Here is a 63,624-nt window from a genome sequence, read left to right on the forward strand (position 1 = left end):
GAATTCCAAAAAAAGGAGGCACCGAAGGGTGATTATTCGGAGCCTCAGTACTAGGCAGAACCCTAGAAGGAGGAGGCACCAAAGGTTGATCATTTGGAGCTTCATTACGCGGTGCAACCCAGAAGACGAAGGCAATAAATGCCTTTGGAACAAACCCACAAACCTCTGATAATCAAGTAAAATCTAACCATCAGATTCCTGCAGCTGGTCGAGCTTCCTCTTCATGTTTGTAGCATAGTCATGTGCGAGCCTGTGCAACTGTTTATTCTCATGCTTGAGCCCTCTAATCTCATATTTAAGACTTATCACTTCAGCCGCCAATGATTCAACTTGGCGGGTTCGAGCAAATAGACTGTTTATACCATATTTAGGGCCTCGTATTTAGACCTCGTATAAATATTTGGGGGACTTAAATGTAATTATGTAATAAAGGAAGGGGCAAATATGTAATAAGTGAGGAGTCCTTATTCTATAAAAGGACCCCTCACTCTCATAATTTAGGGAGGCCAACTCTTAGGCCTGAAACCCTCTCACATCTCCTCTCATTACAGAGGTTCTCTCATTCACCTCTCAGATAAATACATAATCAGTGTGGACGTAGCCCAAACCTTGGGGTGAACCACGATTCATCCTGTGTTATTTACATTTCATGCAAATTCACGGTCGGATTTACATTGTTCCAAGACCTCAGGTTTTGTGCATCAACATTTGGCGCCGTCTGTGGGAATCGACACGAAAAGTTATGTCGGTTCTCTTTCGTTTTTTTTTTCACCTCCACCGTGAATCTGCAAAATCTGCAAAAACCCAAGAACCCAAAGCTTTCCTAAAAAACCCAGAAACAGAAAAAGATCCAAATTCCAAACTACTAAATAAACTCCCGAATCCCACCCTCCATGTGTTCGATGTCCCAATCGAACATGTCATCAAACGGCCAATATTGCGGTTTTATCTGTTCGGTGTCATCTTATCTGTCACTTCCAAATCAGTTTCCTGGTGGAATCCCATCTGTTGGAGGGAATATTCTTGGTTTACAACTAGATCCATGGCGTCAAGTTCTCCGAGCCCTCATTGTTATAAAACTCTCGGCCGCATACGATCGAGCACCTTAGAAAAGAAGCTCTGCAGCTTGTTTGTTCATTTGGTTCTTCAAGAAGCCCAGGAAATGCAGTAGGCAGAGAGAAGCTTGGAAAACGCCATGGCTTCCTCCCAGAAACTTATCAGACGAGATCGAAAAAGCCGTCTAAGCAGTTGCCACCTCTCTCGCGCTCCATCCCTTTCGTCCAAAAGTACACTTTCTCTCTCTCTCCCTTCATCTCCTATCTCTGTAACATTTATATATATATATATATATATATATATATATATCTCTCTCTCTCTCTCTCTCTCTCTCTCTCTCTCTCTCCCAACACGCCATGACCGAACTCGTCTCCTCCGCCTGATCGAAAGAAATCAACTCGATACGTGTTCGGCAATCAGATCATCAATTTTAACAAGATTCTATCTTTTATAAAACCCAGGAAAACAAAACCCGCATACTACTATTCCCATGTTGTTCATTGAGCAATTGCTGACTTAGGTACCTCCTTATTGGCTGAACCAACAACATGAGATTTCACCCTGGAGGTATGTACACGTTTTAGTCTGCTCATGTTCAAATGTTAGCTGGAGTGAGCTATGTCATTCCAAGTGTGTATTGCTGACAGCTCATCAGCCATAAATAAAATATGTAAGCATTACTCATGAAAAAGAAAAAAAGGGGATTCCCTGGGACACAGATGAGAAACGGCTCAAGGAATATTTCAGGAAGTATGGAGAGATGGTGAAGGCTGTGATCATGAGGGATCGTGCAAAAGCGGAGATAAGATTAATGTACTTATCATTCCTTGTATACCATCTGCAAAAGAGAAAAGAAGATAGAAACAAAAGCAAAAGTAAAGCAGAAAAGGAAAAGAGAAAAGAAGAAGAGTGGCACATGGAGACACTGCAAAAGTAAGGAATAAACACTCCACCAGAATGATTTAATTTATTTTATCTTTCAGAAATATCTGTATAAACCCCATCAGAGGGTAACATGTATAAACCCCATCAGAAGGTAAAAAAAAAAAAAAAAAAAACGGCAAGCCCAAAATAAATGGGCTAGCATGTTGTGGAAAGCGAAGGCCTATAAGCCCAAAATAGCACCAACCAGGTCACCAAAAGTACGCCCAGTACTCCACAATTATTCGGCAACCCGCCGCTATTACCACCAACCAGGTGACCAAAAGTACGCCCAGTACTCCAAAATTATTCGGCAACCCGCCGTTATTACCACCAACCAGGTGATGAAATGTACAACCCGTACTCTAATTTGGCAATTAGCCATTCATGCCACCAACCAGGTGATGAAATGTACAACCCGTACTCTCCTTCATACCACCAACCAGGTGATCAAAAGTACGCCCAGTACTCAAATTATACATGAGCATTACTCATGTTATTCATACATAAACATTCATGAGCATCACTCATGACAATCATACACATTCATGAGAATCACTCATGTCAATCAGCTTCAAAAGCTTCATTTACAGAGCTCTAGCTTCAAAAGCTTCATTTACAATAGCTCTAGCTTCAAAAGCTTCATTTACAGAGCTCCAGCTTCAAAGCTTCATTTGCAAAGCTTCACCTACAAAGCTGTAGTGCAAGGTATACAAATACCGCCTCCGAACAACCGCTACTTCGGCCCACACATGAATTCAAGAAGTCCCCAGCCAAAAGACTCTATTGACCGAAGACTTGGGGGCTACATTATGTACCATATATTTGGCCTTAACTGGGCCTCATGAAAAATACTTGGGGGACTCTAGCCCATTATTTATGTATTAAGAAGCGAGTCCTTATTTTATAAAAGGGACTCCCTCACCATCATTAGAGCAGCATTAACTTTAGCCCATTATTCATGTACTGAGGAGCGAGCCCTTATTTTATAAAAGGGACTCCCTCACCTTCATTAGAGAGCAAACGCCGCCAGCTGAGCAACCGCCTCGCTACAAGCATCGACTCTAGCCCATCATTTATGTATTGAGGAGCGAGCCCTTATTCTATAAAAGGGACTTCCTCGCCATCATTAGAGAGCATCGCCGAGCAACCACCTCGCTACGAGCATCAACTCTAGCCCATCATTTATGTATTGAGGAGCGAGCTCTTATTCTATAAAAGGGACTCCCTCACCATCATTAGAGAGCATCGCCGAGCAACCGCCTCGCTACGAGCATCGACTCTAGCCTATCATTTCTGTATTGAGGAGCGAGCCCTTATTCTATAAAAGGGACTCCCTCACTTCAACGCCACATGCCAAGCCAATCAAGGCAACATAAGCCACAAGCCAAGCAGTCTCGCAACGTGTGCAACTTCTAGATGAGCATCATTTCACTTTGAGCACCGCCTCATATCGGGCATCAGTTCAAGACAACATCTAGTTACTTCGGCCCACACATGGATTGAATTTCAAGTCTCCAGCCAAAAGACTCTCTTGACTGAAGACTTGGGGGACTACTGTTTATACCATATTTAGGGCCTCGTATTTAGACCTCGTATAAATACTCGGGGGACGTAAATGTAATTATGTAATAAAAGAAGGGGCAAATATGTAATAAGTGAGGAATCCTTATTCTATAAAAGGACCCCTCACCCTTACAATTTAGGGAGGCAAACTCTTAGGCCTGAAACCCTCTCACATCTCCTCTCATTACAGAGGTTCTCTCACTTACCTCTCAGATAAATACATAATCAGTATGGATGTAGCCCAAACCTTGGGGTGAACCACGATACATCCTGTGTTATTTACATTTCATGCAAATTCACGGTCGGATTTACGTTGTTCCAAGACCTTCGGTTTTGTGCATCAACATAGGCGTTGGGCCATATTAGACACAGAACCTGCACACTGAACACTAAGAGCCAGAGAATCCTTAACAACCAACTCATCAAACCGTTTGGAAAGTAGTCTGTTATCTTTGGGAGCGAGAAGGTTCATGGCCACCACCGCAGCAGTCATATCATTCTTCATCACAGAGGCCCCAACGGTAAGATGACCAGTAGGGGATAAGAAGGATGGGCGCTATATGTTGTCTTGAGAAGGCATGGCTGCCTCTTCACCAAAGTTCAAGTCAAAACGACGGTCGGATGGACCAGACATTCTCAGAAATGATGAAAAAGAAATGAGGTGCAATAAATCTGTAAAGTACAAAAATAAGGGGAAACTTCCTGCAAGCAATAACTCTCTGAACTTACTTCTTGCACATAATTGGTGCCCCTATAAAAGAAAGGGCAATAGGGCCGTTGGTTCAAAAATCGAAGAGGCACCACTCTCCGAATTTCGAGAAGCAGATTTTCCTGAGTAAAATATGTTGACAATCCGCACATGCAACATCAGTTCTTCAGGTACCACAGATAACTTTGCCAAAGATCTCTGACAAAGTTTAGACACATAAATTTTGAAAGTCCAGCTACCCTACCATTACCTACAAGGGTAAAGGAACAACAACACTACTTGATAACTGGAAAGTTCCTGTGTGTGCCAACCTCCATGCTCCGTGGCAAGGCAGATTGGCAAAAATGCCCAACCTTTACTCACATCGAGAAAACACTCCCAACATGATTACTTGCTCAAAAATCGAAGAAGCACCGCTCCCCGAGTCTCGAGAGCCAAGCTCCCACCAGGATGGCTTTCTCAAAAATCGAAGAGGCACCGCTATCCGACTCTTGAGAGCCAGACTCACAACATGATTGCTTTCTCAAAAATCGAAGAGGCACCGCTCTCCATATCTCGAGAGCCTAACTCCCAACATGATTACTTTCTAAAAAATCGAAGAGGCACCGCTCTTTGAATCTCGAAAGCCAGACTCTCAACATGATTGCTTTCTCAAAAATTGAAGAGGCACCGTTCTCCGAATCTCGAGAACCAGATCCCCGACAGGATTGCATGTTTGAAAACGGAAGAAGCACCGCTCTCTGAACTTCGAGAGCCAGATTTCCTTGGATAAAGCTTATCTGCAATCTTCACACGCAACATCAGCTTTCCAGATACTACAGACTACTTTTTCAAAGTGCTCTGACAAAGTTAAAACACGTGAATCTTGCAGCTCCCACTACATTGCTATGACCGAGAAGGATAAAGGAACATCGTTACTACTCGCTGTTAGGACAATTCCTATATATGTCGACCTCCATCCTCCACAGCTAGGCATACATGCAAATAAAAAAAAATACTCAACTTTTATTCACATCCGAGAGGGCGCTCCCAGCAGAGTCTCTCGAAATACTCAACTTTTTCCCGTCTCCCCGATAATACTTATGCAAACAAGCCACAATAGAGCAAGAGTATCTTATATCATCAGGGTTAAAAGCAAGAGTATCCCATATCATGCTTTTCTTTGTCTTTTCCTTTGCCCTTGATCTTACCTGCAGGACAAGGAGAAAAAACGCAATCAGTCGGAACCTGAAATCAAACTTCCGATATGGAACTGATTTCCTGAAATCTTTGCATGGTTGTTTTCCTAACATTGCTCTTGAGTACTCATCCTCAACTGTTGTCAAGGTCACGAAGTCCTTCGACAAATACCTCAGAACAGTTGATACGATATTGATGCTTTACTCTGAAGCTGCCACGCGTGGATGAGTCGCTGAGAAGTAGTGCTCTGAAGGACCATTTAAATGTAAAGGTTGCATTCCACACTTGCATCAGGGACAAATGCTGTAAGAGATTGAAGCAGAAGGATCAATGATAAGCTAGAACATATCACTACAGCACGATGCCTTTCTTGCAGAACCACACAACCCAGACAGAGGAGTCTAAATCAAATCCAAACCCAGCATCGCTGCCCTATCCGAAGAACTCGAGAAGCTTTAACAACCTTTTGCTGACACCATCGCCAAAGAGCAAAGCTTCGCCATACCACACCCACTACTTTGTCGACATCAATAGTATCCCATATTATTAGGGTCGAACGTACTCTAGATTTGATGGACTTGTTTTGACCCTTGAATTTTTGAGTTGGCCTTATACTCTGGAGGAAACCAGAAAACCCTCCAACCCAGTTTAAGAATATGCTTGTGGAAAGTTACTTCTTCAAAAGCAAAAGTATCTCATATCATCTCTTCTCCATTTGCTTCTCCTTATCCTTGTTGCTGTTTACCACACAAAGAGAATGAGAACAATCAACCGGAAGCCGAAGTCGAACCTCCGATCCAGGTTGCTTGCTTGGAAGTCTGATTGCTTACCTTGTCTGTTACCTCATTCGGTAAATCTCCTAGCTCGGCGACTTGGGGGACTCCTACTATAAGGTTTGTATCGCACTTGACCAAGCCCGAAACTACAAGTAAGCTTCAAGTGAAATTGATACATTACATTGTGCATCTTCATCGGTTAAAGATACCACCCCTGGATGGAGGAAAAGTACTTCTAGAGAAGATGCCACATCTACATATGAGACAGACAAGGCAAGTGAAAATGATACCACACTTCGGTACTTAGAAGTTTCGTGATTACTCAATGGCTTGATCTTACAAGTCCCCAACCATGGAGTTTCCTTCACTTGGGAACTTATGGGAGCACTGTTTGTACCATACTTGACCAATCCTGAAACCACAGAGTACCGGTCAACGTTATATCGTCAAGGACCCAGACGAGTTTCCCTCAAATCAGGAGGCCAATCACAGCGCGACACGTATCGACATCAGAAGCCAATCATAGTGCGACACGTGTCAACATCAGAAGCCAATAACAACAAGACACGTGTCAATGTCAGAATGAAACTAGAAACTCTCTTCTATAAATAGAGATCATTCTCTCACAGTATTTCCTAATGTCATTTGTACTAAATCATTCACTAGTACTCACAAAATGAGAGCTTGAACCTATATACTTGTGTAAACCTTTCACAATTAGTGAGAACTCCTCTACTCCGTGGACGTAGCCAATCTGGGTGAACCACGTACATCTTGTGTTTGCTTCCTTGTCTCTATCCATTTACATACTTATCCATACTAGTGACCGGAGCAATCTAGCGAAGGTCACAAACTTAACACTTTCTGTTGTACCAAAGTCCTCACTGATTTTGTGCATCAACAAAATATATATGTGGAAACTAAATAAGTATATAACATTTAAAAGCAAAGACCCACTCACAAATCATGTTGTTGGATCGAACCTACCTTGTGGGCATCAAAGATCATTGCAATGCGTTTCACCTAGAAACGAAACCATTCACATAAATATATTACGTATTAACGTAAATACGAGTTTTTGTACAAAGTAAGGTTAATAAAGGAACTATTTTAAAACAACCAAATTTTGAAAAACGGAAGGTGGATTCAGGTTCAGCACATTGAGAAATCTAAGGATGGACCTTGGGTTCCTCTACGCACTGCCGCAAGCGCCGCCACGCACTGCCACAAAGTGGCTGCACAGACATCCATGTGCTGCACGCGCCGCTCACCATGCACACCTTACGCGCCCCCGAGTACAATAGTACTCATCTTTCTCACGAGTTCCTAGATTTTCATGTTTTTCCTTCAACTTTCAAAGCTCATTTCGAGATCGATACCCAACCAAAATCGATGATTCAAAGATTAAATTGAAGTTAGAAATGTAGGGAATAAGTCTATACTCAGTTGAGGTCGTTTCATGGTCGAAGTTGGCCGAAAAGGGGGTTTGAAAGCGGCTCGACGGCAACGGTTCTGAGTTTCCAAAAATCTGGGGAAATCTCCCCGCGATGTTTTATGTACTAAATCTCATCAAAACACTCATAAGAACTCAAATATTTACTCATAACATCACAAGGAATTAGTTTAAGATCGTTGAAGCCTTACCTTTACCGTAAAGGCGAGATTCTAGCCCAAAAACTCAGATTTTAAACAGAGCTTCATGTGAGCTGTTGTGCATGATTTCAGTAACCTAAAGCTTGGGTTACGTTTGTAGGGGTGAGAGGAAGATGGTTTGGGTTATGAGGCTCACCAGAATGGCTATGGTCGTAAATGGCTGTCAGTGATGGTGGCCTGATAACTTACTAGGGTGGTATGGTGATGATGGGCCAATGTTGCTGCATCTTCTGTGCATCAAGCATATAGCAGAGAGAGAGAAAACGAGATGAGAGGCAAGAAGGAGTTGAGAAGGAGAGTGAAATGAGAGGGTTAGGTGAGAGAAAAATGAGGGTGACCGAATAAGAGGGAAACATGGAGGGAGGCAGATTCTCTGCCCTCCCACTTCTCGTGCCCTCCCGTGCCTTCTTGTTTTGTGTGGTCACGGTTAAGCCACGTCAACATTTTATATTTTTTTTATAGAGATAATAAGACAAAAAAGAATAGTAATACAAAATGTTGACGTGGCTTAACCGTGACTACACAAACAAGAGGGCACGGATTTTAATAAATTATCTTAAAATCCTGATCGAATACACATTGAATTTCATAGAATTACTTAAAATCGTGATTGAATACCCTTAGATTTATTAAAAGAATTAAAATCCCTCAAAATCCGAATTGAATACACCCCCTTAATTTGCACAATGGAGGGCACCACATGAGTCAGGGTGTCGAAAAACCTAAGGATAGGTCTTGGGTTCTGCACGCGCCACCGTTCGTTAATCACGCACCGTCGTCCATTGGTCACGCTTAGACCTGTAAACGGGTCGGGTTCAACCCGACCCGTTAAGTTAACGGATCATCCAAACCTAACCCGTTAAGCTAACGGGTCACCCGAACCCGACCCGTTAAGCTAACGAGTCACCCGTTTCACCCGTTAACACCAGTTAACCATTATTATTATTATTTTTTTTGCATAAAGTTTATTTTTCGTTATTAAGACTTTACTAAAATTACTAAAATATCTTCAACTAACGGATGCTAACGGGTGTTAACGGGTCCTAACGGGTCCAACGGGTTGACCCAAAGTGACCCGTTATTTAATGGGTTGTTAACGGGTTCACCCGTTAGCGACCCGACCCGTTAAGCATCCACCCAAATACAAATATTAACGGGTTGGGTCGGGTCGGGTTAACGGGTTGGGTCCAAAATGCCAGGCCTAGTCACGCTCCCTCGTCCATTTTTCATGTGTTGTCACGCGTCGATTGGGCTTTGGTAACATGCCGTTGTTGCCGACAAATGCACTATTGTACTCGCCACCGTGTTTCGGCGAGTAAATGTCGTAGTACCGGAGCCACGAGCCAGCCGTTCGAGAGTTCATTGGAAAGTGAAGGAATGTACCTCTTCCGTTCCGTTAAAGTTAACGGATCCATTGCTGTCGTTGTTAGAGTTAACGACGACTGCCGCCAAAAATAGCAGAAAACCCAAAAATTAATTAACACTTTGATTTCATTCGAAATTAATAGATTTTCATCTCAAATTCATCCTAAAATGAACAAAACGCTCACCTAAGTCCAATCCAAGGAGATTTGGACTGAGTTTGGCCTCGGACTCAACAGAACTTGGCCGAAGTCCGTCGCCAAATTCTTGAAATCAACACAGAGGCATGCAAAGGTTAAACAATCATGAATTTGATCCAAAACTTCACAGAGATGACGAATGAACTTACCCAAACGTAACTCAGGTGGTTTTGGGATGGAAATCGCTTAGAACTCACTAGATTCGACTAGTTTCCCTCATAAAAAACTCGGCACGTAGGAGTCAAACACAGTTTGAAATTCTCAAATTCCATATCAAAATTCATGCAGAAACTTCACAAACATGAATTAAAGCTTACATCAGTTCCAACCAACGAAGATTTATATCAAAAATCAACTTGGAGTTGGACGAGGAACTCGGAGCTCATGGGTTCGAAGGTTTGGCACCTTCCAGCGCTCAAGTCATACATGCAAGGCCACCATCGGGTTCGTCACGTCATGCTGATTCCACGTATGGTGATGAGGTTCGATTTGGCCGAAGTTGATGAAGATGATGGTGGTTGGCTTCAGTGTTAGAGGAAGAGAGTGAGAAAATTCGAGAGCTAGAGAAAGAGGGAGAGTTGCATAAATCACGGAGAAAGAGAGAGACGGAGTTGGTTAATCCCACTTAAAAAGTTCCCTTAGTAGAAATTACCATTACCATTTTGCCCTCCATTTAACTAAATTCGTAACTCGACTCTTGTAACTTCGAATTCGATCCCATCTTCGTCCAACCATTTTTCCCTTCATTTAACTAAATTCGTAACTCGACTCTTGTAACTTCGAATTCGATCCCATTTTCGTCCACACACTCATGAGTACGAAAACTAATTTAATAAAATAAGAAAAATTGAAATTTAACTCAAGGCTCTTTCATTATTCAAAACACCTAACTAGGGGCATTTTGATTATTTCACATCCTTTGGAAATAAAATACGTACATTATTTTAAGGTATGGGTTGTAAGGTGGAAGGGAGCTATGAAAATAGGCTGCCTACAAAGTAGTGGGGGGAGAAAAGACGGTAAGCATCACATGTGAGGGAAAGAATTAAAAAAGTGTAAAAAGAAAAGGAGCAATAGAGGGGACATGACGCGGAGGGGCTAGGAGAAAAGTACTAGTAAATTTTGGTCATTAATGACACTGAGCCAATTAACGACGATTGCTCATGAAACTGTCGTTTCGGTTTTTCTTACGACGGATTAGGCTTAAAACTGTCGTTCAATGAGGTGCAAAAGAGGTGGGATATAGATTACGTGCTTATAGTTTTGGTTTTCCAGGCGACAGTTTTATGTGCATTGTCGTATGCTGATATGTGGCAAAGGCCAAAAGTTGAAAAACACGGAGGGACTCCATGTACTGTTCACAATCAAAATGAGCTTTCCTTTCCAATTTGTTTTATGATTAAAGTCTTTCTCTTCCTTTATTTTATTAGACGCAACCAAAAGTCTCCAATCTAGCAAATTTCAAACCAGACCCTGAAAACCAAATCTCACCCTCTTGATTCTATTCCTGAAGATCCCCAAACTATGAATGCTACTTTTTTCCCAAAATCTCTCCCTTGGGCCTTTTGCTTTACGATATCCCTCCCATAGAAAACCCTAGCACCCTCAAATCCTTCTTTTGTCCTTGCGATTCTGGGGTTTATTCCGACTACCAGGAGACAAAATTTCTCTCAACCTCTCTCATTTTGGGAAATATGCCATGCTTTAGTCTGAGTGCATGTAAGCATTATTTTTTTCACCACCAAGTAGGATTCTACAATCTACTAAAAACATAAAGAATTTATGAGCATGCCAATAGAAAACCTTCTTGGTAAACATTAAAGAATTGGTTTTCTACATGCATCTCGATTATATGATAGCACTTCTAATAGTCTGAAATTCTGAATACAATATATTGTTGAAGATTAGGGATCTGGAGAAACTCAAGATTCTAGAGAGAAATTAGAAAGAGAGAATATCTAGAGAGAGATTAGATTTGTTGAAAAATGGTTTTCTCATTACATCAGTTACAAAGTACACAGTGTATATATATACACATAAAATACATAATAATGCTGACTAAGCATTTTACACAACTAATTCTAACAAGCCAAAACTTAACAGTTAAGCTAAGTATCTGAGAGTATTATTCTAATGTATTGTGTACATGATTAATAGCTGGTCCTTCACTATCTTTAACACACCCCCTCAAGCTGAAGGGAGGAGAACAAACTGAAAGCTTGTGACTGAGAGTAGCAAATCTGTCTGCAGGTAAGGACTAGGTAAAGATATCAGCAATCTGAAAAAGACTAGCAACATGATGAATACTGATGTGACCTTGAAGAACCTTCTCTCGGATGTAATGATAATCAATCTCGACATGTTTGGTGCGGGCATGAAAAACTGGGTTCTTGGCTAATGCAATTGCACTCAGATTATCACAACAAATCACAGGTGGTTGTAGAAGAGGAAAAGAAATATCCTTCAAGATCTTGCACACCCAGGTGATCTCAGAAGCAGTATTGGCTAAAGACTGATACTCTGCTTCAGTAGAAGATCGTGCCACAGTGGTTTGTTTCTTGGCACTCAAAGAGATCAAATTGGGACCTAAGAAAACACAGTAGCCACTAGTAGATCGGCGGTCTACCGGACAACCTGCCCAATCAGCATCAGACCAAGTTGTGAGGCACTGTTTTCCTGGTTTGAACCATAAGCCGGAGTCAATGGTACCCTTTAGATACCGTAAAATCCTCTTGACAGCTTGTATATGGATAGTTCTAGGAGTATGCATATGTTGGCAAACCTGATTTACTGCAAAAGCCAGATCAGGACGTGTCCAAGTCAAGTACTGAAGTGCACCAACAGTGGACCTATAAGTTGTAGGATCTGGAAGAATAGAGCCAGAACTATCTAACTTGGCTGAACTCACTGGAGTAGAGCAGGGTTTGACACCAAGCATGTCAGTTTTCTTTAGTAAATCCAAGGCATATTTGGATTGATTGAGAAAGAGCCCGGTAGGGGATCTGTGAACTTCAATGCCAAGGAAGTAATGAATATCGCCCAAATCTTTGACAGGAAACAAAGATTGGAGTTGAGAAATGATGGATTGACAGACCATGGAGGAGCTCCCAGTGATGATTATATCATCCATATAGACTAGGATAAAGGTAATAGTAGAATCTCTCTTGATAAAAAGACTAGTATCAGAGGATGAAGAGATAAAACCCAATGAAAGAATAGCACTGTAAAAGGCTTCATACCAGGCCCTGGGCGCCTGTTTAAGGCCATAAAGCGATCGCTTCAGTTTACAAACGTGATGAGGTTGAGGTTGAGATTGATCAATAAACCCAGGAGGTTGCACCATGTAGACATCCTCTTTGAGATAGCCATGGAGAAATGCATTACTCACATCTAATTGATGAATAAACCAATTATATGTGACTGCAATAGACAGGAGAATGCGAATAGTAGTCGGTTTAGCTACTGGGCTAAACGTCTCGGAGAAATCAAGACCTTCCTGTTGATGAAATCCCTTGGCGACAAGTCGAGCTTTGTACCTTTCTATAGAACCATCAGCCTTGTGTTTAAGTTTAAATACCCATTTGCAGCCAACCAAATTATATTGAGGATTGGGGGGTACTAGTTCCCAAGTACCTGTGGACTGTAAAGCTTGATACTCATCCTTCATTGCTGCCAACCAGTGGGAGTTTTTAGAAGCTTGGAGATAAGTGGTGGGTGTAGAAGGAATAACCATGAGAGAGTCAACAGTAGAAGGAAGAGAATGCTTGGTGGCAGTGAACACTTTAGGTTTGTGTATGCCAACCTTGGCCCGTGTAATCATGGGATGATTGTTAACAGGGAGAGAAACTAAAGGAGGAGTAGCTGTAGGGTGAGTAGGGGATGCTAAAGGTGGAGAAGATGCAGTAGTAGGTGAGAGTGAAGTAGGAAATGAAGTTGGTAAGACAGTGGCAGGAGATGAGGTGGAGGCATGGGGTAGATGTGATGAAGAAGAGACCGGTATGGTAAAGGAAATGGGAGAGTCTGAAGGTGTAGTAGTTGAGATGGGGGAAAGAGTAGGAGAAAAAGTACTTTGCTTGAAAGGAAAGCAAGCTTCATCGAAGACAACATGTCTTGAAATGTATAGCTTGTTAGTAACCGGATCAAAACATTTGTACCCACTGTGATGCAGACTATACCCCAAAAATACACAGAGTTTACTCTTTGTGTCCAGTTTATGAGAATTATAGGGTTGTAACCAAGGATAACAGGCACAACCGAAAGTCTTCAGAACATGATATTTAGGTGGTGCTTTGAACATTAACTCCTAGGGACAAGAGGAAAACTGAGATGGCAGTCTATTGATGAGATACACTGCGGTTTGAAATGCTTCAACCCAAAACTTAGAGGGCAAACCACTGTGAGATAACAAAGTCCTACCCATTTCCACAACATGTCGATGTTTCCGCTCGGCGCACCCATTCTGCTCGAGAGTGTGAGGACAGCTCAATTGATGGACTATACCGTGAGCATTAAGAAAACCTTGTAAAATAGAGCTGAGAAACTCACCCCCTGAATCAGATCTCAGGCACTGAATCTTACAAGCAAACCAATTCTGAACTTTTAATACAAAAGTTTGAAGAACAGAACACACATCAGATTTGAAGTACAACGGATATAACCAACTATATTTGGTGAAATCATCAACAAGAATGAGATAGTATTTATATCCAGTACATGAAGGAGTGGGGGAAGGACCCCATACATCAGCATGAATGATATGAAATGGCCTAGTGGATGTACAAGGCAAAACAGAAAATGGGAGTCTAGAGGCTTTCCCCAATTGACAATCAGAACAAAAGGATTGTTTATGTACTGAACCAACAATAGGGAGATTACTGTGCTTGACAACCTTATTTAACATTATAGAAGAAGGATGTCCAAGCCTTCTGTGCCATATATGGATGTCTGCTTTAGCTATCATGAGGGCATGAGGTGAAATAGCAATGCCAGATACGCCATTAGATGCATTCCAATAGAAGGGATAAAAACCTCCTTCACTGGGGCCCTGGAAAAGCGTCCTCCCAGTTCTTAGATCCTTAACATAGAATCCAAAAGGATCAAATGTCAGAGAACACCAATTGTCATGAACAAAACGATAGACTGAGAGCAAATTATGAGAAGCTTTAGGAACTAAAAGAACATTATTCAGTTTAAACGCAGCATTGGCAGTTCGAAGAAGTGCAGATCCAGTGTGAGAAATGTAGAGACCTTTACCATCACCGACGAACAGTTGTTCAGTACCAGTGTATGGAATTGCTGAGTTGAGAGATGCTGGATCAGGAGTGACATGATGTGAAGCACCACTATCAGTGAGCCAATAGCTTGGGGAAGAGGAACCAGTCATAGCAGACATGCCAACAGGAGTGTTGGTAAAGGCCTGAGAGTGCTCAGACGCAAATTGTGAAAGTTGACCACAAGAAATAGCAAGATGACCATGTTGATGACATAGTTGACATGGATTAGGACGACCAGAGAAAAATGATGATGATCGATTCTGATTTGGAGCAGGGCCAAGGACACCACCAGAATTGCTATGAGCGCCAAAATTACCATGCCGATTAGCTCCAAAATAACGATTCGGATTAGGTCCAAAATTACCATTTTGATTAGCCCCAAAATGACGATTCTGATTAGATCGATTGCGATACTGAGACTTTCCTCGAGAATTTCCGCGAAAGGAATTAGAGACAGATGGATGTGGCTGTGCTGTATAGGCATGAAAAGGAGCGAATGAGGAAGATGATCGAGTCTTGCGTTTTTGAAGAGAAATTTCTTTACTGAGAAGAAGGCCGTGAAGTTCATCAGCATTGACATCTTCAGATCGCATCTCAATTGAATCAATAAACGATTCATACTCATCAGGCAGACCAGAAAGAATATACGCAACAAGATCCTTCTCAAATATCGGCTCACCAGCCGCGGCCAGTTTGTCAGAGATTTCTTTGATGGAGTTGAGATAGTCGGTCAATGAAGAATCACCTTTCTGAATATTTTGAATCTTGGAGCGAAGACTGTGGACATGAGTGCGCGAAGCACCAGCAAAACGACACTCAAGAGACTGCCAAAGAGACCGCGAATCTTCCATCCCAATCGTCAGTGGAAGAAGATCCTCAGCAAGTGTAGAATGGATCCAAATTGTCAAAATCTGATCTCGTTCACACCAAGCTTCATAATCGGGGTTGAGAATCCGAGAACCAGAGGAGTCACGAACAAATTCCAGTAGACAATGATCTTCGCCATTGATGAGCCCTAGAAGCTTGAAGCGTTTCAGAACAGGAAGAAACAGACTGCACCAGGTAATGTAATTCTGACGATTGAGCTTAGTTGGAACCATGCCAGCAACATTCTGAACAGTGATAGATGCAATCGGAGTAAGGAGAGAGGGAGCCGGGGCAGAAGAAGTTGCAGGAGAAGGAGAATCAGAAGGATTCGTGGTGGTCGCCATGGAAATAGCAGACAAGATGCAGAAAAGAAAAAGGTAAGATCTGTTTGGGAGGTAAGAAAAGGCGAGAAAATTCACGGAAGCAAGGATCGAAGTCGTGAGACGAAGGCGATTGATACCATGTTGAAGATTAGGGATCTGGAGAAACTCAAGATTCTAGAGAGAAATTAGAAAGAGAGAATATCTAGAGAGAGATTGGATTTGTTGAAAAATGGTTTTCTCATTACATCAGTTACAAAGTACACAGTGTATATATATACACATAAAATACATAATAATGCTGACTAAGCATTTTACACAACTAATTCTAACAAGCCAAAACTTAACAGTTAAGCTAAGTATCTGAGAGTATTATTCTAATGTATTGTGTACATGATTAATTGCTGGTCCTTCACTATCTTTAACATATATATGTTCGGGGCTCCAATGGAATTGACCAAATGTTTTGGTGTTTGTGTTTTAGGATTCTACCTTGAATTATGTATTATTTGTTGAAACTCATAAATGTGAACCGCTTTGGAAAAATACATCTTATCTTTTGTTTGATTAAAAAGAATCACATATTGTTGAGGTCCTTTACATAATAGATGAAGTATTTTGATTGGTCCTAAACAAAGTTCATCAACATCATGTGTTTATTAGGGTTTGCACGAGGTTGATTTCTTGTGCCAATATCATGACATTCATTACCTTCCAAGTATAGCAAATGAAATAATTAGAGGCATGCAGCACCCAACTATTGTGAAACTTATAATACATGTTCGTGCGTAAAACAAATGTTCGTTTTATTGATGTAGTTGGGTAATACTTGGGAATTGACATCGGATTCTCTTATACAATTGTTTGTGGTACTTATAGTGTCCAATAAAATAAGTTTTTCGTCTTCTCCACATGTAAGAGACTTTGGAAATTCATTTTTTTTTAAGTTGAATGGATGATAGTTTTGTCACTTGAATTGTCGTCTAGTATCAGCTCAATGACAATAAGCTTTGAGAATTATTGATAGAACAACACCCAAACGACATTTTTCATGTTAAAACTATGGTCTATTAACTATAACAACTATAGTCCTTATAATACATTGTTGTCTAAGATGACAAAATACTATGTTTCTTAGATTTTTACTAGTGAAAAGGCAGTTTTGAAAGTGAAACTGATGGAAGTGTTGCGAATACAAGGCTAGGTTAGTAGCTCAGGGCTTTACACATAAACAAGAGGTTAATTATGTTGGAAAATATTGGCGATACGGGATGCTACTTCTCTTACAATGAAACACATAAACGTAATATTAGTATATCACAATTTTACCACCACAATTTAATAAATAAAATAAACCAAATAAGATAAAATACTTATAACTGCTCTTCTTTGATACTTTGATTAGAACAAGATTTTAGGTTGAGGCGTGTAATCACTGTTCTGAAGAGTAGATTTCACCCCTCTAAGACAATGTCTTGGTGTAGCAGGTTATGACGCCCTACCCTCCAGAATACAACAACTCATGATCCTTGTAAGCGTACACTTGCAATACTTGGATTTGGTAAACAACTCGATTTTCCTTTTGTATATAATACATGAAGGATTTTACTTTGAAGAATGAAGAATCAATAATGGATAGAAGGGGAACTTAAGAATTCTAGAAAAAACAAAGCATGAGAATATTTATTAGAAAACAAGAGTGTAAAACCGTTAGACTATGTAATTGCCCAATTAATGGGTTAATCAATATGGCATCTCACAATGTAAACTCCTTCATTTAACTCTCAATTATAATATGAATGCAATGAGTTGGCTAATAACTATTAATCAAAGCAAATTACAGAGAAATAGTGCAAGAATAAGGAAGAAGAAGAACATAGCTTTTAGAGAGAAGAAGAAGATTGTATTCAATGAGAGTTTTTCATTACATTAATTTGTACACTGTAGCTTTCTTTTATATCAGTTCTTACGCCTAATCTATCTTACTTTGTGTAATTCTAACTGCCTAACTCCCTATTACAACATTCTAACAACTTGTACTAACAACCTCATTAATCATTAGACAAATGGCAGTCAATCTAACCATTGGATTATATCCTTAACATCCTCCCTTAAGCTTAGGAGAAGAGAATCCAAACCTGAGATTGTTGCAGTAAGTCTGAAATAATGGAGCTAAGAGACCTTTTGTTAGTATATCAGCATACTGATCACTCGAAGACACAAAATAGACTTGCAACAACTTTTTAACTACTTTCTCCCTTACAAAATGGATGTCTACTTCAATATGCTTTGTCCATTGATGTAAAACTGGATTGCATGATAGGGCTATTGCAGACATATTGTCACAAAATAACATAGGCTAATATGAAATGGGAACATGCAAAAATGTCAGTAGCTGCTTGATCTAATCGAGTTTTGTTGCAGTAGTTGAAAATGCCCGATACTCAGTTTATGTTGAAAACCTTGAAACAACTTGTTGTTTCTTGGAAGACCACGATATTGGATTGAAACCCAGAAACACTACAAATCCTGCTGTTGGCCTTCTATCATTTGGGTCACCAGCCCAATCACCATCTGAGAAAGCCTTCACATTCAAATCTCCATTTCCTTAGTGTATTCCCAAATTACTTGTACCTTTGAAGTACTTGAGGATATTTTTTACTACAGTGAAATGGGATTTCATAGGGTTATGCATGAATTGACATACTTGGTGTACTGCAAAACTTATGTCAGGTCTAGTGAAGAACCACACTTCTATACAAAACTAGGTTATTATAAGGTACACCATCATCTAATAACAACCTGTTACAAGGAAGACATGGAGTTGCACAAACTTTGGAATCAGGCATCTCAATCTTGGTAAGTGAGTCTTTGACATATTTTGCTTGAGACAAAAATAACCCATCACGCTGTGAAATTATTTGAATGCCTAAAAAATAGTGAAGCTATCCCAAATATTTGATTTCAAACTCCTTTGTCAATGCTGAGATAACTTCATTGATTGCAGATGATGCACTACCTGTGATGATTATATCATCCACATAGAGAAGTAAAATAACCACAGAGGATCCCACTGGTTTTACAAATAATGATGAATCTGCATAAGTTGTGTGAAATCCCAGAGAAGGTAAAAAAACTTGTAAACTTTTCATTTCAAGCCCTTGGGGCTTGTTTTAAGCCATAAAGAGACTTATGTAATATACATACATACTCAGGATGATGACAATCAATGAAACCTAATGGTTAAGACATAATAAACTTCTTCTTGTAACACTACATGAAGGAATGCATTCTTAACATCCAATTGCCTTAAATTTAATCCAGAGTAGCCAGCCAAAACTAACCTCACTGTAGTTGGTTTGACAATTGGGTTGAAAGTTTCTCCATAGTTTATCCATTCTTCTTGGCTGAATCCCTTGGCAATAAGCCTTGCCTTATATATCCTAGCACTGCCATAAGCATTCATTTTGATTTTGAATACCCATTTACATCTCACAAGGTTTTTATGGGATGGTAATGATACTAGACTCCATGTACACTGAGAATATAATGTAGAGAGTTCATCTTTTATAGCATCAACCCAAATTGGACTCTTCAAACTAGGCTTGTATGTGGATGGCTTAACATGGTTCAAATCTACCCCTCAATTCTCATGAATAGTTGATAACAGAGTCATCTTCTTTGATGTTCCACTCCTAGATCTAGTTTGTATTGGATGCAAATTCAATACAAGTATAGGTGTAGACATCGAAATTTCGGTGAAATAAATGTTGACCAATAGTTACAATTTCAACGCTCATGTATTACATAAATTTTACACGTAGCGTGTGGCTCGATGAAAAATTGAAATGAGTCGGAAAAGTCATCAAACAGGACACATGTTAACACCTGGCAGAAACGACTTATTTCATCTGGAATATTATATTCAAAATTAGGCCTTGAAAAATTCTATAAATAGAAGCCAATTTCATTCATTTTAAGGGGGACCAATTTTCATATTACACCTTGAAGCTCTGAAGCTCTGAAACTCCGAAGCTCTGAAACTCCGAAGCTCTCAAGCATCCAGGTTCCCAAAGAATCAAGAAAGCCTTATTCGTTCTTCGTTCATCATTCTTCAAGATCAAGCCCCGACATCCCTTGAAGAAAGCGTTCTTCGTTCATCGTTCATCGTTCTTCCAAGATCAAGCCCTGACGGCCCTTGGATTAACAATCATCCACCTTCAAGATCAAGCCCCGACGGCCCTTGAAGAAAGCGTGCTTCTTTCATCATTCTTCAAGATCAAGCCCGACGGCCCTTGAAGAAAGCGTTCTTCGTTCATCTTTTTTCCAAGATCAAGCCCCGACGGCCCTTGAAGAAAGCATTCTTCGTTCATCGTTCTTCCAAGATCAAGCCTCGACGGCCCTTGGATCAACAATCATCCATCTTCAAGATCAAGCCCAAAAGCCCCTTGAAGATCCGTTCATTACTGTTCTTCAAGATCAAGGCCAAAAGCCCTTGAAGATCTGTTCATCCCCGTTATTCAAGATCAAGCCTCAACAGCCCTTGAAGAAACGCTCATCCTCAAGATCAAGCCCTAACGGCTCCTTGAAGATCCGCTCAAATCCACCTTCAAGATCAAGCCCACGGCCCTTGAAGAACGTTCATCCTTAGATCAAGCCCAACGACCCTTTGGATCAATCGATCAAGCCCAACGACCCTTTGGATCAATCGCACATCCACAAATACACACCTTACGGAGATCGAATCAGAAGATCAAATTTGAGAGAGATTGTAACCCTAAATCATCAAAATAGAAATATTATTTTGTGCACGTTGTTCTTGTCTCTTTCGTTTCAGGAAAATTTCGTGTTTACAATAGGAAGAACAACCTAAAGACTCTCAAGTTGAAATTCAAGAACCACAGGAACTGTTGTTGAGGATGAATGTTTTTGTGCAGTAATGCATTGTATTATAGGTTGAGGATTTGGTAAATCTGGTAAGGATTGTGAAGATTGAGAAGAATGAAATGATATTGCAAAGTCACTAGGTCATGCGGAAGAATGAGTATACCAGAACATTGTTGTGATCAGGCATTATTAGTGTGGGAGAACCTATAAGGACTGTGTTTATGATAGTGGTATTTGAAGTTAGGGATACTAGAATAAGATATGGAAATTCAGTCTCATCAAATATAACATGCCTGGAAATCATAACTTTATTTTTACCAACCTTAAAACAGATGTAACCCATGTACCTAGATGCATATCGAAGAAATACATACTTGGTTGTCCTAGGTGACTAATACCAGGTATGGAACCATAAAGTGCTTCAAAATGGTGATTTCTAGTTTAATGTTTAGGATGGCATCCTATTGATAAGATACACTGATATTTGGCAAGCAAAAGACCAAAATATAGAAGGTAAATGGAATGTTTGCAGAAATGTAATGGCTGTCTCAATGATATGACGATGTTTTCTTTCAGCGAAACCGTTTTGTTCTGGTGTATGTGGACAAGACAATTGATAACTTATGCCTTTGTCAACAAGAAATGATTGAAACTTGATACCTATACATTCACCCCCCATCACTGTGCAATATTTTGACTGTAGTGGAAACTGAGTAAGAATGAATTGATTAAAGACAACAAATGTGGAGTAAACATTTGATTTATTAAGAATTGGAAAAATCCAGCAATATCTTGTACACTCATCTATGAAGATGACATAGTATTTAAAGCCTTCTATAGAAACACAAGGAGATGGGCCCCATACATCACTATTTATAACCTCAAAAGGAATAACAGATTTGGACATAGCAGTTTGAAATGGTTGTTTTGTAAATTTTCCTTCTAAGCATGTTGAACAAATTATTGGTTGAGTATCAACAACAACAGATATATTGGACTTCCTAAGTATAAGAGAAGCAATACTATTTGAAGGGTGGCCTAATCTGCTATGCCATAGTCTAGAGGTTACTTGATGACCAAGAAATGTTTCAGCCTTATATGCACTTTGTGGATAGGGATGACAATTTAAACCGTTAAACCCAATAACCGTGGATAACCACCCGAATGGAACGAATTTGGGATAAAAATTTGGTTATATTTTGGATATGGGGAAAAACCGAAAATATTATTCGGTTATGGTTTCAAATGTGATTATAGGGGGTCTCCGATTCGTATTCATCCCCAAATTCGAACCGAACAATACATATTATATAATTTATATATAATAAATATCGTATTGTATAATATATTATGTTCACCAAACCCATTACTTTGAGAATTACAAAAGTTACATTTTGTAGGACACTATAAAAGTTTTGAATCAAACCAATGAGAATTGAATAGTGCTTATAGGAGAGATCAAAGAGTAGCCAACATCATCAATATATCTATATATTATAATGACAAAATTTGTATCTACTATATTATAATGTGTCAATTGAACGAATATATTTTTGGTATTGACGAACATGGATATAACCGTTAACCGATGGGGAATTCATTACCCGGCGGGTATGATTATAGATAATCCCCAATGGTTAATTTGCGGTTATGAATATGGTTACCTTGTATGGTTATGGGGATGGATATAGCATTTCCGTCCCTAAACTGAACCGTTGCCATCCCTATCTATGGATGAGATGATGATGTAAGTATTGGGATAGGATACAATCCATTATTGCAGAGGCCTTTGAAGAGTATTCCCTCTTTGGTTTTGTCCTGAATCCAAAAACCAAAAGCATTGAAAATCAGCCAACAATTGTTATCAAGGCATATTTTGTGCACTGACAAGAAATTTTATGACAGTTTAGGCACATATAAAACTGAATTTAACTTCAATTTATAAGATGAAGTCTGTAATATTGATGATCCCACATGAGAAACTTACAAACCTTCACCACTTGCACAAATTGACAACCCTTAATCATTTGTGAATAAATGTTCTTGAATCTACAGGTATCAATAGGATGACCAAATTTTCCACAAATTTGGCATGGTGGTAATGAAGATCTAGAGTACACCTATTGATTTTGTGGAGAAGAACCAAGAATCCCACGTGTAAGGCTAGAATAAGAAGGTTTATTGTTTCCAAACCTTGAATTTGAGCCATACTGAAATTTACCCTTACCTTTATTGGACTGATAATTGTTGAAACCACTATTTTGATTACCATATGAGCTAGGGGTGGGTTGGAAAAACCAAAAACCAAAAAAAACCGGACCGAAAACCAAACCGAGACCGAAAAAATTGAATCGAAAAAAAAATCAAACCAAATCTGTTGAACCAAACCGAACCGAATCTAGTTGGTTCGGTTTCGGTTTCTGGGGTTCGAAAACCGAACCGAACTTCTTCAAAACGACGTCGTTTTACTCCTAAATTGCAACCCTTCCCCAAGTTCTAACCCTAACCCTCTTCTCTCGGTCTCTCGACTCTCTCCTGTTTTCCCACTCCCCCCAGTTCGCACTTCGCACGCAGAATAGCAGCCTTTTCTGTCTCTTTCCTAAAAACCTCTCTCTGTCTCTCATTCCCCCTCGCAGTCGCAGCAGCCTCATCTGTGCCTCTCGCAGCAGCAACCTTTCTATCTCTCATTCCCCCTCGCAGTAGCCTCATCTGTCTCTCTCGCAAGTCGCAGCAGCAGCCTCTCTCTCTGTCTCTCATTCTCAGCGGCGAATTCTCATTCTCAATCATAGCAGGTTAGTCTAATAGTCTCACTCACACTCTCACGTTTAATTTTCTGTTCTACTTATACAGTTTTAGAGATTTGATTTGTATTTTAGTGAAAATATTGATTGAGTTGTAATAAGAGATTGGGTATTTTTATGCTTCAGAAAGTAATTGAATTGAATTTGAGCTCATGACCTCTAAACTTAGGTGGGCTAGGGTTAGAGATTCATCTTGCTCCCACGATTGACTTTGAATCTGGATGAACATAAGGAAATTAATTTAACTGTCTAACAAATAATTTATGCCGACTTGTTTTCTTTGGGTTAGATAAGAAGCAACAACTGATTTGTTTCCAATAGACCACCTATCTGATGTGTTTGAATGTTTGCTCTCTGTGGTTGTTTGAATGTTTGATCTCTGTGGTTGCTTCTTGGAACCCTTGCAGGCTTTAATTGTTTAGCACTTCAGCAGTTCAGCATATTTATTTATAATGTTATAGCAGCAGCATGTTTTGAGCTTAAATTTTTAAATATCAACTTGAAAATGTTGTTGGTTGACTGATTGTTGAGGCAAAGATTACTATTACTTGATCATCATCGTGACCACCAATCAGGGGGTAGTAGATTTTATATATATATATATATATAGATATATAATGGCTGCAAGTTGTGGAGTTGTTGTACAATCAGCCCTTTCTACTATAAAATCATATATATATATATAATGGCTGTAAGTTGTGGAGTTGTTGTACAATCAGCCCTTTCTACTATAAAATCACTATAAGTTTTGGTTGCAGGTTATATATATATATATATATATATATATATATATATATTTATTTATTTATTTATTGTGAAGGGAGTTTGATTCTTGCCTTTGTTGTTGTGGAGTAGTTGTAACTTGTAGGATTAGGTTATTATAAATAGGTGCGGTTATATATATTTATTGGCCTTCCATATTTTGTCTTGATTTTGTATCATTGGTCTTCCTTATTCTCTGTGGTTGTTGTGGAGTTTGATTCTGGCCGCAGGTTATATATATATATATATATATATATTGGCCTTCCATATTTTGTCTTGATTTTGTATCATTGACCTTCCATATTTTAATTAACATTTACTTTTGTATAAGTTTGTAGTACTAACTACTATCTTCTTATTATTTTGTGTGAATTAGATAAAGTCAAAGGCGTCAAAGGTCTCAAGGGCCTCAAGCTCAAGTTCAAACTCAATGAGATCAAAATCATCTAGCCCTCATGATCAAACAAACTCATCTTCGAGTATACCATCGGATGTAAGTAGTCATACTCATATTTTTTTAGTTTCTATTACTTTATCCCTTATGTTTAATAATTAATTCATTAATTGTAATGATAAGAGTAACCATCCCATCTTATTTGAATAATTAATTGTATGATTCTCTTATTTTAGATGGACATTGTTGGTGAATCAACTCCGCCTCAAAACACCGTGGTGGCACCTCGACAAACCCTTACTTCTCTTAGTGGGTCCGGAAATCCTTCTGATGCAACTCCAAAAGAAGTTGACGCAAGTGACCAAGTAAGTAAAGAAGAAGCTCTTTTAGAATCATTAAAAAGTCATGAAAGGTCTTCAGTTTGGGAGCACTTTGATAGAAAAATTGAGGGTGATAGAGTTAAGAGGTTGTGCAACTATTGCGCCTAATCATATATGACCGACCCGGATAAAAATGGTACAACTAATTTAAGAAACCATCTAGCAAGATGTAGAAGCTACGGTCCTAATAAGGAAATATTTGCCGCAAATAGGCAAAAGATCTTAACTTTTGCCAGCACGAAAGATAAGTTGGAAGCTATAGGTTTTTCTCAAGAGGAAGTAACTAAGGCTTGTGTTGAGATGATCATTATAGATGAGTTGCCTTTTACTTTTGTTGAGGGAGAAGGTTTTTGCCGTTTTTGCATGCAAGCATGTCCTATGTGGAGAGTGCCTAGTCGTAAGACAATTGCTAAGGATGTACTTAGCTTGTTTTATTCCGAAAAGGATAAATTGAAGAGTCAATTGAAGACATTTAGGGTGTGTCTAACAATGGATCGTGGACTTCTATTCAACAAATCAATTACATGGTTCTCACCGCCCATTTTATTGATGATGATTGGATGTCACATAAAAAGATTTTGAATTTTTGTGTCATTCCAAATCATAAAGGAAAGTCCATTGCTCAACTTTTGGAGGAATGTTTAGTGGAGTTGGGTATAAAGAAGGTGTTAACCATTACGGTTGACATTGCTTCCGCAAATGATTCCAGTTTAAGGGACTTGGTGCACCGAATAAGGGGGTGGGGGATTCCTAATGCACTCTTGCATGATGGAAAATATTTGCATATGAGGTGTGTTGCTCATATCCTCAATTTGGTTGTGAATGATGTGGTAAAATTGTTGAATACGGCTATACAAAGCATTCGTAATGCGGTTAGGTATGTAAGATATTCCCCTCAAAGGTTGGAAAGCTTTAAAAGGTGTGTTGAGAAAGTGAGAATAGAGAGCAAAGGACTTGTGATTTTGGATGTCCCTACTAGGTGGAATTCCACATTTTTAATATTGGAATCGGCTTTAAAATTCAAGATGGTTTTTGATAGATTAAAAGTAGATGATGGTTATTACCTTCCGTACTTTGTTAAAGACAATCATGATAATATGAGGGAGGGGCCACCTTCGATTGATGATTGGAGTGAGGCGGGGATATTTGCAATCTTTTTGAGACCTTTTTATGAAGTCACTTTAAAAGTATGTTGCTCTAATACTCCAACCGTTCATCCTACTTTTGGTGATTTGTTTAAGATCAAAAGTCTCCTTCATGAAAATAAAGATGATGAACTTTTGTCTATGATCTCTAAGTTGATGCAAGAAAAATATGACAAGTATTGGGGTTCACTTGAGGACATGAATTGATATCTTTTTATTGCACTTGTGCTTAATCCTCACCACAAATTAGAGAAAGTTGTTGATTATTTTAAGATACAATTTGGTGAGGATGAAGAAAAAGTTGAAAGTGTCACAAATGGGGTGAAAGACTTGTTGATTGATCTTTACAAGATTCATGAAGATATGTCTTTGAGTACACAACAAAGTATAAGTGGTGGTGGAAGTTCTCAAACGACAAGTGGAGACTCTTCATCAAACATAACCGAAATAGAAAGAAAGTTGAAAGAAAAAAGTGAAATGAGAAAAGCAAAGAGAGCCCGGGTTGTGTATAATGATGTCGACAAGTATCTTTCCGATCCTAATGAAGGAGAAGAAGAGGAGAACTTTGATATATTGAATTGGTGGAGGGTGAATGGGATTTCTAAGTACCCTATTTTGGCATGTGTTGCAAGAGAGATCTTAGCTATTCCTGTATCAACCATTGCTTCGGAATCCTCCTTTAGTACAAGTGGACGGATAATTGATCCATATCGTAGTTCTTTAAGTCCAAAAATGGTGGAGGCTTTGATATGTACTCAAAATTGGCTTAGGTCCATTCATGTTGCATTACATCATGAGCCAACCATTGAGGAGATGGAGTTTTGTGAATAAGTGTAGAAAGGTAATTTTATTTATTGCATTTGATTTTGTTAGATTATTTTAAACAACATTTTAATTAGTATCCTTTCTTTTATTATTTGTATGTAGAAATGGCAAGTGGAGGTTGTGCTATGTTGCCCCTTAGGCCACCCAAGCGTTAGCAAGCAAATTGTCATTGAAAAAGTAGGTGGATCGCACATGGTGATAAGGTGATAGGTGGTTTACATTAAGGCATAAGAAGAGTTTCGAGGGATAAGACTACGAAGACAAATGTGGGGACACCTTCCAAAATCACTTCAGCACATAAAGAATGATATTTTAGGTGTGGAAGACTTGAACTTTGGAATGTTTATTTTAGATGTGGAAGACTTGAACTTTGATGTTTATTTTAAGTTTAGACTTTTGGAAGATTTGAACTTTGATGTTTATTTAACTTTGGACTTTGAAAGACTTGATTATAATTGAACTTTGAATTGAATGTTTATTTTCATTGTCTTTGACGATTCTATTAGAAATTTGGAATGTTTATTTTGATGATTATGTTGAAATGGGACTTATTACAAAATGGCTACAAGTTGTTTTCTACTTTTCATAGAAATTTTTTTAGCTACTTGGAAACCCAAAAAAAAAAAACCGAACCAAGCCGAAACCGAACCGAGAAAAACCAAACCGAATACAAATTGAACCAAACACAAACCGATTGAAAACTGAACCGAATTGACTCGAACAGTAATTTCGGTTCGGTTTCCAATTTTGGCAAAAAATCGAACCTAACGAACCGAACCCACCCCTAATATGAGCCCCCTGAAGAATTTGCATTGGAAGAATTGCCATATGCATTTCCATTGGATGAATTATCATTGGACTGAGAACTACCACGTCTAGTAATCATAGTAGAGAGAAATGGAGTTGTAGAGTTATTATTGTCAATCATAGCTTCTTCAGCAAGCAATTAAGACCTCAAATCTTTGATAGAAATCACATGTTCCTTTCCCCTAATTATGGATCTAATAGTATTATACTTGGATGGCAAACCATTTAGAGTAAGAATTACTATATCATCATCATCAAATAAAACACCAGTTGCAGAAAGATAGTCTCTAACTTCTTTAATCCTTTGAAGATACAAAGAAATAGAATCATTATCATTTTTGATAGTTTGCAATTCTGACTTAAGTTGAAAGATGCTGATGCGTGTGATAGTAGAAAATTGTTCTTTAAGCATTGCCCATAAATCTTGAGCACTAACATTACCAATGGCACAAGACAATGTAGATGGTGAAATGGTAGCAGTAATCAACTGTATCAATGCTCTATCATGCATTTTCACACTTTATACTCATCAGTTTCAGGTTGTGGAGTTAAACCTCCAAAGATAACATTTGAACCACTTGATGCAACAAGAGACAATTTTGGTGGACACAATGTTGAACCATCCATAAACCCTAAAATCTCATGATCTTCAAGTAGAAGCTGTAGCTGAAAATGCCAAGTCACGTAGTTCGAATCATCAAGTTTGACCGTCACTGATTTTGATACAATGGATATTAGGGACATGATCGGAGATTGAAGAATCTGGAACTGAGAAGTAGTAACCATTGTTGTAGAAAATCAAGAACCTGTGAAGAGAATTTAAGAAACTTTGTAGAGAAAATCCTGAGCCAGGACTTGTATCGAATGCTTGGTGTGCAGAGAAAAATCTTTAAGAAAGTGAATGTAGGAGAAGAGAGAGAAGTCTCCAAGATCCACAATGAACAAGAAAGAGATAGAGAGATCAGAAATGTCGAGTGAAGCAACAAGGTCGAACAATATCACCGAGCGATTAGCTTTCTTCGACGATGGTACCATATAAACCAAAGCGCATTATAGAGAACTAGTGCAGGAATAAGGAAGAAGAAGAACAAAGCGTTTAGAGAGAAAAAGAAGATTGTATTCAATGAGAGTTTTTCATTACATTCATTCGTACACTGTAACTTTCTTTTATATTAGTTCTTACAACTAATCTTACTTACTTTGTATATTTCTAACTGCCTAACTCTTTATTACATCAGTCTGACAACTTGTACTAACAACCTCACTACTCATTAGACAAATGGTAGTTAATCTAATCATTACATTATATCCTAACAATAACAAATGACGCTATAAGTGATAAAACGGCCATGCAATAATATCAAATCAAAAAACAATAATATGGCATAGTGAATGGGAGGAAAAAAAAGGATGCAATGAATTTGTATTTTGAAATACTCAACAAAATTCCAATAGATTATTCAGAAACTTTCAGTTCTGTTGTTAGACATTTAATTGCTAGACTCATTTGGCTTTGGCTACTAGTCACAAATGAAGTCTCAGACAACTAGATGTTATAAATGATTTTCTTTATGGAGATTTACAAGAAGAGGTTTATATGCATCAACCTCAGCATTTTGTCTATCCAAAATATATATCCATCTCATGTGCAGATTAGTTAAGTCCTTGTATGGACTTAAACAAGCTCCTAGAGCTTGGCATTCCAAATTCACAGGAGTATTACCTGCTTTGGGTTTTGTTGCTTCTCCATCTGATACTAGTCTCTTTGTGAAACATGATGGAACAAATATGATCATTTTATTGCTTTATGTTTATGATATTATCTTAATAGGTTCTGATGTTTCTCAAGTTCAATCAGTAATTTACATTATTGGCGAATTGTTTGATTTAAAAGATATGGCAAGGTGACATACTTTCTTGGTCTTCAAATTCAGTACAAAGATAATGGTGATCTGCTTGTGTATAAAAAAAAAGTGTGAAACATAGATGTTAGCTTGCACCAACTCCATCCAAATCACACACTCCTATCTTTGATCCAACTTTATTCATATTTTTCAGGTTAAAAGAATTATGAGGTATCTATAGGGTACATTGGATTGTAGATTGACTTATAAATCTTCATCTACAATTTTAGCACACTTAGATTCTGATTGGGTTAGCTGACATTAATACAAGGAGGTATGTTACAATTTATGTAGTCTTTGTGGGATGTAACCCAATTTCTTGGCAATCCAAAAAAAAAGTCTTCAATGTCTAGGAGTTCTACTGAAGCGGAATATAAGTCATTAGCTCATTGTGTTGTTGATGCTTGTTGGATTAGATCCATATTTAAGGACTTACATGTGGTCATTCCTTTTCCTATCTTACATTGTGACAATCGTTCTACAGTTGCTCGCAGTCCAAATTCAATTTTCACTCTCGGATAAAACATCTTGATACAAATTATCAATTTGTTAGGGAAAAGGTTCAAAAATTAGATCTTTTGGTTCACTACATTTCTACCAAAGAGCAAGTTGTAGACATCCTAACTAAAGGTCTTCATAATCCAGTGTTTGTTCATCATCGCTACAATCTTAACCATAAAAACCCAGGTTAAGATTGAAAGGGAGTAACACTACCAAATAAAATTTAAAAAAAAAAGAAAAACCCATTGCAGACGAAATAACTTTTTGTCGCTTACAACTTTGCTCGACAACATTCCGTCGGGTAAGGTCGTCGTGCAAAACCTTTTACTCAAATGTTTACCCGACGGATACTAAACATTTGTTGGGCATATAGAGTTGGCCCCATGAAATAAAGTTATCAAGTAAAGGTGTTTGGCTTGACGTCACTGTCTTCGTCCAACAAAATTTCGTCGAACAAATAGTAATTTCTGGTGGTGTAATAACAGAATGCATATTTTCACTTGTGTATTGGTCCTGATGTCACTTGTGTGTTAGTTGCTTAATAACTAAGTTGTGTAGTAACTTAGTAGTCAAGTAAATGTAAGAAGGCTATAAATAGCAACTCTGTATTCTTTTTGCAGGATAATGAAAAGTCGGTTCTGTTACTTCTTCAAATCCATAACTCTTCTTCTTCTCAAAACCTTAAGGAGACCAAATTTTTTAAACCAAATTTGTATGCAAAATGATGTGATTGTCGATGATTGGATTATTAATAAGTGTCAATTAATGTACGTGTTTCTTAATGGTAACACATCATGTGATTTCCAAATTTGATTTAAAAATTTGGTCTCCCTAGTATTATCCATTACTCAAATGTTCAAATAAATCCTAAATAAGTGCGGATTTTCTTGATGACTACGCGCATGGTCCAACAAGAGAGACATGTCGCTCACCTTTGCTTTTAGTAACATGTTTAGAACTTTATCCATTTACCTATCAAGCTTTACTTACATATTAGTTCTTCAATCTCAAAAAATGGGTATCTATTAGTCCCCAAATTTAAGTTAATTAACCATTACCTTAATCTAAAGTCCGCACTTTCAAAATGGGCCTTTTATAATAGTTTAGGACTGTTTTAAAAAGAACTAGCTAGTCATGAGCGTTTTTGTTATATATCATTCTACTGTAAATATGTTGATGTATTTATAGAAAATAAGTGCTACGACAGCACAAAACACTAAATTTGTTCTCGAGTTAGAAAAAAAGTTTTGGTTATCTTAAAGCAGTCTAAGCATTTCCAGAGCAAGTCCTAAACATGTCTTTAGCTTTAGGTGAGTTACCTGCAAAAAATTATTACGTTAGTCTAAAGAAGGTTTTTCAATTGCACTGTACAAATGAATAGTCTTTAGAGCTGAATTCCACTTTATTTATGAGGCCGCCACTAACTCTCTGCCACTAATCTTCATGTTGTGTATTGATGATCATGGAAAGGCAGGGGTGCGATGGTCATTTTAGTCTGTAGGGTTTCGAACGGGTTGGGTGGGTTAAAGACTTTCATTTCCTTTCTTTCTGAGCTGCAATGGGACTCGATGAGACCATGCCGTCGGGAGAGAGAGACTGACCGAGCAGAGAGAGAAGAAAGACACGGAGGGAGAGAGATAGGGATTTTGTGAGAGGAAGGCATGCGGCTTGCAGGCAGACAAAGTCACAGGGGGTGTACGATTCGAGGGAGAGGGAGACAGCGTAAAAGAGAGAGTGGGAGAGGGAGTAAGGATCGCTTGCTGAGGGTTTCGTAGTTAGGAGGCCATGCTGATGGAGATAGAGATAGAGATAGGAGAGGGAGAAGGAGAGAGGGAGACAGAGACAAAGCGATATTGAGATAAGGAAAAGGAAGAGTGGGGATTTCAGTGCCATTGTTGTAGTTCATTGATCTTCTTTGATCCCATCTCCGTGTTCTTCTCAGCCTCTCATAGTCGCATCATCACTCACTCATTCACTATTGGTACACCTCTTAAACCCCCATTTGTATTTTATCTTTCCTGATTGATGATTTAATTTGGGTTTTATTGACACACCCCCAGACAGAGATGCGGTGTTCTGATAGAATTCACAAAAGTAGGACTCACCCTCGGGTGTTACATCTTAGTAATTGTATCTTTAAAGCTTCCAAACTATGTAAATGGTTACGTCACTCTCACGTGACGGCCAACATGCCCTCTTTCAGGATGGGGTGTGTCATTTATTAATAGTTTAATTTGAAGTTTAATTGAAGTTTTAATTCAGGTTTGTAGTTGGAGTTTAATTAAGGATTTTACTTAGGTTTTGAATTAGGTGGGTTTTTGGTATTTCATCTCCCCAAGTTTTTCACTTTCATTGTGGATTGTTGTTTTTGGATTTAATTAGCTTTGGGTTTTTCATTTTTCTCAAATTCCCAGTTGATTTGGCTTCCAAATAAAAACTAACAAATCACCTAAAAAAGAGCTCCCATTTGTAATTTGAGGAGATTTGTTGGGTTTTGTTTGGTTGCCCTAGACAACGAATAATAAGGGTTCTGTTTGAATGTCTGCTTGCTCTGCCGTTGTTTCTTAAATGATTTTTGGGCTGCTGCTTCCCTTATGTTTCCATTCAGTTCTTTACAATCTTAGACTCTTTAATTGCATTGGTATGTGATATGTTGCTTTTTCCCCCTCTATGCATTGTTCAGCTGAATGATGAGTACTCTGATGTGAAAAGAGATGACCTCTTGAAGGCACTATGGTATGATTTGTTTATTTTTATTCTTCCTTATTGCAAAACACTTTCATTGTTACTGGTTCAGCCCATTTATTGCCTAAATTGTTCAATGCTATAATTCTCTGGGATTCTGAACTTTGTTATGTTCATTTTACAAGGGGGTACAACTTTTATGATGATTTTTCTGATTTTTGTTCCTGACATTGTTGCTGACACAAAAATTTCTGATTAAATTAATATTGGCCAATGACTATGTTCATATTAATATACAATGTTCTTTATGGCTTGACTTGGACTAGGACTCTGACTCTCTGAGTGCACATGAGAATGTTTTTTCTCTAATACTTTTACAATAATTATAGGAAGTTGTAACTGGAGCAGGATAGAATTGTAAAGCAGTTCTAAATACCTCTTTTTTTATTTATTAGTGTGTGTGTGTGTGTGTGTAAAGGCTTGCCTTACAAATTAAGGCACCTAAAGAGAAGGAAAATTGTACTTGGGCATATGAGAAACTTATCTTTTATTGCTCTATGTTTGCTTTGCCAAAGCAACATTTAAAATGGCAAACTCAACGTTGTCTGTGTATATAAATATATGTGTGTGTGAATATACGTGTGTGTAAATAGATTTATACATAAAGGGAAGATGGATGGATAGGTGTATGCTTAGTTTGTAAGAGAAGAAGAGAAAATGAAAACCACACCAAACAACTCGCATTTAAAGCTCATTTTCTTCTTCTCTTTTGACATAAATCTCTTTTTGTTAGATTGCTAGAGGGTTGCAATGTGTGAGGGCCATGTATGTTTTATTACAATCGTATCTATAGATTTGGGAACTGGAGAAAAGAAATGGAACAAACCATTTGCATGGCAGAGGCTGTATATCATATGTACCAATTGGATCTGATCAATGTGTTGCCAAACAAATTGGTGGGTTGAGAATTGGGAACCTTTAAAGGAAATGCCTCATGAGACTTTTGATTTTAATATTCATTATTTAGCTGTTGAAAGTTTGCAACTTTTTGTTGGGGTCTCAAAAAAGTTAGGACTGGTTCCCTTTTGTCATTTTTTTGTACGGTGAGAAGTGAGAACCTTTAGTTAATGGGGTTTGTTTTTTATTCAGATTAATTTGGTTCATTTGCTGCTAGGACGGTTGCAATTTCAAGTAATTTTCTTTTTTGTGTATAGTATGTTAGTCATTTATGAATAAAATGCTAAATGACTTACATATTTGATTCAAATTTTGCATGTTTGTGATTTTTAGGATTGCACTCTGACTGTGTAGCATCTTCAAATATACCATGTGGCTGGACTAATTGTTTGCAAGTTTGTCAAATGTATGAGGAAGAAGGACTTTTACATGAAGTGTTGCACATAGGTATTATTCAATATTATACAACAATATAATTTGGGAGTTCTAATTTTTCCATTTTACTACCTGCATTGGAAAAGTTATTGATAGAAGTTTCTGATTGTTTACTATAAAAGGATCAAAGGACAGGACAACAAATATAAGATTGTATGGCTTCTGCAATCGTAAACTAAAGAGGTATTATAATCTATTTCTCTCACGAACTTTGATCCACAACTGCAAATTGTATAAATACAATAACAAAACAAGTTTAGTGTGTGATAGTTTGGCAAATGTTTAATATGTGACCAATATATATATCATCTGTTCCTTTGTTTCTTACCGTTATAAATGATCCCATAAGTAACAAATTTACAAATTAACTACTTACACTAATACTATAATGAATCTTTAATGGACGCTTCAAAATTTTGTTGATAAGATTTGTACTTTTGTTAAACAGAAAAGCCGTGCTACTAATACCATTCACCAAAGTGCAAAATGATCAGCAAACAATTTTGTGCTTCTTTTAAAGCCCCTCGGTAAGATTTCAAACTTTACTTCCAATTGTATCTTCACTCTGTTTCTATGCTTTCAAAAAGTTTCAGTTTTTTGTATTCCTCCAGCCCACCAAACACAGTTTTCATTTGGAAAAAGAATTTACCTTTTGAGTAGGAGTTGTAGTCTTGGTTACTATTGTTTTAGTTCATGCTACTAATCATGCATTCGGTAGATTTATATATACAACAATGTTTAAATGCTAATCGATTACTAACATAATGCGGTCTTTACAAGAAAAACAGTGGATTCTCAAGAGGGGCTTCAATTTACAGAAGAATTACAAGGTCTTATTAGCTCTTCATAATTTTATATAATAATTTAGATAAAATACCGATGAGAAATAATATATATACCAAATAAAAATCACTAAAATCCCTTTGTTTTGTTTCTTCTGTGTGTAGTAGACGTCATCAACATGGAAGATGGCTAGCCATGATTAGAAAGGTTACTGGAAATAAGGATCTCTATCTTGGGCATTTAGTAAGTGATTTTTCAAACTTTATTTGTGTTTTTTCGTGTCTAAAAAATTTCCTAATATTTTTAATATAATCAGTGAAACCACGATTTCATGTACTAGCTAGCTACTAGGATGCTTGGTTTTTGTATGATTCCGATTATTTGAGGTATCTGGGTAAAGTTTTGTTTAAAGTAGGAAAATGAATTTAAACTCAAGCTTCTTTACAAGCTTGAGAAGAGATTTTAGTCTTCTAATGATTAATATTGAAGATAAAATTAGGGTAATACATGTACTACACATATTGCTAACTATGCTAGACCAAAAGTATCATCATCACTGCTTAAACATACCAATAAGTTTACATTTTGTGAACACATATGACGACTGAGGGGTTTAACCTTCAATTGCAATCTCATTTGTAAAGCTTTTACTATCGCAACTGATACACACGTGTAAAGCTAACTGATACACACGTGTAAAGCTTTTACTATCTCAAATGTAATTATGTAATAAAAGAAGAGGCAAATATGTAATAAGTGAGGAGCCCTTATCCTATAAAAGGACTCCTCACTCTCCTCATTGAAGGAGGCCAATTCTTAGGCCTGACTCTCACCCTCTCAGAGCCTCACATCCCCTCTCATATTCAGAGAAGCTCATCCTCACATAAGGAAGCTCTCTCTCCCTCTCCCTCTCTCACAGAGAAATACAATAATCAGTATGGACGTAGCCCAAACATTGGGGTGAACCACGATACATCTTGTGTTATTTACTTTCTTGCAGATTCGCAGTCGAATTTATGTTATTCCAAGACCCATCCGGTTTTGTGCATCAACATTTGGCGCCGTCTGTAGGAAACGACATAAAAAACTATGTCAGTTCTCTTTCATTTTTTTCATCTCCACCGTGAATCTACAAAACCCACATAGAGACACACCCATTCGATTTCCAGAGAGAGATATGGGTGTGAGAATAATGGGCTTTTCTTTTGCATAATAAGCAGATGAGTAAAACCTCTTCTTCTCAGAAGAAGATTGCAATAAATCATAACCAACATCAAAACCCACAAAGCCATTCACTTTTGCTGGATACGTTCCCAATCCCAATCCTAATCCTTCGGTTTGCTCATCTGAGCCTTCTCATCTCCCCTAAAACCTTCAGCTCCAACTTCTCCCAGTCCAATTCAGCTCCCAATCCCACATGGGTCAAACGGGAGAAGATACGAGCAGGTCAGTAGTGAGTCAACTCGCTGAGTCAATGAAGGCGATTTCCAAGCAGTAAAGATCTAGAATCAACGAGACTCTATGTCCCGCTCTACTCTTCTCAAAACAGTAGCAACAAGACGAAGGCGTTTCGTTCGTGAAGAAATTCCGGACCGGAACCCGTTACTAAATCGACAACCAAAAGCAAAAGCAAAAACCAAGTGCAAGATCAAGATTAGGTCAGACAACAAATATGTCTGCTCAACCAGCACCTCCCACAATTCCTCTTTTTACTCCCTACAAACTGGGAAACTTCGATCTTTCTCATAGGATTGTTTTAGCACTGCTGGCTAGACAAAGATCGTACAACACTGTTCCTCAGCCACATGCCGTCTTATATTACTCGCAGAGAACATCAAAATGAGGTCTTCTCATAGCTGAAGCTGTCGAAGTTTCGAATACTTATCAAGGGTACGTGGATATGCCTGATATTTGGACAAGGGAGCAAGTCGAAGCATGGAAACCTGTTGTTGACGTTGTTCACACTAAGGGCGGTGCCTTCTTCTGTCAGATTTGGCATGCGGCAGGGTTTCAAATAGTGATTTCTCCTCTGTCGACGTCAATGGCTTTCCTCGCCCAAGCTTCTGCTACCCTTTCCATCTCATTCAAGCCCACTTTGGCACCTGGCAGCATGAGCTCTGGTTTGAAATCAGTTTCCTTTTCCGTCACTGGAAAGCGTTTTCCATCTCTGAGTTCCCAACCTGGGCGCTTCCAAATTTCTTGTGCGGCCAAACCGTAGATTATCACCAAGGTGTGTAGCCTAGTGAAGAAGCAGCTGGCTTTAGCTGAAGACGTGGATGTGTCTGCTGGGTCAAAGTTTTCAGAACTTGGTGCCGATTCTCTTGACACAGTTGAGATTGTGATGGGGCTTGAGGAGGCATTTGGCATCACCATGAAGGAAGAAAATGCCCAGACCATCGCCACTGTTCAAGATGCAGCTGATCTGACTGAGGATCTCATTGGGAAGAGTGTTTAATGAAGTTTGTAGAAAACCAACACAAACGTGAAGCTTTCAAGCCAAATTAACGCAAATCAGGAGGTGGGTTTCGTCTGAAAATGATTGTTCTTAATCTCTGTTCGATGATCTTTATTTTGATACAGGCTATAACGGTTCTGAAGCCCATCAAAAGCAAGATGATCCCTAATTAGAATCAGCAGCGGCGGAGGCGGATCAAGTCGCCGTGGAGAAGGCCCAGACATGGCACACCGCTGGCCAGGAAAGCCATGAGAGAAGGGTAACTTTTTAGTTAGCTGAGCTGAATCTTAATGGTGGATGGTATGGGTGTGTTTGCTGTAAAGTTGGCATACAAATTTGCAAAGGAGCATGCTCTGAAAAATGGACCCATTATTCTTGAAATGGACATTTACAGGTACCATGGTCACTTTATGTCTGGTCACACACGATGAAATTTCTAGCATAAGGCAGCCACCCACGTTTTCATATATGCAAGTGGAGAAAAGCAGAAAGTAAAGCAGAAAGCAAAATAAAATAAAAAGAAGCAGACATAATTGCGGTGGTGATGACATGCAAAAAAAGGAATTGTGGGCATGACCCATTGAGCAGAGGGTCGAAACCTTTGTTTTGAATGATGTGATTTATTTTTCTTATCTTTCGGAGACATCTGTATAAACCCCATCAGAGAGTAATAAAAAAAATAAAGAAAAAAAAAACGGCAAGCCCAAAATAATGGGCCGCAATGTTATGTGGAGGGCTAAGACCCATATGCCCAAAAGAGTCAGCCCTTTATTATCACCAACCAGGCGATCAAAAGTACGTCGAGTACTACAAAAAATTATAAGGCAGCCTGCTGCTATTACCACCAACCAGGTGATCAAAAGTATGCCCAGTATTCCAAAATTATTCGGCAGCCTGTCGCTATTATCACCAACAAGGAGATCAAAAGTACGCCCGGTACTCCAAAATTATTCGGCAGCCTGCCGCTATTATCACCAACCAGGTGATCAAAAGTATGCCCAATACTCCAAAATTATTCGGCAGCCTGCCGCTATTATCACCCACTAGGTGATCAAAAGTATGCTCAGTACTTCAAAATTATACATGAGCACTACTCATGTCAATAATACATAAACATTCATGAGCATCACCCATATCAGTCATACATATACATTCATGAGCATCACTCATATCAATCATACATAAACATTCATGAGCATCACTTTTGTCAACATTCATGAGCATCACTCATGTCAACACTCATGAGCATCACTCATGTCAACATTCATGAGCATCACTCATGTCAACATCCATGAGCATCACTTATGTCAATCAGCTTCGAAAGCTTCATTTACAGAGCTCCAGCTTTCAAAGCGTCATTTACAAAAGCTCCAGCTTCAAAAGTTTCACTTGTAAAGCTTCACCTACAAAGCTTCAGTGCATGGTCTACAAATACCGTCTCCGAACAACCGCCTCTTCGGCCCACACATGGATTCAATTTGAAGTCTCCAGCCAACAGACTCTATTGACCGAAGACTTGGGGGACTACATTATGTACCATATATTGGGCCTCAACTGGGCCTCATGAAAAATACTTAGGGGACTTAGCCCATTATTTATGTATTGAGGAGTGAGCTCTTATTTTATAAAAGGGACTCCCTCACCATCATTAGAGAGCATCAACTCTAGCCCATTATTCATGTATTGAGGAGCGAGCCCTTATTTTATAAAAATGACTCCCTCACCATCATTAGAGAGCATCAACTCTAGCCCATTATTCATGTATTGAGGAGCGAGCCCTTATTCTATAAAAGGGACTCCCTCACCATCATTAGAGAGCATCGTCGCCTACTGAGCAACCGCCTCGCCGCGAGCATCAACTATAGCCCATATTTATATATTAAGGAGCGAGCCCTTATTCTATAAAAGGGACTCCCTCAACTTTAAACGCCACAAGCCGAGCCAACCAAGGCAACATAAGCCACAAGCAGAGCAGTCTCACAACATGTGCTACTTCTAGTTGAGCATCATTTCACTTTGAGCACCGCCTCATATCCAGTATCAATTCAAAACAACATCTAGTTACTTCGGCCCACACATGGACTGAATTTCAAGTCTCTAGCCAAAAAACTCTCTTGACTGAAGACTTGGGAGACTACTGTTTGTACCATACTTAAGGCCTCTGTATTTAAATCTCGTATAAATACTCAGGGGACTCAAATGTAATTATGTAATAAAGGAAGGGGCAAATATGTAATAAGTGAGGAACCCTTATTCTATAAAAGGACTCCTCACTCTCTTCATTGAAGGAGGCCAATTCTTAGGCTTGACTCACATCCCCTCTCATATTCAGAGAAGCTCATCCTCACATAAGGAAGCTCTCTCTCCCTCTCCCTCTCTCACAAAGAAATACAATAATCAGTGTGGACATAGCCCAAACATTGGGGTGAACCACGATACATCTTGTGTTATTTACTTTCTTGCAGATTCACAGTCAAATTTACGTTGTTCGAATACCCCTCCGGTTTTGTGCATCAACAGAGAGTTAATAATATAATTTGAAATTGCAGCTATAGGGCCTGCGAAGAGTACACAAACAATTCAAGTCTTTCATTAGCCTTAGATATATTCAGGGTATGGTTGCTTCCTTCTCCAAATCCAAAAGTATGTGTATATATATATATATATATATATATATATATATATATATATATATATGAGTAGATTATTTAGATCTAATTCAATGGCCAGCACTAGCTCTAGGCCCAGTTTAGGTGTAATTCCAGATATTGTTAATGAAGAACAAAAACTTGATTTTCAAATTGATGAAAGTGTTGACTTTGGAGATTAGAATATCCCCAAGGATTCAAGTAAAAATATTTACAAAAAGAAATGGTTAGTAGCCTCATTTAGAAGTGAACATCATGTTAAAACTGTTGAAAAAACTTATACTCTTAGTAAAGAACATGAAACTTGTCAACTATTTTCACCTAAACAAATCAAATCCCATAAGAAAGATGGTCATAATTACATTCACATTGGCTTAGTTTAGATAGTTGTAAAACCTTTAACACGTAGAGGACTAAACACCTCTATTTTGTTATGTCTCCGAGATGATAGATTCACTAACTTTAGTGATAGTATACTTGGAATGATTGAATCCAGTCTTTACAATGGACCTATCCATTTTGATTGTTTTCCAGACCTTACTATAAGTCTTTCAGACCCCCATATGCTAAAAGAACTCACATTAAACACCAAAACTTTAGGATACCAAGTCCTTGAAGGAACACAGCCCTTGGTTTTAATTTATAGAGTCTACTATAAAGTCACTGGCACAAATATGAATTTCCAGGCTTTAACCAAAAGTCTTAGAGATCATACACTCTTAATTCAAACTAACCAAGAAAATGCAAACACTAAAGTCCCTAGAACCAATAGGTGGTCAAATATCAGTCTACCTTCAGATTGGTGTTTGGTTAATGAAAGTCAGCCAGTAGCCATCCAAAACAGTTTAGTCAACCTAAACAACATAGAACAATATTTTGATGGGACTATCAAAATCAATTTTTAATCGTCCAGCCAGAAGATCTTGTGAATCAGTTCACTCACATAAATCTTTTGCTCTTAGCAGAAATTCTTTTTCTGGATCCATACCAACCGATAGGATGGGTCAAGATCAAGAATTAATCAATTCATTAGCCAATTGGAAACTGAAAGCAGTAGACACTAATTCATTCGTCACTCAACAAGAATTAATCAATGATTTGATTAATATCAAATTAAAATCAGTAGAAACATCATCTCAGGTTACACATCCACGATCCCAACCCCATACCCAAGATTAAGGAGAACTAACTTCTCCCACTGAATCTGATTTTGACGCAGGTCAGGTTCACTATCAACTTTTAGTTTTAAACAAACCCTTCAAACCAAATAGAAAACAGCTCAATGCTGATATTGAAGCTGAAGAAAACATTCCAAGAAGGAATATTTTCAGGAATAAATATACTCAAGAAGAAAAATTAGAAATATATAAAAAATGGAAAAACTTTATGGACACATAGATTTGAAGTATTTTTCTTCAATTATGTTGAAAAGTACTATGAGTCTAAAAACAAATTAAAGGTAATAACTAAAGAAAATTGGCTTAAAGAAGACAAGACTATTGTCTCCTCTGGCCATCCTCCGCAAGAAACGATTCTCATCAAAACTGCGAATACACAAGTTCCGGCTACTCCTTTTAAGCTTCCTAAGGAAGATGTAGGAGTTAAACCAATCATTGAACAAAATAACTTCACTAATCAAAGGCTTCATACCATTGGTAAACAACTTGATAAAATTGAAATTAAAATTGACAAACTTTCTCAACCAAAATCGTTAATTAGGGAAAAACCCCTGCTTAACTTTCCAGAGTCTTCTTCAACGGCAATAGCCTTAAAAACCATTTCCACAAGTTAAAAATTTGACCAAATGTTATTAGAATTAAAGAAGGAAAAAATAGTTCATGTCATAAATCACCCTGATGAATCCCAATCGGAAATATCTCATACATCCTCTGACTCAGAAACGGATTCAGATTCCATTAGAAAAGTTGAACAAGCTTTTGAAAATCTTGAACTCAAAAGGATTACCAACAACCGTGTTAATCCAACATCTTTTACAAAGAACTGGTATCCCAGACCTACTCCTCCTGATATTCAGTTTGAAGAAAGAAATATCCAAAATCAATTCTCAATCTTTTCTGATAAACTCCATGAATGGAATATAGATGGTTTGTTAGAACAAGAACTTCTCAATAAACTCCAACATATATCTATGGCTATATCACCAGTCATAATCTTAGCCAATCATAAGTTGTCGACCTTTTGGTCACTGGATTTACTGGAATGCTTCATTCCTGGTAGGAGAAACATCTCACTGAACAATCCAGAAATGAAATAAAATATGCAGTAAAAAGAGATGGAATACCCATCTTTGATGAAAAAATCGGGCAAGGCGTCCCTGACGCAATCAACACATTACTCATCACAATCATAGAACATTTCATAGGAACACCTAGCAATGTCACCACTAGGATCCACGACCAACTAAGTAACTTAAGATGTCCAACCTTAAGTGACTTCAGGTGGTATAAAGATGTTTTCATGTCCAGAGTCATGCTCCGAGAAGATAGTAATCAAACATTTTGGAAAGAAAAATTTATAAATGGATTACCAAACCTTTTTGCTCATAAAATTTGAAATGTTTTAGTAAACGAAGAAGGTATCATATCATATCATATCCTTACTTATGGAAATATAATTAATATTATCCAAAAGGAAGGTTTGAAAATGTGTATAGATATGAAAATTTCAAAACAAGTTAACAAGGATAAATCTATCACTAAATACAAATTAGGAACGTTCTGTGAACAATATGGATTACCTCCTATTGCTCCTTCCAACAAAAAGAAAAACTCACAAGTCTATCACAAGTATCCCAATAAATAGTCAGGTAGACACTACCCCAAATATAAAAAATACAAATCTAAAAATAAAAATTTTGAAACCAATAAGTTTTATGAAAAATCCAAGACTAATATATCTCAAAGAAAACCCTCAAGGAAATTTTTCCCTAAGGAACAAAAAGGAAAATGCTACAAATGTGGCAAATATGACCATTATGCCAACAAATGTCGAGTTAAGAAAACCATTAATCAATTGAAGATCTTTAAGGAAGAGAAATTTCAGTTAATCCAAGTTTTAGAATTAAAAGTCACCGATCATAGTCAATCAGAAGATGATTTGGAATTATCCTCTTCTGACACCCATTCCTCCAGTAGTCTTTCATCCAACATTAAAGTCGGTTGTACTGATACTTGTTACAATAACAAGATCTCAGTACTCAATAAACAAGAAGAACAAGAGAATCTTCTTATTGAATTAATTAGCAAGGTTGATGACCCAGAATTAAAAACATTTTATCTCCTGAAACTAAAGAAATTAGTTTCTTCTCAAGAACCTAGCACTAGCCAATCCCAACAAATTCCAAAAATCTCTCTTAGCACAACCTTGGAAAGGCTTAATAAGTATAAGAAAGAAATCACAGTTAAAGACCTCCAAAAAGAAGTCAATAAAATTAAACAAGAAATTAGGTTTCTAAAGTCTGAAAACCTAGAAGTCCGAACACAACTCAGTAGAGTCCAAACACATCTTTTAACAAACCCTCAAGAAGAAGAACCCAATAGTTCTTTCTCTAGTTCCGATTCAAATTCCCAGTATGAAGAAAAATCCACAGAAAATTTAGTCTTAAGTCTTTTAGACAAGATAAGAATCCAGAAATGGTATTCAATTAGAAACAATTGCTTTGATTGATTCCGGTACAGACTTGAATTGTATTCAGGAAGGATTAATTCCTACTGAGTATTTTCATAAATCAATAGAGATACTTAGTGCTGCTAACCGATCACCAATGCAATTAAAATATGAAATACCTAAAGCACATGTGTGTCAAAACAATATTACCACTAGGGTCTTAGGACAGAAGGTCACGTTTGAGTTCTACTTAGAAACAGATCTCAAAAAACTAAGACACTTACAGAAAAATAATATATCAAAAACCATTAGTATAATTACTAATAAGTCACAACACATTAATTTCTTAACAGAAGAAATTTATCACAAATGAATTGAAGAATAGCTAACAAGTAAGTCATTGTTAGAAACAATTGACAATTTTCAAAAGAAACTTATTAATGACATCTGTCCTGATATTCCCAATGCATTTTGGCACTGTAAACAACACATTGTTAAACTTCCTTACATAAAGGAGTTTAATGAATCAAAAATTCCAAGCAAAGTCAGACCTATCCAAATGAGTCAAGAAGTCATGGAATTCTGCAAAACAGAGATCCAAGAACTTCTTAATAAAGGGATAATTACAAAAAGTAAACCCCCATGGTCATGCCCTGCATTTTATGTTCAAAAGAACGCATAATTAGAAAGAGGAACTCCCAGATTAGTTATTAACTATAAACCTTTGAATGAAGTTTTGGAATGGATTAGATATCCCATTCCCAACAAAATAGATTTAATCAAAAGGCTTTCTCAAGCAGTTATTTTTTCAAAATTTGATATGAAATCAGGTTTTTGGCAAATTCAAATACATGAATCTGATAAATACAAAACAGCTTTTGTAACTTCTTTTGGACATTATGAATGGAATGTAATGCCTTTCGGCCTTAAGAATGCACCAAGTGAATTTCAAAATATTATGAATGAGATTTTTAATCAATATAGTCATTTTTCAATTGTTTATATTGATGATGCGCTTATTTACTCGAAATCAATAGATGAACACTGGAAACATTTGCATATGGTTGCTAAAATAATTAAATCCAATGGATTGGTTGTATCATCTTCTAAGATTAAACTGTTTCAGACTAATGTTAGATTTTTAGGATATAATATTCATCGATCTACCATTCAAACCATTGATAGAGTTATTCAATTTGCTGATAAATTCCCAGATTAGATTACTGATAAAATTCAACTTCAACGATTCCTTGGATCACTAAATTATGTATCAGAATTTTATCCTCATCTTCGTCAGCAGTGTAAATCATTGTTTGATCGTCTCAAAGATAATCCTCCAACGTGGTCTACCATTCATACTTCTATTGTTAAACAGATCAAGTCACATGTTAAGACATTGCTTTGTCTTGGCATTTCAACTCCCAACTCTTTCAAAATAGTTGAAACTGATGCATCTTATATCGGTTACGGAGGTATCCTCAAGCAATAAACTTCTTCCAGATCTCTTGAACAAATTGTTCGTTTCCATTCAGGACTATAGAATCCAGCACAAAGTAATTACAGTACTATTAAGAAAGAGATATTATCTATTGTATTATGCATTAGCAAGTTTCAAGATGATTTATTAAATCAAAAATTTTTAGTCCAAGTTGATTGCAAATCTGCAAAACATGTTTTACAAAAAGATGTTCAAAACATTGCATCCAAACAGATTTTTGCACGGTGGCAAGCCATATTAATTATTTTTTATTTTGATATTGTGTACATCAAAGGCAGCCACAATTGCATCCAAGATTTTTTAACAAGAGAATTTCTGTAGGGGGAAGAATATCAGGAAACAGCAGTAGCCAGAGAAAGCTTCCGGCCACTCTTCCACCTCCACCACCAGTAAAAAGGAATCTATTCCCGATTCCTCATCGGCTTTAGCCATCAATAACAGATTTACTCCCTTAGAATCCACTGTAGGACATATCCGATCAAATTACCAAAAGGCTTTAGCCAACCCATACGATCCATATTCATCAATGTCATCCCTTATGTAAAGAAAAATCCAATGGAATACCTCTTCAGCATCCCTAACCACATTGACAGAAAACAAACCCTAGAAAAACTAGCCAAAACAATCTTACCTCCGAATTTCCATCATATACCAACTGAATCTTTCAAAACCCTCTAATACTACCAAGCAATTCTCAGTGAGACCGAAAGCATTGCCATCAAACCCATTTACAGAAACACCCATGAAAACAAAATACTCTACCATTCCCTCCATATTGGAATATTCCTTACCGAACAAGAATGGGAACTCCCCATTTATCACACTAAATCACTCCATACCCAAAATGTTCTCATTCCTAACAACCATTATAATTACTTTGATTACATTCAAGCATGGGCCAACATATTCTTACACCAAACATCTAATTTTAGTCACTCTTGGTTCATCACATTTGACAAAAGTTTCAAGTTAAACTTCCCAACATGGTTTCCCAATTGGTGGTCAGCACACGGCCCAACAACTAGCTTACTACCCGAAGATCTCATGCAAGTTTTATCATCTGGTTTCTAGAAAAGGTTTGATCGAAGCCAGTTCGACGACAGGATCACTCTTCCACCGTTGTTCATGGCAAAATACAAGGAACATTGGATCATGAAATGGAACTACGTAGTTGAAACAGGACAAGTATACCGTTCCCAGTGGGTCAAATGGTGGGACAAGTTTGACTACCAAAAAATTATCAGTTTAGTCTCATTAGAATTTCCTATTGTTCATGTTCCAATAGTATCTCCAACAACAACAAAGGCATTGCCAGAAATTCCAAAAAACACACAATCATTATCAGACATTAGTTCTTCATCCTCCCTTAAAGAAAAAAACTAAATCATCCAGGTTTTCCAAAACAACAAGTTCGAAGAAAAAAGAGAAATCCTCACAGCTCAAGGAATTAGCAGATAAGATTATGGTAGAAGCAGGCTTGCTGCATAATGAAGAAGAAGACATAAATTCCGGCTCATTAGACGCTTCGTCTCAACCCGTCAAGTAGGCAGATTACCCAGAATCCCAAGACCCATTTGAAATTTGAAATTTTGAAAATGTAATAATTTGTAATCATTTCAGGGTTTTACTCATTTAAATTGCACAGTAAAAGCCATATGATTTCTCGCAGAAAGCAACATCAGCAGTAGCATCAATCATTCAGACATAACACTATTCATGAATAGTAAAATCACTTTTTACTATTCATCCATCATTTCAACCAACAGCAGCGTGAATCCACAGTGAAAACATCAACATTCGCCAGTCTTTACAGCCTTTGTCACATGCAAGCGACAGCCGGCAGTAGGATTCCCGGCCTCAATCATCTCACTCTTATCTACAAAAGAAGAATTCAATTTCAGAAGGAGGGGACTTTAATCGAAAATAGCTGAGACTTATGGGAATTCTCCTAAAAACAGAAGCCATTATTCAACTCCATCCCATATCCAGTAAAATTATCAAACAATTGTATTTTATTTTTAATCAAGGATGCCTGTGAGCACCACTGTTTTCCTTATCAATCTTCAATAGAAGAAATTGTAAGTTGGTTTCCAATTTGAAATAAAATTATTTTGAAATCTATTTCTGCATCATTAATTTAAATTCATTAATTTCATTATGAAAAATATTTTCATAACCATTGATTTTGAATGACATAAAATTCTTACACATAGTCAATTCATTGAGTATCTCAAATTCAAGGTAAATACCGATCAATCATTCATCATCTTCTTCCTTACTGTTTATAACATTTGGTATGATATCTGCACTCCCAATGAACATAATGACTATAGTCTTGATTGTTGTCTTCATAATTTCTACCATCATCAGTAGATATATACGCTCCTCACCCATTTGGTGTATATATGTGTGTGTGTATATATATATATATATATACACACACACTTTATTTATCATTCACTTGGTATGTGAAGATGTTTCATTTCGAAAATGAAAGATAGACTATACTTGGAACAAAATTCTTGAGACTGTTGAGGTGTGCTTATATAAAGCATATTATCAGCTTTTAATGCATTTTCAATCTGGTCTGTAATTTGTTTCAATTAGGCTCATGAAGTTTGATTACTCTTCATTTTCAATTGTACCAATTAGGGTCATAAAGTGGTTCAAAGAGCTCCAAGAGCTTGATTCACCCATTTTATACTTTTCATGTAAAACTTCTTTCAAAAGGCCAAAACATCTTTCATTGTAAATAAATTTAACCATAGGTAACAATCTTTTGTTGCATTGTTTAGGTGGTGAATTGCGCGGAAAATGGGGGAAAGGGGTACAATTTATTTAATTTGAGCAAAATAGTAGCATTTAAGCTTAGTTGGTTAGTGAGGATTAGAGTCAATAAGGCGTCATCTGTCTAGCTATATTTAAAATCTGAATTCATTGAATGATGAATGAGGTTGTAGTGAGAGAAATTAAGAAAGTCAAGAAAAGATCCATACAATATGTTGTATGTTGTGGGATATCTCAACATCTTAATTTCTACTCCCAGGTTGCTGAAAGTTTGTAATTGTACTTGCTACTTGATTATAAAAATGTAAAACAAAATCTGTACATGATTTACAAATTTCTATTTGATTTTAGATGCTTTTCCAGTGTAAGGCATATGTTGCATATGCATGTAAATGGTACAAATTGTTTTGGTTTTGGACAATAAGCTTTTGAGTTTTACAATCCTAGCAAGGGGATTGTGAGTCCAATAAATTTAGGGCTGCTTTGGTATTGTTGTGCTTTGAAAAAAAAAATTGCTTCTGCTGTGCTGTGAGAATAAGCAGCTATGAAATAAAGCAGTAGAGTGTTTGGTAAACTTTTTTCGTATAAGTGCTTTTGAAAAAAAAAAACAGTATTATAGTGCTTGGTAAACTTTTATGTAAAACAAATGTGAAAAAAGCTGGTTTTTCAAAGCTGGGTTTTGCAGCTTTGTGTTTTTGGCTTTTTTCACCCAAAACTATGAAAAAAAGCTGAAGCTGAATGTTTACCAAACACAAAAAAGCTCCCAGCTTTTCTTTATACCCATTTTTTTCAGAATCACCTAAGTACCAAACCAGGCCTTAGTGTTGAGGGATACAGTTTGGTTCTCCTTAATACATAATATAACAAAGGCCTAGAAATTTTCCTTCAAGGAATATGCAAATGTTTTTAGCACATCTTGGCCTGCAGTTTGTATGAAGGGGCAATAATGCATGTTATCTGCATTGGTGCATTTGAGGGTGTGATTCCGTTTTTACCGCCTTTTTAGGTTTGAACATTTGTGCTTGACAACTTAGCTGCTTGAACAAGAACAAAACACTTTTTCTGTTTTTTGGTAATTGCTAAAACAGGTGCCTAGCCTGTAGGACATATATTTTGCCGTCTTAACTGCACGGGCAAAATGTGTGAACTGCATGTTACTTCTGTTTCATATGGAAACAGGGCTTCTGCATATTTTTGCCTTTGAACATTTGTGCTTGAAAAATTAGCTACTTGAACAAGTACTAAACACTTTCTATGTATTTTTATTAAGTGCTGGAATAGGTGTCTGCCCTGCAGGGCACATATTTTGCCATATAAACTACACAATATGTGTGAACTGCATGTCGTTTTTGTTTCTTTTGGAAACAAAACTTTTTGGTCAACCATGTCTTTGTGATCAAGAGTGTTCAGTTTCTTCCTACTAATTGTGCAATGTCTTTACATGTTAGTTCAGTTGAATGCATATAGAAGCTAAGCTGCTTAACTTATCGACCTCATTCTCATGTTTCCCTCTGTTTATTTATGATTGTGTTGAATTTATTTAGGTTAAATGTGTCTTATTCATGCAGTTATGGCTGAAACAGAGGTTCTCGCTGCAACGCGCGGGCTTATTTTCTAGTATATACTAAAACCCAGTTGGGTTTTGGCACTGTTCATTAATAGTGTCAGGATGGAAATGCCCTCTAAATAATGGTCTTAGCTGTAGGGGTGGGCGCGGTGCGGTTCAGTGCGGTTTCGAGTGAAACCACAATCGAAACCGAAACTTTTTATGGTGCGGTTCAATGCGGCTTTGAAGCCAAAATCAAAATGAAACCAAACCGTTTGGTTCTGTTCGGTGCGGTTTCAAACGGTTTCGGTTTGGTTTTTGAGAAAAAAATGTACAATTTAAAATATACACCAAAACTATAGCAAAAAACAGCAACTAACATGTACCAAACCTGTGCCAAAGGTCCAAAATTGCAACAAATGACAACTATTAAAATTGAGACAACATCCAATGCATCAATGTGCATGTTTTGGGAGTTTAAGTTAGGGTAAATTAGGCTAAGAAAGTGAAAAATATACATGGGGATTAGTGGCTCTACAACTAGAGCTATGCTTCCTCACAAACAAGTACGATGAGACAAATGTTTGCAAGTCAACAGAAGACAGCTCTCAAACCAAAATGAAATTATTTAGGTCCTAGTAAATGTAGTATAAACCATAATGCTAGGACACTAAATTATCTGCTGAATAATTTTGGGTGAACTCAGGCAAACTCTACAGTCCAGTTAACAATTTAACAAGTGTAAGGAAAAAAACGGAGCATATAATAGGCAGAGAGTTAACTTATAATCTTATATAAACCAAAATATGATTCGTATGCAGTATAAGTTGATATATGAGCAATTTCACAAACGGTGTGGATATGAGCAATATATGGTGCGGTTTCAGTTTCAGTTTCGGTGCGGTTTTGAAAAATCCAAAATCGAAATCAAATCGTTTCTTTGCTGCGGTCCGGTTTTGAAACAGCAACCGTTTCAAAACCGCAAAATCAAACCGTTCAATGTGGTTCGATTCGATTTGTGTTTTGATTTTAGTTTCGGTTTTCGGTTTCAAGTGCCCACCCTCAGCTAGGTTTCTCTCGGCTTCTGTACAGTGAAATGGCTGTTTGTCCCTTTTGATTCAACGCGTCCATCATCCATGGATGTTTTGGCTTTAGTTATTCTGGATCTTTCTTTTGCTTTCGGCTATTCTCTCTCGCATGTCTCCAGTTGCTTTGTTTCTCGCCGTCCGTTTTTCCCCGCCTTCGCTTCTGTTTTCTTCATCGTGTTGCTTCGTTGTTTAAAACGTCAACCATTTTGGGTTCGATTCCAATAATTTTTTGGGTTTTTGGTTTGTTGAATCCGGGTTTTCCAAGTAAGTTTTCCATGTTTTTTTGGATCTTTTTTGTTAATATCTCATGGGCTTTGCTTTTTGATTTCAGAAATTTTGTGCTCATCTTGGGTTCGCTTCGAACTTGGTTGCAACCGATCTAATCCGGCGTTTCCAAGTGAGTTTTGCATGTTTATCAGCTTATATGGTTTCGATATTTTGTTTTTCGTTGGATCGTTGTTGTGTGTGTCTGATGCGTTTTGTTTTCCAGATTCGGGAAACAGTCCCTTTCAGATTTTTGGATTTTCGATTCTGATTCTTGGAACTCTCTGTGCTAAAGGTATATAAATGTATTATTTGTTTTTTCCTTTGTTTTCTTTGCGGCTGACTTTTTTTTTTTTGGTTTTGTTTTGGTGATTTGGGACTTTTTTTTGTGCGTGTTTGGGTTGTTAATTGGTGATGCATATTTTCTTGCTGATTTTTGTGCTAGCAATTTTATTTAAATCCATAGCTTCTTTTTTTTATTTGACTTGCTGTGATGGTTATGCTTGATTCATAAGATTTGAAATAGTGGTGATAAAATTGGAAGAGTGATATCTACGTTATTTTGGATTTGTAAAAGTGTTTTGTCAAAGTGATGGGTAAATTTTCATATGTAGTGTAGGGTCAAGTTTAATAATCATTAATGCGATTTGGTATATGTTTGGTAGAAACGCTATCAAATTGTAGATACACAGTTTGTTGGTGCAGGAGGGGGTTGGAAAATTTTTTCAGTATGTTTTTTATGGTACCTGCCTACTCCTTAATTAATTTTTTATTATTTCAACTTTAACCACTGATTATTACAATTCTTCCATTTTTGCTGGTGAAGGTACAGATAATGGTGTGGACTATGAAGGAAGCTTGCTTTGTGTTGGAAGTACGTTGATGTCTTGGGCTCCCATCGAAATCTCTGATATCACTCCTGATAGGTATTTGATCTGCACTTTTTTCTCCTTTCATTTTTTCAAATGTATACATGAAAACTTTGGGATGTCAATGATAACGTGTCTATATAATTGTACCAACACAATGTACCACTAAGTTATTTCGATGCATTTTCTACAAATTTAGGATTTAGATAGAGTAATGATTTAGATAAGGGTATGATGTGGCTGATATGAACGCAATCCACTTCTTGGCTTCATAACGTGGATGTTGAATGCATGCACTTTTTTAATTTTATATGCAAACAAAATCAAACCTTCTGTTTGCTTTTGTTTTTTTGCTTGCTTCTGTTTTCAAATTTATTTTATTATAATTTTTGTTTTGGGATTAATTACATGCTTAGAGTTTTAGTAGATTTGGATTAAATTTTGGTTGAACAGATTGTGCAGTTGCAAATCTTGATCTGATGGATAGGATTGTATAAAGAATTCGTGGATTTATCATCTAAAATTATTTATATTTTTAAGATTTTAAATTGTTTTATGATGCCAAGTTTGGTAGAAAGAAAACGCCGGAGCCACAGCAGAACAGGCAGTCCATTGCTGGAGCTGTGAGTAATGGGAGTTGTAATTCTCGTGTCACAACAAATGGGAATATGTGAAGAGAAAACTGACTTGGTCATCTATGAGCAATTTCAAAACCAGGTTGTGGATTTAATCTTATCATATGCTACATTGCATGGAAGAATCAGATATGCCTATTCATCTGCAAGGTGATTGTTTTACAGCTTAAAATACCGTGTGAATTTATTTCACTAACATTGCATTGGTTTTTTAATTTGATATGTTGTTTTGGTGTGTGAAAATCAAAGAACTTTTAAATATTTGCAAATTTGGTTGACAATTAAGTGCAATTCATTGTGGTCAAGGCATTGGTTTGTGGCCAGTTGGAATTCATTTTGCTAAAATAAGATAAATCTCTTTTTGCAGCCTGCAATTGGCTTTCAATTAGAGAACTGGACAAGGTTAATTTATTTTTTTTGTTCTTTGACCAAAGCTTTAAGAGCTTTGTATTAACACAGTCCTAAGGGATTCCTTGGATTATTTTGCTTGAGATGAGCTGTATTTTGGAAATTCTATGAATATAATTGACATGGATTCTTGAATTTATGAGTGTTCAATTAGGTTCTACTGAATTAACTGTTTTTGAGAATTTTTCTTTGTCTTTATTTTTTTGAGATTTGATGGTGTTTTTCTTTAGCCTGAATACCTTCGATGGTTCCTAGATTATATCTCCAACATTCCTTAGAAGAAGATGGTTGCTACTGTGTTGCATTCTACGTCCTTGGGCTGAAACCATACGTTACTGTGCATCCTCGCTGCTCAATGTGCTCATCAAAATATAAAAAAATGAATATTTTCAGTCAATTTAATTATCATTACGTTATATTATTTTTGTTTGTTGATTAATGTTTGCAGATATATGGAACGTTTGCAAATTCACTTCATCACACATACATTAAATGATTGCTAAGAACTCTTCCTCTGCTGCCATTATTGGGCCTTCTAGGACATTGTCTTCGGCGATGTATGTCGAGTCCAAGAGGGTGTGGGTGTGGACGGAGATTAAATAGGTTATGATGGCCACCATGAAAGAGGTTGGAAGACCTTGGTCTTAGGTTCTAAAAGCCATGAGCTTGCTGATGAGTGGTCCCGTAAGCTCATTAAAACTATTTAAGTTTTGGGTTTTGCTGTACAGCAGCACACTTTTTCCAGAAATGAGTTTCAGCTCAATAATCTTACTCAACCATTAAATATATATACTTATTCAAACTTTACTCTCATGTTACAGATGTTTTTACAGGGCATGTCTCAGCAACCATCAATACAGAATGCAACACCAAAAGATTTACAGGGATATAAATGGAGATTTTGCCATATAACTCAAGGTATTCTTAAATTTAGTCACTTTTAATCATCTATCTGTGAAACCAACTTTACTCTCATTGTTGATATTTGTTATACAACCACAAATCAAATATATACATCCCGTTATTATGAAACTAATGTTTTTTAGAAATATTAGTTTCTGTCATCATGTCAGCCCCCAAAAATGGAATTCCAATGGTAACCAACATATGTAATAGTATTTATATTTGTCGAAACCTATAAATAATATTCTGGACATTTTATTGATCTTACGATCCTTGCTGCAAAGTGTTTACAATTGTACTCTATTTTATGGATCTTACGATCCTAATCAATTTCTGTTTCTGCAGGTGAAGCTGAGTCTGGGTTGGAACGGCTTCATCAATGTGCAGATAAAGAGCTACAAGTTTACCTCAATGATAAGGAATTTCAATGAGTTTAGCACAAAACTTGCTCGATTGACCAGGTTATGTTCTACTAAAGATATTACACTACTTTTCTGATTGGATAAGTTGACTCGGGTCACAATGATATAGCTTTTCAGTTTATTAATACTAACATATTAGTTTTGCTAAGTGGGAATGCCATAATATAAATTTTATAGAAATGATGAATGGGCCAATTTGAAATACCAAATTCAGCTGATGAATGAACTCTTATATGACTGCCACTGCATATACTCATCTTTTATTTTATTGGGTTTTATTTATATATCATTTTTTTGGGTAAAATGCAATGTTGGTTTCGCAAAGAACTAACCTTTATCTTATCTACCGCTCTATACGCATGTAGTTTTCTCTTTTTTGGTACTCGAGTATTTGGTTGATTTATTTAACAATCTTTTGGAATATAGAGATTTTTTGCACCAATGTCTTATTCCTGGATTTCCTGATGATTTAGCATTGAGATGTTAGGCAAAGGTGTCTCATGGGAATCACAGATTGCTCAAAACTATCTTAAAGAAGTGGAGAGATTTGTTACTAGCTCAGACTATGCCAACTATGAAGCTATAGAAAAATGGTGCGGAAATTGGTATAATCCAATAGCTAATAAGTGTGCTCCTATGTTCGACACTTAAAATATGTCTAGAACTGATGTTACCATTACCACTTTCATTTTTACAGAAGGAAAGGTTTTTCATTTTCTACTTCATATATATTAGTTAATTCTTGCTAAGATTTGTCCAAACTGTTTTTGTTATGTCAAAGTTGAAACCGTTTTGTTATGGTTGTGAATAGATTTCACATGTATGTAAATTGTATATGTACACGGTATAACTTTCTACATATTTTATTCGATTTTAAAACCCGCAGCATCGCCCGGGCACTTTTGCTAGTATTATCTATAATTAATCGTTTGACCAAAAAACAGAAAGTCATTTACTGTCTTCTTACTAAACAATGGCAATATTATGGTAGGCAGCCTGAAACTGTCTTTAACTCATCCTTAAATGCAGCATCTAATAAAATAATTGATAGCTAACACGTGAGGAGCCCTGTGCGGATATTATAAGAGCAACTTCAGCGTATCAAGGCCTAGGGCAACTTCGTATTGAATAGCCTTCAGTGAACAATAATTGTCTTTAATGAATAGTAGTTGCCTATTTCATCTCTATTCCTAAACTGAATAGTCATGATAATATGCAATAAAATATTACTATTTTATATTCTATAAAATAATAAAAAATAATTTTATTTCAAATTTCGAATATGACTTTTAAATGGTCCTGTTGTACCATGTTTCATTAAATAAGAAATTACAACCCAAAGTATCTGAGAAAATATAAAGTTGTGGTGTAAGGTGGAAGATAATGATAAGATATTTATAGAAAAATTAATATTTTTTTTTAATTTTTAAACAATTTTCAAATTTTTTTATCAATTGTTTACATCTTTTTTATTTTTTATTCATTTTTTTCATTTTTTTATTAATTTTATAATGACGTCATACTGACGTCAGCCACGCATCATTTGGCCTCAGGCTCTTAGGCCACCAACTCCAGCTGGGCCTCTCACTTGGGCCCCCCCCTCAGCCCACACGCCCGCATGGGCTGGAGCAAGCAGCTTGGGATATTGGGTAGGAAAAATCAAAGGTCAATCGGGCTATTGGTTCCGGTGGAGTTGCTCTAGATATGACCCTCACTAACAATCTTCTAATTATGTAAGGATAATGATAGGGATACTAAATTATCAATCAAGCAAATATAAAGATATCTTAGATTTCCTTATCACGGTAACCAAGTTTACTTTTCTTAGAGACCTTATTTTGATTTTATAAATTCGTCCAAGTGGAGAAGATAAAATATTCGAATATTGTGAATTTAAATATAACCCTAAAACCTTTAACTTTAACTAAACTTAATAGAAACAAAGGGAGAGATAACAATACATATACCATTATAATAATAAATCAAGAACTAGTCCAAATCTAAATGCTCTAGCAAACGATGCAGCCAAGATGCACAGCTGCTCTGATCACTTGCACTGCAAACTTCTGAGCGTCTTGGATGACAGTTCAAATGCAATGGTGCAGTCCATGTTGGAAGACTTCTTCTTCTTCATTATAAGCATCAATTCAACCTTTCCCGTCAACTTAGCTGCGCTGTTGAGAGTCAACACCCCGCTGCTCAATTCACTGCCAAGATTCGAACTGCTTAATGAACTCGAGCTCAAGCTGACCTCTACATTCACTTTTTTGGTGGAAAGCATTCCAGCCTTGCTCTTGGGAATATCAACTTGCCCGACAGTCGCTCCTTGGTACAAAAACGTGACATTGCTAGCATCAAACTTGTAACGACCCCAGTTTGGGTTCTTGATCCTTATTTGGGTTGTGAATTTTGTGTCAAATGAAGGCGTTGCTGGGACAGAGTTGAGGTCTTGAATGTTGATATTCCCTAGCCTAACCTTCGGAGTCTTAACTTTCATGACGGTGAGACTAATCACAGTTATGACAATGATCTGAAACACAATGAAAATACCAATATAAACGGCCAATTTGATTCTCTTCTTGCGTTTCAGCTCATCAGCGGATTGCAAAGACTCGGTATCACTTCTTGTGTAACCATTTGCTGGTGCTAAGGGATCAGCCTGTCGAGTGCTCTCAGCCATCGTTCTTAGAATTCTTCGGATCTTTTGATGAGTGAAAGGAAAATTTCTCTATTTCTTGGATATGAAACTTTGAGTTAGAGGAAGTTGTTTGTGAAAGTGAAGGACGAGTAGTATGTTATATATAGTTTTTGGAGTTTGTACAATTTCAATAAGTTAAGTGGCGGAATGAACTTCCAGGAACATGTGAGTTTCAGGCAAAGAATTTTATTTCAGACACGGACACCAGACGCGTCCAAAGACACAGGCGGGGATTAATTATTGGCTTCTAGATGATCGATGACTTTGGTGAACTGAGGACCTTTTTAGGCTTTTGCTGAGTCATGAATCATGATACGGACATTTTAAATAATTAACATAAGCTTCCATTCATATAGCTAAAAGTCAAGAATCAATGGTTCTCGAGAGTCAACATAAGAAACTAAAAACAATTAAGGCAGCTACAGAATTGTTTCTTTTATTCATGGATAATAACAAAAGAACGGATATTCCATATAAACTTGCTTCCCTTCTGTTTTACAAAAGGCATTGAGAAACTAGCTTTGTTCTTACTTCCTCCAACATACATTTCTTTCATTTTTTACTTTGATTGGGAGGAAGGATAAAACGTTCTTTTTCTGAGACATGGGTAGTGCGGTCCACAGACCAGTTTGTACTTCTTGTAAAGGATAGTATTGTAAAAGACTCAGTTAGTGATAAAACTTATAGTTGGTTAATTTGTTGAGTTTGTTGTAATAGGTGGCAAGTTAGTTAGAAGGTTAGAGTTATGTGAGAGAGTGAAGATGTTCGCGTCAGGAATTTCCGTCGGGGATGTTTCCTGGCCGACGAGCACACAGCTCCCCTGGAGGTTGGCGCCGGTTGAGGGCTGCTGTCGGGCAAGTCTAGTCGGGCAAGTCTCGTCGGGCAAGACTCTTCAGGCTAGGCTCGTCGGGCAAGGATGAAAGAGAAGGACATCGTTAACTTTTGAGAGGTGCCTTTGTGGGGCCTTAGGTGTAGGCCTTGAGGCTCACAATCAAGGTTAACATTTAGGTGCTCAGGCGTGCCACTGCCATCTTTAGCATGGCAGATGTAAAATGGATGTCGCGTTTTAGTTGCATATATGTATGTATCCAAGAAACCGTGTTAGTTATAACAGGTGCCTTTGTGGGGCCTTAGGTGTAGGCCTTGAGGCTTCCCATCAATAACTAAACCGGTGCTCGAACACATCATATTTGTTCTCGTGATTGCCGGAGTTTTCTATCTATTATACTTCTGATTACCCGAGTCTAAGAAGTAGAATGAACCCAAATAGGTACCTTCGTGGGGCCTTAGGTGTAGGCCTTGAGGCTTCCCATCAGAGTTCATTCTTATACTTAGACTCTTTAGATTGCAGAACGGAATGAATCCAAATGGATGCCTTTGTGGGGCCTTAGGTGTAGGCCTTGAGGCTTTCCATCAGAATCCATTCCATGCTCAAGCGTTCTATGGTAATCGTAATATAATAGAAAGAAAACTAGAGGGTAGGTCGATTACTTGCTCCCCAAGTAACTTCGGACTTCTCGTTTATCAAGGACTGTCGTGGATGGGTTAAGTCCACATAAGGTTCTTTTTTATGCCTTGAGGCCAAAGACTTTTAATTGATCAGATTTAGATGCCCGAGGGCTTAGGACTTGGATCTGGTTTGAACACTGAAGATATATTCAAATCGGATTCAAGTACTGAGAAAACCTTTTATTAGTCATATTGCTAGAAATAACTTGCATATAACTGGAAGTATACAACATATTGAAAAGACAAAAACAAAGCAAAGAAGGTCGGGCAAGGTTAAACCTTATCGGGTAAGGTTGCTCGTCTTGCAGGTTCCTATCTTTGTAGTTTTGTCAAAGGTCTGGAAGCTTAGAGGGATAGAGAGAGAGAGATTACAAAAGATGAATCGATACTACAGCAAGGTTGAACAAGGTAGCAAAGCTATTACAAAGGGTTGAAGAGAGGGTTATCCCGAGAGGGATGAAGGCTTGTCCCGAAAGGGATGAAGGCTGACTACAGCTTTGTTTTGAAGGCAAATATGGCTTTGAGCAAAGTTTGTGCTTGCATTTGTTTGTTTGATTGAGTGTCCAAAATCCTTGTGCATCTGCTCCTTTTTATAGAGGTCTGGAGGAAACCCTCCTGCTGAGGTTTTGTACCTGCCCGAAAGAAGCTTGGGCAGCTTGCATTTCCTTTTGCCAACTTACATGTAGAAACAATATTAAAAGGGGATTTGCATCTCCACCACATGTTTTTAGCACATGTTTTCCCACTTGTAATAAACTAACATTTAAAAGAAGCAAGTTGGCTTCTTTCACATGTTCCTTGCCCGAAAGCTTGCTGATGCCTTTCCATCTACTTGCCATACATGCATGTATCTTGATTAAACAAAGGCTAGACAAACCTCCACCATCCAAACAAATGGGAAAAACAATATTATAGTGCCAAAACCCCCCACATGCAGCCAAATATCTTTCCAAGTTAGCTTTCTTGCATATTAATCCTCCAAATGCCATATTTTACCTAAATTGCCCAAATAAGTAAAAATGGGTATATTTTGAGTGCAAACAGTGCCCCCCAAGTTTTACAAATTTGAGCAAAGTTTGTGAAACTTATGACTCCTACGCTGCCAGGATTGATGTCGAAGGAAGTGGCACGTCTACCTCTTCGATCCTTCTGTCGTTGATAAACTTTGGCAAGAGGAGCAAAGCAATTGGTAGTGCAACTAGCATTGGAAAAAATGTTTCTGTCTGGCTTGTATTCCTTCTTGTGGATACCAAAAAACATGGGAGCAACCTCACTAGTTACATAGATAATACACTGGACAAATGCCCGAAGTCGGGCAAACTGAAAAACATAGAAACAGATGGAGAAAAGATAAACTTGGGCAACTACCCTTTTTATTCTTCTTTTTCTTTTTTGCCTCTTTTCATATATATAATAATATATAATAAATATTTATATATACATAAAGCCCTTTCGGGCAAAGTACATAATATAATATAATAATATAATATAAGACATATATATATATATATATATATATATATATATATATATATATATATATAGAAGGCCCATTCGGGCAAGGTGGAAGAAAGAGAGAGATGAGGAGACAGAGAGAAAGAGAAAGAGAGAGAAACAACAATAATAAAAAAAAAGAAAAAGGGTGAAAGAGAGGAGTGCCCTTTCGGGCAAGAATGAGACAGAAGAGACAAAAGAGAAAGAAAGGAAAAAGGAAAAAGGAAGAGAGAGAGAAAGAAATAAATAAAAATAAAAAAGTAAAAAGAAAGAGAGAGAGAGAGAGAGAGAGACCCTTCGGGTAACAACAAAAGAAAAGAAAGCCCAAGTCGGGCAAACTGGTAAACAATTTATTTGGGCAAACTGCCCATATATTTTTTTTTTTTTGACTTGGTCTCTTTCATATACTATAATATTAATATATATATATATATATATAAACACAGCCCTTTCGAGCAAAGCAGAGGACAGGACATAGAAAGAAAGAGAGAGAAAGGAAGAAAAAGAAAAGGAGAGAGGGAGAAAACCTTTCGGGCAGCTCACAGCAGCAGAAAGCCCATTCGGGCAAATTAAAAAAAAAGCAACCCTATTTTTTATCTTTTCCTCTTTTATTTACTTAAATATTATAATATATAATATAATATAATATACATATACATATATATATATATATATATATAAAAGCCCTCTCGGGCAAAATGAAAAGACAAGATGAGACAGAGAGAAAAAAGAGAAAGGAAGGAAAAGAGAGGAAAAGAAAGGAGAACTCACTTCGGGCAAAGAGAAACACCAAAAATGAGCCTTATTCGGGCATATTGGATGAAACTCCTTCATTGCCCATATGTTATTTTTCTCTTAACACTCAAATCGTTTTCTCTTTTTAAAATTGAGTGTAGAGAGATCAAACCCATCATTTAAATTGGCCATGCTATGTAGCTTGGGAACCATAGGAGGTGGCCATTCATGTTTGATCTCAAGCTTTGTCCTCCTTGAGATCTCGATGCGGACAACATGCACGTGTTGGCGGGGAAGAGTGTAGGAGCTATTTTCTTCTTCTTCGGGCTCCACATGAGGTGTGGGCTCGTGCCCCCCGAGCGTTAGTGTTTGGCCTATACTAGCCATCATCTCCATTTTAGCTTGGTCTCCTACAACCATATCCATTTTCATGGATTTTTCATTGGGTGGGGCCATTGTTTGGCCTTCATCAACGTGTGTGATTTGTTCATCCTTGGTTGTAGTAGGGTGAGCGTGCTTTGTAGAAGGGATTTGACACACTTGATCTATCAACTTTTTCAAAGTTTCTCCAAAAGTTGTATAGCTTTCATCCACCCTTTTAAAACACTTAGTGACCTCTTCACCATACTCGATGCTTGCCACATGGAGTTTAGACACCTTCTCTAATTTGCCCACATCCTCTTTGTAAAGCTCTTCATCCGGATGATCATGAGTTGGCATCTCATAAATTGGCTCTATGTACTCATTGGAAGCATTTTGATACTCAAAGCCATTTGTTGGCCTATCATAGTATTCATAATATGATTGTCTTCAAAAGAATAATAACCTTCATCATAGCCATAAGTTGGCCAATCTTCAAGATTATTATTTATTTAATGGCCATTAGTTGGCCGACAATCATGTTCCATGGGACTTGAGTATTCTTCCGCCATGTACCCATAAGTTGGCAACTCATAGGTTGGCTCTATGTGATAGCCATAGCTTGGGCGCTCTTCCACCCCGTCATCCTCCAAAAAATCATGAACATAAGGATTGTTCATGATCTAACTTCATATAAGTATCCCACTGGGCGTGCCAAAACTATGTTCGCGTCAGGAATTTCCGTCGGGGATGTTTCCTGGCCGACGAGCACACAGCTCCCCTGGAGGTTGGCGCCGGTTGAGGGCTGCTGTCGGGCAAGTCTAGTCGGGCAAGTCTCGTCGGGCAAGACTCTTCAAGCTAGGCTCGTCGGGCAAGGCTGAAAGAGAAGGACATCGTTAACTTTTGAGAGGTGCCTTTGTGGGGCCTTAGGTGTAGGCCTTGAGGCTCACAATCAAGGTTAACATTTAGGTGCTCAGGCGTGCCACTGCCATCTTTAGCATGGCAGATGTAAAATGGATGTCGCGTTTTAGTTGCATATATGTATGTATCCAAGAAACCGTGTTAGTTATAACAGGTGCCTTTGTGGGGCCTTAGGTGTAGGCCTTGAGGCTTCCCATCAATAACTAAACCGGTGCTCGAACACATCATATTTGTTCTCGTGATTGCCGGAGTTTTCTAACTATTATACTTCTGATTACCCGAGTCTAAGAAGTAGAATGAACCCAAATAGGTACCTTCGTGGGGCCTTAGGTGTAGGCCTTAAGGCTTCCCATCAGAGTTCATTCTTATACTTAGACTCTTTAGATTGCAGAACGGAATGAATCCAAATGGATGCCTTTGTGGGGCCTTAGGTGTAGGCCTTGAGGCTTTCCATCAGAATCCATTCCATGCTCAAGCGTTCTATGGTAATCGTAATATAATAGAAAGAAAACTAGAGGGTAGGTCGATTACTTGCTCCCCAAGTAACTTCGGACTTCTCGTTTATCAAGGACTGTCGTGGATGGGTTAAGTCCACATAAGGTTCTTTTTTATGCCTTGAGGCCAAAGACTTTTAATTGATCAGATTTAGATGCCCGAGGGCTTAGGACTTGGATCTGGTTTGAACACTGAAGATATATTCAAATCGGATTCAAGTACTGAGAAAACCTTTTATTAGTCATATTGCTAGAAATAACTTGCATATAACTGGAAGTATACAACATATTGAAAAGACAAAAACAAAGCAAAGAAGGTCGGGCAAGGTTAAACCTTATCGGGTAAGGTTGCTCGTCTTGCAGGTTCCTATCTTTGTAGTTTTGTCAAAGGTCTAGAAGCTTAGAGGGATAGAGAGAGAGAGATTACAAAAGATGAATCGATACTACAGCAAGGTTGAACAAGGTAGCAGAGCTATTACAAAGGGTTGAAGAGAAGGTTATCCCGAGAGGGATGAAGGCTTGTCCCGAAAGGGATGAAGGCTGACTACAGCTTTGTTTTGAAGGCAAATCTGGCTTTGAGCAGAGTTTGTGCTTGCATTTGTTTGTTTGATTGAGTGTCCAAAATCCTTGTGCATCTGCTCTTTTTTATAGAGGTCTGGAGGAAACCCTCCTGCTGAGGTTTTGTACCTGCCCGAAAGAAGCTTGGGCAGCTTGCATTTCCTTTTGCCAACTTGCATGTAGAAACAATATTAAAAGCGGATTTGCATCTCCACCACATGTTTTTAGCACATGTTTTCCCACTTGTAATAAACTAACATTTAAAAGAAGCAAGTTGGCTTCTTTCACATGTTCCTTGCCCGAAAGCTTGCTGATGCCTTTCCATCTACTTGCCATACATGCATGTATCTTGATTAAACAAAGACTAGACAAACCTCCACCATCCAAACAAATGGGAAAAACAATATTATAGTGCCAAAACCCCCCACTTGCAGCCAAATATCTTTCCAAGTTAGCTTTCTTGCATATTAATCCTCCAAATGCCATATTTTACCCAAATTGCCCAAATAAGTAAAAATGGGTATATTTTGAGTGCAAACAGAAGAGTTGTATATAAA

At 37.6% G+C, this 63,624-nt stretch overlaps 1 protein-coding gene and 1 pseudogene across 1 annotated transcript; one reads left to right on the top strand and one right to left on the bottom strand.

Annotated features, from left to right (window-relative positions):
• Nucleotides 1-37,024: 37,024 nt before the first annotated feature.
• Nucleotides 37,025-38,351, top strand: LOC126625214 (acyl carrier protein 1, chloroplastic-like; annotated as a pseudogene).
• A 17,739-nt stretch (nt 38,352-56,090) lies between these two features.
• Nucleotides 56,091-57,081, bottom strand: LOC126625053 (uncharacterized). Its single transcript, XM_050294126.1, has one exon. It carries the CDS (start codon nt 56,976-56,978, stop codon nt 56,346-56,348), a length of 633 nt encoding a protein of 210 aa, XP_050150083.1. The 5' UTR covers nt 56,979-57,081; the 3' UTR covers nt 56,091-56,345.
• Between the last annotated feature and the right edge of the window lie 6,543 nt (nt 57,082-63,624).

This window comes from Malus sylvestris, chromosome 6 (assembly GCF_916048215.2).
Source record: "Malus sylvestris chromosome 6, drMalSylv7.2, whole genome shotgun sequence".
Lineage (NCBI taxonomy): Eukaryota > Viridiplantae > Streptophyta > Magnoliopsida > Rosales > Rosaceae > Malus > Malus sylvestris.

Excerpts from the sequence above, each read along its gene's own strand:
- LOC126625053 (XM_050294126.1), bottom strand. The coding sequence starts at position 56,978 with ATGGCTGAGAGCACTCGACAGGCTGATCCCTTAGCACCAGCAAATGGT.